The sequence below is a fragment of the Ictidomys tridecemlineatus genome, unplaced genomic scaffold (assembly GCF_052094955.1).
Source record: "Ictidomys tridecemlineatus isolate mIctTri1 unplaced genomic scaffold, mIctTri1.hap1 Scaffold_83, whole genome shotgun sequence".
Taxonomy (NCBI): domain Eukaryota; kingdom Metazoa; phylum Chordata; class Mammalia; order Rodentia; family Sciuridae; genus Ictidomys; species Ictidomys tridecemlineatus.
In genome coordinates this window covers 124,695-185,693 of record NW_027526085.1, presented here as the reverse complement: position 1 = coordinate 185,693, position 60,999 = coordinate 124,695, and the positions used below count along the sequence as shown (strand labels likewise).

At 48.5% G+C, this 60,999-nt stretch overlaps 2 pseudogenes; one reads left to right on the top strand and one right to left on the bottom strand.

The window, feature by feature from the left end:
* The first annotated feature begins 530 nt into the window (after window positions 1–530).
* LOC101958469 (neuronal acetylcholine receptor subunit alpha-2-like) lies at window positions 531–2,692 on the top strand (annotated as a pseudogene).
* Window positions 2,693–5,256: 2,564 nt separating this feature from the next.
* On the bottom strand, window positions 5,257–31,283 carry LOC144374716 (protein-tyrosine kinase 2-beta-like; annotated as a pseudogene).
* Between the last annotated feature and the right edge of the window lie 29,716 nt (window positions 31,284–60,999).

Genomic DNA, 60,999 nt, shown 5'->3' with positions numbered 1-60,999 from the left:
TTTTGTACTAGGGATTGAACCCAGGAGTGCCTCACAACAGAGCCACATCCACAGCCATTTTTATTTTTAACTTTGAGACAGGGTCTCACTAAATTGCTTAAGTTGCTGAGGGTGGCCTTGAACTGTGACCTTCAAACCTTCAAAATTAAAACTCTGCTGGAGGCTCCCCATGAAGTGCTCCTGCCCAAGAGAGCCCAGTTGGTGGGGAGGGGTCTGGGGGAAGGAGTCCCTGATAGGCCCTGCAGTCCTGGGGTAATCACGGCCCACCGGCAGGTTTGGATCAGGTGGCACACCCCCACCCCCACCCCATGCCAGGACCCAGCCACATCCTCCACGCCCCTTCCCCTCGCCCTGAACGGTGGCCTCCAAGGAGAGGCTGGGAACAGGGGCAGTGGGCCTGGTCTTCCCGAGCCTGCAAGCCATACCTACCATTACCTCTCTACCCTGCCACCACTCACCCAGGTACCTGGTCCGCCAGCCTCGACCCTGTTCTTCAGCCTCGGCTGCCGACCCCTCTCTGCAGTGCAGATGGGGAGTTTGCGGTGACCCACCTGACCACAGCGCACCTCTTCTCCACGGGCACTGTGCACTGGGTGCCCCCCCCCCCATTTACAAGAGCTCCTGCAACATCGACGTCACCTTCTTCCCCTTCGACCAGCAGAACTGTAAGATGATGTCTGGCTAATGGACCTATGACAAGGCCAAGATCGACTTGGAGCCTGAAGACTACTTGGAGAGTGGCGAGTGGGCCATCATCAATACCACAGGCACCTACAACAGCAAGAAGTATGACTGCTGTGCCAAGATCTACCCTGACGTCACCTACGCCTTTGTCCTCCGCCGGCTGCTGCTCTTCTACACCATCAACCACATCATCCCCTGCCTGCTCATCTCCTGCCTCACCATGCTGAACTTCTACCTGCCCTCCGACTGAGGCAAGAAGATCACGCTGTGCATTTCTGTGCTGCTCTCGCTGACTGCCGAGTACCTGCTCTTCACTATGATCTTCGTCACCCTCTCCATCGTCATCACTGTCTTCGTGCTCAACGTGCACCACAGCTCCCCCAGCACCCACAGCATGCCCCGCTGGGTGCGGGTGGCCCTGCTGGGACGTGTGCCCCGGTGGCTGCTGATGAACTGGCCCCCTTTGGAGCCATATGACTCCCCAGGCCTGAAACTCGGCCCATCTTGTTACTGGTTGGAAACCAACATGGACGCAGAGGAGAGAGAAGAGGCAGAGGAGGAGGAGGAGGAGAAAGGCAGATGGGTGTGTGCAGGCCGCCCAGCCCCCTCCATGGGTATTATCTATGGCCGCAGACGCCTGAACCCATAGGCCTCAGGGCCCAGGGCCGAGGCTCCCTCTGGGGAGCCTGAGATCTTGCTGTTGCCTTGCATACAGAAAGCCCTGGAAGGTGTGCACTATATTGCTGACCACCTGCGGTCTGAGGAGGTGAGTGAGATCTGGGTGAGGGCCTCCCCTGGGTGACCCTACCAGCTTACCAGGGAACCCTCCCACCTCAAGGTGGTAGCTAGACCAACCTGGTCCCCTCCCTGAGGGCTGGCCTCACTCATTCATGGCTCCAAAGAGTCTGGAATCAATTGAGAACATTTAGCTGGCTCTTGGGACACTTGATGGCAATAGGTCAAGAATGTCCCTGCTCATCCTAACTGGGAGACAGCGAGCAGAGAAGGGCATGCTTAGATGTGGACTCTGCAGTGCCATGCCTATGCCACTACCTACAGGAGTTGGCAGGGATGGGAGGTGGAGGGGGCATTAGGAGAGCCTGGTGGGCCAGCCCCCTGTGGCAGTGGCCTTCCTCTTTTATGCTAGATGGTCCCCTCTCCTCTTTGCTCATGAGGCCCTCTGTGAAGCTCATGAGTCAACCACAAACCCTGCAGATTCTTGGTTGTATGAGGCTGGGCCTCTCTGAAGCCTCTGCCTTATCTAGCGCTCAGCATCAGCATTCTCTTATCAACTTAGGGAAGGGTGAAAGGCTGAAAAGGATCACTGTATAGCCTTGATGAGTGAATGAGAAAATTAATCATTAATTTGGGAGCAGCTAGGCATCCATCCCTGGCCTAGGCTGGGAGTTCAAGCTGCACAAAGCCCACCCACCCGCTAACCTGCCCTGAGTCACACCTACCCCACCCACTACCTTCTCTGCACTGAAATCACTGCAGCCACTGGGAGTCCATCTCCTTAGATGGTTCCAGCACCTCTCTGTGTTCCTCTAGTCCCTTTGCCTGAAACCTGCTGAGCCCCGGCAGTGTGGAGGGTGAGATAGGTGGGACACAGGAGAGGGTGGTATGGGGCTTGGGCCAGCTCTGTTTCTCCCTCCACCCCATCTCTGCACCTGTGCCAGTCTTACCTTCCCCTTGGGTCTCAGGGGGCAGTTGCTGGTACCCTGTGGTTATCCCTACAGGGGCTGAGCATGAGAGGAACACTTCTTGAGGCCTGGCCTCTGTCACTGTGAGCCCATTTCTCCCGCAGGTGAGAGAAGACTGGAAGTGTGTTGCCATGGTCATTGACAGGATCTTCCTCTGGCTCTTTATTATCATCTGCTTCCTGGGAACCCTGGGGCTCTTTCTGCCTCCATTCCTGGCTGAATTATTTGATGTCATGTCCCTTATGTTGGTTCCAAGGCAGTCCTGCCAGCCAGCAATGACCACCATTAACTACAGCTGCCTCTAGAGTGCCCTCTGGAGCCAGCGCCATCTGCCTGCGGTGTTTCTGGGGAGACAGCACAAGCTCTGAAGGTCTTCCTGGAGCACTCACTGTGATGCTACTGCACCTGGTACTGGGAATCTGCTGGACAGAAAGCCTGGTTTAGGAAGCAAAGGAGCTAGAAAAGAAGGAGGACTCTGCCCTGCAGAGGGGTGGGACTAGCACAAGGAGAAACAATATGGCCTTGAGGGAGGGGCACATGAGGGAAGGGGAGGCTGCCTCAGGAGTGGAGGGTCTATGAGCAATGGTCTAGATTTAAGAATGAGCCCAAGTTCCCAGGGGAACCCCCAGGCCAGTGTTGGCGAGGCTGGTAGTGCAGGTTGGGCTCTTTAAACCAGGCTGAGGAAGTAGTTCAGTGTGAGTTTGCAGGTCTTTGAGGTGTGTGGTGTAGCAGCCGAGGAGCAAGGGACTTTACAGAAAAAGCAGGGAGCAAGTGTGGGGGGCCAGTGGAGTGGAGCCTTCCCCTCCACCCAAAGCACATTCAGCAGCCCCTGGGCTTCCCTGAGGCATCATGCCTCCCTCTTCCTTGTAAAAAGGTAGCCAGAACTGAGAGCTGCTGCTGTGGGTGCCGTGTGCCCATGAACCTGCAGTGAACAAATCGGGAAGGCCATCCCTAGCTGTTCTTCCACAGTGTCCTGATCCCTGTAGTCTGTGGTCATCACACCTCTCTGGAGTTGGGGATCTCTGCTTCAAACTCCTTCAGTTCTGAACTCCTCCCAGCCAGGGACGCTTTAGTTTCTCTCTCCCTAGGACCTAGCACAGCACAGGGTGAGGGGCATCGGCACTCTATGTTGTGTGTGGTGGAGGGGAAACACTGAACATTTTGGGCTCCACGCCTGCTGGGTGATGCCAGTGCCCTTGGGGTGTCCCTCCAGCCTGCCGTTCCTGTCCTTCCCAGAGTCTCACCATGTCTGACCTGCTCTGGACCATTCTGTGCAGCTTGTTCTTGCCCTGAGGAATGCAGAGCCTGGTGGGTTGAGCCTGTCCTGAGGTGTACTCCAGGCTGTCCAGACAGTGTGGAGCCCCAGGCAGGAAGCAGAGTAGGGCAAACTGCTGACTCCCCTCCATCCTGGGGTCCTGTCCTTCTAAACCTCTTCCTCCTCCTCAGCACACAACACTCCTTCACACATCTGGAAAGACCTACCTACCTGTGACCCTGGTCCAGGCCCTGTTCCTCAGTTCTCTCCTGATCCCTCCCCCAACTCCATGGCCCTCTGGCCTCATTCCTCCTCATTCTGTAGCCTCCACCCCCAACCCCCATCTCTCTGCCTAACTGAGGCTCCCAGAGGTGATCTCCTGCTGCAGGGACAGCATGGAGATCTGTGCTGTTTATGTTTCCTGTCCATCCATCTTGCATGTGAGTAAAGTGGTTAAATAAAGCCAAGTCTGCTGCTCCTTCAGCTGTGTGACCCCCCCAGAGCCCAAGTGGACTGGGTGCAGCTGAAAGAGATGCCACATGGACAAATGTGCCCTGGGTCCCTCCTGGAAAGCGGCCCATGAGTCAGGTACCCTACTGTGCAGTTGGGATAAAGGGCTGGAGCACACCTGTCCCACTGCCAGGTGCTTTCCTTGGCCATGGCCCAGCGTCAATCAGCCCTTGATCTGCACCCAAAAGAACGCCATCCATCTCTTGCCTGGCTGTGGTTCATGGCCAGCCTCCTCCCACAAAGGGCACATCAAACCAACACCGTAGTCCAACAAACCACAAAGCAAATGGTATGAGTTTAATTCAACCACAAATATGATAGAAAGAAGGTAAAAGAAGGCTCAACACAAACACTTGAGAAAGGAAGGGATCAGATGAGAAAAAGGGGTGAGGGGAGAAGAGGAGGAGTAAGCAAAAGCAGGGAAAGTAAAGGAAGAAAGAGAGGAGGTTGCAGGGAGAGAGCAGATTGTGGTCCAAAATCCAGTTCTGGCCGCTGACTCTCTGCTCCTTCCCCTGATACTTGGTGTGATAACAACACAGAGTCCTGTGCCAGAATTCCCAATCAGTTTGTTCTTGGACTGTGTCCCAGATTCCCCATCAGGAGGGAACCCAGCTGTCAGTCCAGACAAAACTCACATTAAATAAATTTGAATATACACTGTATAAGAAACCCAGCCCATCCCCCAACTTATAAGCTTTCTGCCCCCCCACCCCAAATAAGGCCGTTCCCTAGACCCTCTGTGCATCAGGGGATCACCGAAGGCTGAAGAGGAAGAAGAAGAAATAGCTTAGCTCCCATATGGGCCTACCATGTCTGTGCATAAGCCGTTTTGGCTGATAGGGACACCACTATGACCCCAATGAGGCTCCAGCACCCAGGCTGGGGTGGGAGGGGTAGCTGGCGGCGACAGTGACTTCTGAACCATGTGTGTCACACCCACCCTGCATCCATATCCAGAGTCCCCTCCATCCAGCTGCAGCCTGAACAGCACAGTCTGTGGTGGGGCAGGGAAGGGGTCATGCAAAGTGGTGAGGGAAGGACCCCTCACCCAAGGCCTTCCCTGAGAAGACCATGTGACCAAAGGCAAAGCAGGGGAGGTGCATGACGGGTGGGAGTGGAAGACGCAAGCGGGTGCAGGAAGACGCACCCCCACCCTAGGTCACTCTGCAGGTGGGTGGGCCAGATTGGACAGGACCTTGGCCTGGTCCACGGCATCCAGCATGTTCTTGGCATCCACGGCCAGGGTATGGGAGGTTGTGAGCATCTGTCACTTGCACTCCTCACTCAGGGAGGTCAGGGAATTCTGCTGCGCCAGTCATATTTTGTTGATGAGGTCTGCCAGGTCCTAGTTGAGCAGCTTCTGGGTTCCCTCAATCTGTAGGGAAAGCTCACAGAGAGGCGAGGTGCTTGGCCGTGGGGAAGGGTATTGGCTGAGGTAGTCAGAAATCCCTGGGGACAAGGTGGGTCTAGGCCTGGCTGAATCCAGCCCCCCATACAGATTAGAGTGGGCATTCCAACCCCTAGCCAATCATGTGTGAGCATGGCCTGACCCCGCCCCATACGCCATCCTGTCACAGCAACAACCCTTCACACCACCAGCATTCAAGTGAAATGTCAGGATCCACGGGCCTGTGCCATTTTGTAACTGTCTACCATCAAATCAAGAGATCTGGGATTTTTTTTTAACCACCAAATGCCCATAGCCTAGCACGCTGAGCACATGAAACACAAGAAATTTTTGTTGAATGAGCGAATGAATACATGGTCATCCCTAGGATACGGAGCTACCACATCACACCTGATCTCTCCTCAAGAAATTTGCACTAGGGGCTGGGGATGTGGCTCAAGCGGTAGCGCGCTCGCCTGGCATGCGTGGGGCCTGGGTTCGATCCTCAGCACCACATACCAACAAAGATGTTGTGTCTGCCGAGAACTAAAAAAAAATAAATATTAAAAATTCTCTCTCTCTCTCTCTCTCTCTCTCAAAAAAAAAAAGAAAAAAGAAAAGAAAAGAAATTTGCCCTAAAGCTATTTAGGTCCCTAGTGGCCATCTCAGCCCTTTGATGGTACCTGCCTAGATGGGGTGCCTCTGTGCTGCTGCTGCTGCCACCCAGAGGCAGGTTGAGAAATGTCCCAAATGTCCCTTCTCTGTCTTGCCTTGAGCAGGCAGATGGTCAGGGTGGTGATGGGATGTGCCACATGCCACATGGATCATGTGGCAGATGGCTGACCGCAAGAGGCAGAGGATCCCAGGACTCCATGAGAGGCCCACATTTGGTTTCCAGATGGACAGTCGACAAATTTCCAGTGGCCCTTGATCAGCTTCTTACAGTTGCAGTAACAAATGACCACAAACCTAGCAGCTCCGAGCAGCACAGGTCATTCCTTTACAGTTCTGCAGGTCAGATTTCTGAGCGGGCCCAATGAGGCTAACACCAGGGTGCAGACTGGACTGTGTTCCTTCTAGAGCTGGGCAGGGTGTTCCCTGCCTTTCCCTGTGTTGAAGCTGCACCTTCCAGCAGCAGTGTCCCTCTGACTTTGGTTTCTGTCATCACAGCCCTTCTCTGACCTTCCTCCCGCTGCCCATTAATAAGGACACAGGCCCACTTGGGTAATCCACATAATATCCCCCTCTCAAGAGCCTCACACTGATCACATCCCCCAACCTCCTTTAGCCTTGTAAGATAATGCATTCACAGGTCCCAGGGATCAGGCTAGGTCCCTGGTGGCCATCATAGGGCTGTGTCAGCAGGACACCGGGATTCCCAGGGCTTCATTGACAGGATTTCAATGACACATTCACCTTAACCTTGGTCCAGTGATTAGATAAAGGATAAAGGGTGGGGAGGGAAGGCAGGAGTGCCCTCTTGCACATCCACATTCAATGAGAATCCATGGCAATCTGAGACCTGATAGGAAATTCATCCCAGAAGCTGGCCAGGCTCCTGGGGGCCTCTTGGCCCTCTGATGGTGGCTGCCCAGACATGCTGTGCAGTCTCCTGATGGACAGAAATGGGACTTCCCAGGTGGCCCAGGGGCCTCTGCTAGAAATGCAACTAGGAACAGGTGGAGGTACAGGGAGAAGTGACAGATTTGACATCATCTAGGATAGGACACCTACCTCTGTCCTCGAAGATGATGGCAAGGAGGGCAAGGATCACCCACACTCCCAATGAGCTTCCTCAGGGTCAGCCCCACGTTCTGAGGGGAGGAAGGCGCAGGGCAGCTGTTACTGCCTGCTGTTTTCTTTTCCAGAAAGCCCTGTTTGCTTTGGCCAGAGCACTTCTTGGGGGTTCCAGGAACCAACTTCCCTTTGACCGTGGGTGGAGACAGCACCCCCTTCTTCATGGGTGACAGCCCCACCTCCTCGGGTCCCTTCTGCCTGGGCTCTCACCTTCACCACCACCACATAGCCCTCAGGGGGCAGCTGGCAGAGCTCCTTCTTGAGATCCAGCACTGCCCGCACCAACTCCATGACATTGAGGTACACCAGGTCATCAGTCTGGTCCAGGTTGGCTATGGATTGGATGGACTAAGGAAAAGAAGCAGAGGGGGCTTGAGGGACCTGGGAGGACCCTGCTACCACTGCTGTTCTTTTGTGGGTAGGCACCTCAACCACCAGTCCACCAGGAAGGACTCCTTTGTAGTCAATAGTGACCTTTCCTGGGCCTGTATCCCTCCTTTCTGCCTCAAGGACAATGGCTGTCCAGCCAGGGAGCCTAATCACATTCTGGTGATGGCCTAACCAGACCCAAGGAACCATCACCTAGCCTTGGGGTCCAGGTTGGTCAGTGCCCATCAGGTGATTCTAATGGGCAGCTGACATTGAGAATCACTGTTCTAGAGCAAAGAATACCAGTGGCCACCCAGGCTACTGCAAGGACGGGGTGGGGGGTGCCAAAAGCTTAAGAGTGGTTCAAAAGAGACAGGGGCCACTCGTCCTCCCTCAGGGCTGCACCTATGAGCTTTCCTCTGGGCCATTCAGTGAGTACTTGAGCCTGGCTCTACGCCTGCTTCTATATGAACCAGCTGAGGTAGCCTGAGGCAAAGTGCTTGTATTTAAAGACCATAGTCTTCAGTCCTGAGAATCCCCACTCCAATTCATATCCAGCCTTGGGGGAGCCAACACCCACCTGTGCCCCCAGTTGCGGCGGTGGCTTCTGTGGGGTCCCTGTGAACTCTGCTGCAATGGGAAGGACAGTGAGTAAGTGGGTAGAGGGGTCTCAGCAGCTGGCCGTTGCCTTCATACCCGATGATGATCAAGCAAAGCCCTCTCCTCCGTTACCAGGAGACTCCGGGGGTATTAGGCCCCAATCCCAGGAAGATGGCAGGGGAAGAGCATGCTTTCCTCTGTGGTTTTGTATAGAAAGAAAAAAAAATCAAAGTCACAGCAGAGATGGGGTGACCTCATGGGAGTTCCAGCTCTGGCATGCTTGCTCCTTGATGGACACAGGCCCAAAGGACAGCAACGCTCTGGCCTTGGCCACCATGAAAAAGAAGCCTCACTCTCTACAGGTAATGAGGATCCATGGAGCCCCAACCCTGGTGTATCAGCTGCTCATGGGTAGATTTGTGAGGATGCTATTGGGGCTCAAGTAAATGAAATACCAGCAGAGCATTGCTGGTATTTCATGCACACTCTGATGAACAAAGACACACACAGGCCCTGCACAGCTGCTGGAAGTGAAAGCACAGGATTGAAATCAGAACACCTGGTTCTGCTCACACCTCCGCCAACAAAGAGCCCTGCCACCCAAGACAGCACATCTGTATTCCCCCGGTCTCAATTTTCATCTGCAGAAAAAGAGGGTTAGCTCTGAAGTCACCTGGAACCAGAGAGCCTAGGCTCACCCCTGAGCCATGCTAATTAGCAGCTGGGTGACACTGGGCAAGTTATCAATCAGCCAGTGTCTCAGTTGAATCCTTTGTAAAATGGATTCACACTGCCTGTCTCTGAGTTGCTACAATACAAATGAGTTAATACTTGTGACTTGGGCTGGTGCCTGGCTTGTGTTAAGTTCTCTGTGTCCATTGTCCTTGCTCTTCTTATCATTATCATCAGCTCCTCCCCCTCTTTTCCCTGACTTCAGCACAAGCTTCTGGAGAGATCTCCTAGGCTTGGTCACATTCATCCCTTGGGCTTGGAGAAGACCTAAGAAGTGGGGCAGGTGGGTGGAGCTACTTAACCTTTCTCCAACAGAGTGAGGGGTGGAAAGGCGAGAATCACCCACTCTGCCAAATAAAGGCAGGCAGGAGATGGACCAAGAAGAGGACCAAGGAGGTGAGCAGAGCAGGGAGCAGCTCTCCACACTAAGCTGACCCCCTTTGCACATGCCACATTAAAAACAAGGCAAATAGATGGTTCTTAACATTGCAGACATACTCTGCTGCCCCCTGCCCAGGCAATAAACAAAGATGGGGTACCACAGAGACCCAGGTAGGGACTCCCCAAGGAAGGGAAGGAACACTCACTGTAGCCAGCCTCCTTCTCTGGGGTCTACAAGGAAAGAAGGGAAGAGAACAGTCACTTCTACAGCTCTGGGGACCACCCACTGTCCCCCCTCCCTCACCCTGCTCCACAGTGTGATTAGAGACTATGGCCATGGGGTGGAAGGGTCCCAAGATGGACAGCCCCAAGGAGGAGACGGGCAGGCCCAGGGATTGGTGATTCCTGGGGTGACAAGGCCTTCCCAGTCTGTGGCTCTAAAAAAGAGGCCTCTCCAGGTGACTTACCAATGGGGACTTATCGTTCATATAAACCATAGGGTCCTGCAGAGGAGACCAAAGGCAACAACTTAGGCTTCTGGAACTGAACACGCAGAATGATGGCATGCATTTGTCCCAGTTAGTGGGAGGCAAAGAGGGCAAGGGCAGAGCAGGGAAACCCCTCCTGGGCTCCACAGACTCACCAAGGACTTCTCCTCCTGCCTCAGCCACTGGGAATCTTCCAGCATCTGCTTCCGCTATTTGTCCAGGATCTGCAGCATCTTGATCTTTTCAGCCTCCCACAGCTGATGGGCCTCTTCTCTGGTGCTGGGTTGGATGAAGTCCTCCTCCTTGGAGGACAGTGGAGAGAAAGGAGAGATGAAATGAGCCCCATCCCAGGCTTAGAGGAGGGACGGACCCCAGAAGAGCCTCAGGGGAACCACAAGCCTCAGAAAGCCCTTTGGGTTTTTTCCTTCATCTAAGTGCCATGTGGCAATCCTGGAAGCTTCATGGAACACAGGTGTGGCCTCCAGCTCTCTGGCATGTAGTCCCACTCAGCTTTGTTAAGGTAGCCACCAGGGTTATCTAACCAAAGGCCAGAAGTGCAGGAGCTATGAGGCAAGATGAAGAATGAAATTTAAAAAAGCAAAGCTCTGCAGGTCTCAAGGCTAGTGCTTCCTCTCCCCAGCTTTATTAACCTCACCCCATTTTCACTCACCTGTGGGACTGTGGACCCACAGACTGAGCTGCTGAATGGAAAGAGCAGGTGTTTTCCTATTTTCCCTTCTTCTTTTTATGGTTCAATTGTGTAATTATCTGCTTAGTCCCTCCAACTACTCTGTTTTCCTCCTGCTGTACAGTGATCCCCTTAGCATCTGGGATGGAGGAAGAGTGCCAGGGGCATCCTTTTGAGTACTCCCCAGGGAGCCTTTTCCAGTGGCAGGACTCAGCCATGACAAGGAAGCCCACAGGCACTCCAGCTCCTGCTATAATCTGAAAGTGATCCTCACAGTTCATATGTTGGATGTTTAATCTCCTGCACAACAGAGTGGGAGGTGGGGACTTTAAGAGACCACTAGGCCACGAGGGCTCTGCCTTCATGAATGGGTCAGTGCCACCAACTCAGGGGTGGGCTAGTTAGCACAGGAGGGGAGACTGACAGAATCACGAGTTAGGCCTCCTTCCCTCATTTTCCCATACTGTTTTTTGTCACATGGTTGATGCCTCTGCCAAGCTATGACACAGCAAGAGAACCCTCACCAGCTGTGGCCCTTGGTGCTGGACTTCCTAGCTTCCATAACTGTAAGAGACGGATCTCTGTTCATCATACATCACCCAGTCTCCCAGTGTCCTGTTACAGCTGCACAAAATGAACTAAAACAATTCCTTTCCTTCAAAGTGGCCAGGGCACACACAAATCATGTAAAGAAATTCTAGAAAAACTCTATATACTTTTATAAAGCTACAATCCCTGCCAAGCCTCTCAAAATAGTTTTCCCAGTACACCCTATAAAATAAACTTGAATATTACAGTATAGTCTAAAAACAGCTGTATTGGGACAGTTTACCTAGAGTTCATTTAGCTTCAGTTACCAATCTTGATTTCTAATAATACCTTCTCTGCAAGTTAGCTTTTTTGCTAAAATATTCCTTATTCAATGATCTATTCAGTATGTACCCATTAAGCAATACTATGAAGCAGGCATAGAACTGGGTGCTGGGAGAATAATAATTTTAAAATAGGAGATGTTCTTTTTCTCACAGGGATTATTAAACAACAGTTAGGCCAGTGTTGGGGCCAGACAATCAATCCTTTATTTTAAGGAAATTTCCTTGTAGGATGCAAAGCAGCCTCTGGCCTCCACCCTCTAGGTACCTGCAGCCCTCCCCACTGGGACAAACCTGACTCCAGAAATTTCCAAGTGTCACCAAAGAAGCAAAACACCCCAGCTGAGGATCACTGAGCTAGACCTTTTTAAAAGAAAACTGATTTCAGAATGTAAGGGTATTTTACAATCCTGAGATTGCTGAATATATAATCTACTTAACAGAGACAGAGTGCTATGGTTTGGGCATTGTTTGCTCCCCAGAGATTCATGTGCTGGATAGAGGCTGGGTTCCATGTGGCAGTGCCAAGGTGTTGGAACCTCCAAAAGAAACAGCTGGTGTCCCCTGGAGCAGAGCCTAACTTCATCCCAACTTTGATATATTTGCAAAAGGAAGAGTCACAGAATACCTCGATGACTTGAGTGGCACACAGAAGCATGGAGGGCACCCTCTGAGGCTGAGGATGTGGGGTTCCTAGTATCCCAGGCCACCTCCCTCCAGCAGCCTCCTCAGTCCAGGCTGGGACTCAGCATGCAGTGCCCTCTTACCCACATGCTGTGGTGCTTGAAGACATTGTGCCGGTGGAGAGGTGGGGTATGCAGTGAGTTAACGGGAGATGGGTACTCCACAGGGCTGGTCAGCGTAAGGGAGCTGCACACAGATCCTCAGGGACCTATTAAGGAGAAGCAAAGAAGCACAAGGCACAGGACAAGGCAAGGGGGTGGACAATCAGCTGCTACAAACAGGGGCATAAAATAGTAATACAAGAGCATCATGGGGGACACAGACTTGCTCTCTCAGAGTTGCTGAAGAATGTGGTGTGGCATTTCCTTGGCCCTGTTGGAGACACCTGGTGGAGCATCATGGCCTCTCATCTGCCATGTGGTATTCTGCACACACAGGGTCCAAGCAGGCTGCTATTGAGACCATGACTCCTCCCTCGGGCCCTTTTCCAAACAGTTATGTTTCATAGTCATGTTTCAAATTGACAGATATGATTAGTCCATGGATAAGTAAATTCTCACACATATAGTTGTCCTTCCATATTCAAGGGGGATTCATTCCAGGACACCCTGTAGATACCCCAAATCTGCAGATGCTCCTGTTCCCTTGAGCAAACTGGCATGGTATTTGCATGTAATGTACATATATCTCCCAGTATGCTTTAAATAATCTCTAGATTGCTTTTGCCATCTAATGTAATGTAAGTAATTACTGGCATACAGTAATTTTAGGGAAATGGCAAGAAAAAAGTCTGTACATATTCAGTATAGATGAGATTTTTTTTCCTATGTTAATATTTTTGATTCCTGGTTGGTTGATTCCATAGATACAGAACACATGAATATGGATAGCCAACTGTGTGTGTGTGCATGTGTGTGTGTGTGTGTGTATGTGTAATTTCCAATAATTATATATAGTTATATGTAAAATTTAAATGACAACACTATTTAATATTAAATATGTTTAGTTTTTAAGGACATTGCTTCCACCTTCTGAATCAAAGCATTTTATTTTCACATAAAGAATTTACCTGGGGCTGAAGATGTGGCTCAAGCGGTGGCGTGCTCGCCTGGCAAGTGTGAGGCCCGAGTTCAATCCTCAGCACCACATAAAAACAAAGATGTTGTGTCCACTGAAAACTAAAAAATAAATATTTAAAAATTCTCTCTCTCTCTCTCTCTCTCTCTCTCTCTCTCTCTCTCTCTCTCTCTCTCTCTCTCTCTCTCTTAAAAAAAAAAAGGATTTATCTGTTGGTTCCTGGTTGGGCTTACTCAGGCATAGGGCATTTCCTTGGAAGGAGATACACAAACCTGGGGCATAGCCCCCTCTAAGGAGCATCAGTAAACTGACATTATTGCTATTGGTTGAGATATACCAGTTCTGAATGGCAACTCTGATTGGGGGATGAAAGAGAAGGACAGAGAGGAAGCCAGGCTCCCTCTTACCCAAACATAAGAGAAGGACTCAGGACAGGGGCATTCTGAGTCAGGGGTCTACAGCCTTGGTGAGATCCATGGTTGGTGGTGACAGAGGTGGAGAAGGCTCAGCTGGAATGCTTCTCCCTTCACTGGCTACCCAGGTCCTGGCTAGGACCTCTGCAGGGAGCCTCAGGTGTCCACTCTATTCTCTGGAGACATCATCCATCCCCATTTCCTTGGGATTACTTCTCAGAGGCTCTGCTCAGGGTAGGAGGCCAGGGAAGTCTTGGACATGGGGAGAGAGCTACAAGCAGGTATACGAAGCAGCAGACACTGCAGACAGACAGACTAGGCTGCAGGAAGGTCTGCTTAGCTGAGGACAGTCTGGCAGGACTGAGTTGCTATTCTTTTGATGTGAGTTCAAACTCACATCAAAGAGCCAAACAAAGAAACAAAGAAGAGTCAACCCAGTTATCTTCATCGTCTGAGCAGATGGCTGCTACTTCTTAATGGCACAGGAATGGAATTTCAAGAAACACCTGACAAGGGATGGGCCTAGCCATTCCAAGCCCCCTGGTTACACATTTACATGGAACTGTAGCTTGGGAGCAAGCAGGTTGGTTTGTGGAGGGTGTCTATACTTGAGCCAGCTGGGCTGGAAAAGAGGATATAGAGCAGTGTCAGTTTCATCTCTCCCATTAGTGAATGGATTGGCCCACTAAGGGGAGCATCAGGTTGAATGTAGCTCAGCCTTATTCACAATGAAGGAACAATGGTGGACAAGGTTATCATTAAAATAATTTTGCATACAATTCTGAGCCCAAATTACATGCTGAGAGATGTGAAGGTACAGGGTCTGGCCTCTGCCACCTGGGCTATGGCTAATTGGGGGGTTAATGACCTCTATGTGTGCAGCCTCCCTGTATGTGGGAGGGCCTGATAAACCAGCCATGGATAGCCACATTCAGAGTAGGAGGTCACTGAGGGCTTATGGACTCACAGAAACTTCATGGAGATAAAAGCTGCATTGGGCCGTCCGGAAAGGGCAGCACATGCCTGGCCGGAGGAACAATGAGAAAAGACCTTGGTCCAGATTATGCATTATTATAGATTGAATGTTTGTGTCTCCTCGGTTCATATGTTGAAGTCCTGTCCCCCAGTGTGATGGTTTCTCCTGGAACTCCCTGGCTTCATAAATCTTCCTTGTGAGGGACAACACAGATGAATTGATCAGGAGAGCCAATGAAGGAGGAAAATAATTTTTATTTTGAGACAGGTCTTGCTAAGTTGCTTAGAGCCTCACTAATTTCTGAGGCAGGCCTTGAAGCTGCAATCCTCCTGCCTCAGTCTCCCAAGTCATGGGGATTACAGGCGTGCAATACCACACCCAGCCAGAGAGGATTACAGGCGTGCAATACCACACCCAGCCAGAGAGGAATACAGGCGTGCAAAACCACATCCAGCCAGAGAAGCTTTTTAAGCTAGAGGTTTTGCAGACTATGTTGGGGACCCTGCCCCACAAACAAATGCAGGGTCATCCCTGCTGCCCCCTGCCTGGGCATTTCCAGCCTCCTCCTTGGTGGCCCTCCAACCAGCCAGTTTGTAGGGGTAATTTTCTTGCCCTCACTAATATTTGCCAACATGTTTATATATCAATGAGAAGTATTAACAACATTTAATGTTGTTAAAGGTCAATTAAGCAAGAGATCTCCTAAAACAGAGGTCAGCAAACCATGGTCACAGGCCACATATGGTCTCCCACCTATTTTTCTATGGCTTCAAATTAAAAATGGTTATTACATTTTTTAATAATTGAAAAAATAAAAGTAAAATGATATTTTATGACACATGAAAATTATGAGAAATTCAAATTTCTTTGAATTTCTTATTGAAATTCTTATTGAACCCAGCTACCCCCATTCATTCACTACTGTCTATGACTGTTTTGAAGCTATGGAGGCAGAGATGAGCAGACTTGACAGAAGCCCTAAAGATTCACTATCTGGTCCTTTACAGAGAAGGTCGGCTGACTTCCTTACTAAAGTATGCCTAATGAAGAGGACCACCCTTGGGAGCACTGATGACAGGCATGCCACCAAGCAAACTGGGGACTCCTGGACCTCTGAAATGGACAACACCCTTTACCTGTGACCTTCCAGTACCAGGGGAACAAGTGTCTTGGCACTGAGAAAGATAAGGCCTCAGACTCCTAACCCCACTCAGGAGACAGGTGTTTTCCAGCCAAACTCTGCAGACCATAGGTGTCTGGGCCATCTTTTGTTTTTGTTTTGTTTTGTTTTGTTTTGTTTTTTGATACCAGGGATTAAACTCAATGGTGCTTAACCAATGAGCAACATCCCCAGCCCTTTTTATATTTTATTTTGAAATGGAGTCTCACTAAGTTTCTTAGAGTCTCGCTAAGTTGCTGAGTCTGGCTTTGAACTTGTATTCCTCCTGTCTCAGTCTCCCAAGCTGCTGGGATACAGGTGTGTGCCACCATGTCTGGCTGCACCAGACATTTTTTATTCCAATAGAGAAAATACCTTCTAGGCACAGCAGGGGCAAGGCACAGGGCTTGGGTGGAGATGCCCTGATGAGCAAGGCCTCCCCTGGCTCACCTTGTCTCTGAACTAGTATCTGACAGTAAACCTGGCCTCAGCCTTTCAGCCCCTGATGGAGCTGCTTCTGTACTGAGTGCCTGATGCTCATCATGCCTCTGCTGGAAGGACCGGTTTATTCCATGTGGTCATGTGGCTCAGTGATGATCAGCAGGGAGGTCTGGGTACATGTCCTGGCCATCCTGTCACTGCCTTGGGCAAGTCACTGACTTTAAATCTGAACTCTTCCATCCAGCAGATGGGAATGAGGCCACCTGCTGCATAGGCCTGAGGAGCCCCTGAGTGCACTGACTTAGCTGTAAACCTCTCAGTGCCACCGGCAGCAGCTTGCCTCTGGGGCAACCCAGCCATCACTCCCACAGCTCCCCAGCCCATGCTCACCTGAGGCTGCACACGAACTCTGTGAAGTGGGGCCGATCACTGGGGTCATAGTCCCAGCAGCAAGTCATGAGGGTGTAAAGGACAGGTAGACAGAGGTCAGACTTGGGCAGCTGGTCCCCTTTCTCCAGCACCCCGATGACATCCTTGTTTTCCAGCCATAAGAAAGGCTGCTTCCCAAAGCTCAGGATCTCCCACATGCACACGGCTGAGGGCAGAGGGGGAAGGTCAGGCACCCTGCTGGGAAGTGGGCACCCCAGGGACACTATGGCTATTAGCACTTGGTCCCAGCAGGGAGTGTCTGTGTTATCTTGCAACTCCCTCTATGGCCACTGGGGTCTTACCCACCATGGTGGTCCACTCAAGGGACCAATGACCTACATCTGCAGTACATGAACCAGGGCTTCCCCTCCCTGACTCCCTCAACATGGAGCTGGCTGGATTATGTAGGTTCAGGAGGTGGCCCATGTTGGAACCACCAGATCCTTCTTGGGAAGGTTAGGAGCTACAGTAGTAGGGCAGGCACCACCCCTTGCTGCCTGTATGATCATGGGCAAGCCCCTTACTGGTCTGAGCCTCAGTTTCCTTATTTGAAAATAAGGGTAACAATGATGAGGTTTATAGTCAGCTGTGGGAGAACTGGCAGGTAACCTGAAGTGCTGTGTTTGGTGAGGTTGCCCATTCACACCCAGCTAGGCACTCTCCACTCCCTACTTCTCCTTACATGAAACACCTGAGTTTTGTGTTTGAAGCTCCCTTACAAGGCATCCCCAAATTTGTCCTTGGAGCTGGTTGGTGGGGTCCATGCTTATCAGAGCCTTTTACAGGAGGATGAACCCAGATTTTCTAGGCCAGTCCTTGGCTCATGTCACCCCTGACTCTACCACCACCTCCCCAACTCTGGGACTTCTCAGTGGCCACAGTGAAATGGGGTATTGTGGGTTCAGGGATCATCCTCCTCTTAGTCCACCCACACAGAAAATTTGAGCCCATTTCCACACTCTCCTGAATTGCCTTGTACCAAACATCCAGATGTCACTGGCTGTCGTGAAGCGGTGGAAGCTAATAGATTCAGGGGACATCCATTTGATGGGGAGACGAGTCACAGAGGCTTGGGGTGGGCAAAGAGGTTTACAGGCATTATTAAGGGAAGAAAGAGCTAGAATTTTCCAGAAAAACAGCCTACTGTTCAGAGGCCTGTGGTCTGGGCTGCCCAGTTGTAGGCTCCTTCTGGGATGTTGGTTTCAGAGACAAAGCAGGGACCGGAAGTTCCCTCACCCTTGTAATACTCGTCATCCTTAATGTATCGAGAAAAGCCAAAGTCCCCCAGCTTCACACACTCTGGGGATGCCACCAGGATGTTCCGGATGGTGATATCCCTAGAGAAGGATGTGGAGACCAGGGTGAGGCACTGCCTAGGACCCTGGGGCACGTGGGAAAGCTGAAGGAAGGTTCCCAGAAGGTGAGCGTAGGAAGAGGTTGCATACAGGTAGCTTCCTGCGAGGTGAGCTCCAGCCTCCTAGAGGAGCTACTGGTACTGATGGCCTTGCTCCTGGCATGGCTCCTCACCCCAAACCAGTGGGCCTGTTGGCTTCTCGAAGGCAGCTCTGCTCCCAAAAGTCTGCTTCCATTGTTAAAAAGCTGACTTGAAAGCATGCAGGCTTAAGTACCCCAAGGGGCCCAGCCCATCATTTCATCCCCTTAGCCTACAGCAACTGACAGGGTGTACCTGATGCTCATGCTAGGACATGAGCTTCACAAGGACAAGGTTTGTCTGTTTTGGTCACAACTTTGTCCCAGAACCTAGGATAGTGCCTGGCACCCAGGAGGAGCTCCATAATACTCACTGAATGAATGGATACTTCCTGTGTGGCTTTGCATAGGGTCAGGCACAAGGCCACACAGGCCACGTCAGTGGTGGGGAAGAACCTGGTAAGTGCCCAGGTCGTCTCCCGGGGCTATGTTCCTATGGCAGTAGTCTCCTGTCAGTGAATGGGAACAAGGCCAGGTGTGGAAGGGACAGCTCCACAGCCCCAGGAGCTGGGAAATGAGGGTGGTGCTGGGCCTCAACCTCAGGATCTCCAGGTGCTCTATTAGCCCAGATCCTCTTCCTGAACCCCTGGCAGATAAGTGGGCAGGCTGGAGGAGGTGGAGCTCTGAGAGGGTGGGAGGGGGTTTCCTGGCATTGCAAGGGAGGGTCAGGTCTCAGCTACAGTCAGACACTGAGCTTTGGAGTTGCTCTGGAGCTACATCTAGTGACAGTTCTCTGAGGCCCACACAACTGTTTTGGCTTTTTAGTGAGAAAACACTTTGTAGAGGTGCTCAAGTGCTCTAAGCTGCTGGGTGCAGGCCCAGGCAGGGACTCCAGCTCCTCCCTGTGGGAATCTAGCCCTGCTCCTCAGTTTCCTCTGGGGTCATGAATGGGCTTGGCTTTCCTGCTGTCTCCGTGTACCCACCTGTGCACACAGCTGATGCTCTCCAGGTAGGCCATGGCTTTGCATATCTGCAGCATGTACAGGACGAGGTGGGCACCTTCAGGGAGTTCTTATTTCGCTCTAGATAGTGGCTTAGCTGTGGGAAGGGAAGTGCTGTCAGGACCCCAGCATGGATCCAGGGCTGCTGGCAGCCACTGACCCTCCTCTTCCTCTGGGGGCAAACCCCAAGTCAGCAAGATGTTCTGGTGACTTCCTCTATCAACAGGTTCTCTGCTTCAGCTGAGTACGGAAGGCAGGAAACTGGGAGAAGTGTCGTATGCTCCCTTGGTGTCTCAGCTTGGCATCTTCAAGGTGCCTGGCCTGCTTCCTCCAGCTCACCTCCCCGAAGGAGTACAGTTCCATGATGATCCAGGTGGGCTCCTCTTCGATGATGCTGATCAGCTTCACGATGTGGGGGTGGTCGAGATTCTTCATGATCACTGAAGTGGAAACAGGAGGTCACACAGGAGAATGGGGGAAAGCGGGAGGAGAATCCTCCCCTTTCCTCTAACTTAGAAGGCCAGGGAGTCTGGGCCCCGCCCAGGTGTGCCTACCTGCCTGGTTCATGAACTTCTCCTTATTGTCCAGGGTGCAGTCCTTCTTGCAGGTCTTGACAGCCACATTGATTTTCCCCCCTTTCTGCAACAAGGGGGTTTAGGGAAGCTTGGTCCAGCCTAGTTCTCAAAGGAAACCGTTCCTGCCCTGGCCTCAGCAGGGCCTTCCCACTGACTTTGCAGACTGCTGAGGGGTGAGGCAACCTAGCCTCTTCAGGACACACCACCCATTCCTTTCTTCCATTTCTCTCCCCTTTCCCCTTCCCTTCTTCTTCTTCCCCTTTCTTCTGGACCAGGCTGGGTTAGAACCAGAATGGGGTTTGGAGATCAAAGAGCTCAAGCCCAGCTGTGCAGACCAGGATGCTGAGATGAGGGGCCACGTGATCTGCCCTGGTTAGCTGGTGACCTCAGGCCTTCATGAAATGCGGGCTGCCTGGCCCTGTTCTATCTACACTTGGCTTCAAACAGTGCTTCCTTCCTTCTCTGCCCACACTCCGGCGCTGTCCTCCCCAGGTTTGCTGAGCATAGCCAAAAAGGCGAAGCCTGTCCACCTAGAGGTGCCCTGGATGAACTCCCACTTGGCTGAGTCCACCCTCCTGCCTTCGTGTATTCTACCAAAGCCTCACCCCTAGGCAGGTGGACAAAGAGTTGGGAAGAGTCTGGGACTCACGTGATTTGTGTAGACCCCTTCATAGACCTCCCCAAAGAAGCCTTCTCCTAGAATATGGTTGAGAACTACATCCTCACGGGCAATGCTGTACTGTGGACCTGCACAGATGGGGAACACAGCCTCTGGGCACACAGACTAGCTGGCATCCCCTGGTGCCCCAGAACCCCATAACACCGCAGCCAAAATGCACAGGCTGGATTGGGAAAAGGGATCTAGAATGTCCCACTGCCTCAGATCCATGGAGGAGCCATCACCCCATTTCCTGGGTCCCAGGGCTCATGTTCTTAGAACCCCCATATCCCACAGACACACAAAAACACACAATCCATCAAGGGAGGACCTCAGCTTTCAATCCACAGGAGCCTGGGTTGGCTGCTTCCTGAGCACACTTGGGGCAGGAGGAAAGGAGGGCAGGAAGCTCCACAGTGGTGTCCCAGGAGTCCTCATCTTTTCACTTCCCAGACCCCTGATGGGTCACTTTGGCAGGATCTAGGACCTACCTCCCAGCCAACTCAAGGTCTCATTGGGAATCTCTGCATAGATGTCTGACTCTGGAATGACAGGAGGATGCCCAGCGCACGAGTGAGATGCCTCATCAGGCAAGGAACCTGGGTGTGGCTCCCACCTGGAGCCCAGCACAGCCAGAGGTCAGGGTGCTGAAGGGGGGAAGCTGGGCAAGTCCGTGGCTCCTGTCCCAGGCTTTGGGGCAGCCACTGAGCCTGGGGAGTCTTGACTCAAGTCTCTGTTTTGTTATCTAGGGCAAATCCATCTCCTTTAAACATACCTATTACCCATTTAACATCATTATGAACTGGGTGCTTGTGTCTCAAAGCCCTAACTCACAATTTGATGGTTTTAGGATATGCAGATTGGAGGGGCAATTAGATGAGGTCAGGGATTGGAGCCCCCATTACAAGATTAGTGTCCTTATAAGAGGAGGAATGGCCACCAGAGTTCCTTCTCTCTGCACCACAGGAGCACACAGTGATAAGGAAGTCACCTGAATTTGCTGGTTCCTTGACCCTGGACTTGCCAGCCTCTGGAACTGTGAGAAATCAATGTCTGTCTGTAGTCATGTGGTCTGTGGATTTTGTTTGAGGCCACCTTTTGTCATGACAAACACAGTGTGTGTACTACTCAATATATGCTTGCTATTAAAATTGGCGATATTTTAAATCCAGCACTGAGAAGGGATAGGAAAGGTTGTTTTCTGTAACTTGGAGAGAATGGTCATAAGTGCAGGCAGAGGGAGCAAACATGGGGAGGTGGGCACTGGCCATGGGCAGGGTGGGCAGGCTTACCTATGCTGCAGCTTTCTGAGAGGTGGGACCACCTCACCTCCAGGTTTCTGCAGGAGGTGAGAGGGCAGGAGGTGAGAGGGCAGGAGGCAGATGAACACAGAGGGGGACCAAAGCTCTTCTCCAGAGCTTTGGTCCCCCTCATCCACTGCCCAATAGCAGAATCAGTCTACCTGGCTGCAACAAGCTGGGGCATGGCCTAGGCCTGGGATGGGACTCAGCAGCAATCCTACCAGGATGTCACCAGGGGGCAGCAGAGAGGACAACACACTGTGGGAAAGGCCAGGGTCTAGAGTTCTCTCAAAAATGAGGGGGTGGGGGCACCCTGCTTGTTCATCCTCCTCCCAGCACACACTGGCTGAGCTCAGGGCCCTTCCAAATCCCCACTGTACTCACAGGGTGGGGATCTGGGGCAGGCTGTTCTGCTTCTCACCATCTGGAGAGAGAGGAGGGGAGGGAAGATTGGAGCCAGGGACACAAAGTCTGGTATGGATGGAGGGCCTGTCACTGCTCCACAAGGAGACCCCTCCCCACCTTCTGTCCCCTCTCTGCATCAGGGTGGAAGCTATGTAGGCCTTGGGCCAGAATCAGAATCCTCCTTGTAGGCTTCCTCCTACCAGCACCCTGTGATCCATCTCAGACCTATTTGCTGACCCTGGTCCCCAAACGAGGAAGGTCCACCCATGTCCTAGTAATGGCTCTGATCTTCCTAGTACTACAAATGCAGCTCTTCCAGAAGCTGGCCTCTATGAAGCTCTGACTAGCAGGACCAGGGGTGGCTGTCCAGGACCAGGGCCTATAGCTGGCGACCCACGATGGCACAGGAAGCACCTCCAGGTATGCTTGAGCACCTCCTCACACCCATGAAGAATGTATTTGCTCAAGGGCCAATGGCTCCATGCCCCCATGCCTCCACATCACCCTTCAGGCTTCGCTCAGAGTGCAGCTGTCCACTGTGCCTATCAGAAAAACCTACCTTTCTTGGGATGGATGATGAGAGAGCCTTTATGTTCCCCCTGAAGCCAGCAATAACCATGAGGTCAGCCATGTTCTCAGCCTCTGCCAGAGATGAGCTTTTGATGGACAAAGACTGCAGAGAAAAAGCCAGCCAAAGGTGAGACCTCAAGCCTTGGCTACACTGTACTTCCTAGTGCTCCTTTAGAGGCTGCAGGACCCCCATCCCCAACCATGCTGCAGGACCCCCAACCCCAACCCACACTTCCTCCGGGCTCTGCTGGCCTTCCCTGTTGCCACTAGGGGGCGTGCGTGTGCTCCCTCTTATTGACCACCCTGAGCTCTGGGAAGACCAGTGAGAAAGCAGGATGCCTTGTACCAGGTGGGGTGCTCCCTATGTAAAGTAGAAATTGAGGAATGGAAAACAGAGTGGAGCAGGGACAGACTGGGGAGAGCAGAGATAGATGCTCTGCAGTTGGAGGTCTCTGATTCTTCCACCATGAAATCCCCCCATCCCTGGGATCTATAAGTCATTTTTCACTTGGTCAATATTAGACCCCACTTATTTCCTGACATTAAAATAAAAATATGAACCATCATCCCAGCACCTTGTTAGGGAATGGTGAAGTTTTCTTAACAAGATCTCCAAAGCCACGGAAGCCCTGGCTTTCTGCTTGCCACAGTCATGTCAACCCAAGGGCATCTCAACCCATAGTGATACCCCTGAAGAGACTCCAGGTGTCCAGAGAGGCTTACCTGGAGTGTGCCTTCAATGCCCAGCTGCAGGACAGCCTGGCCCTACTTCAGCAAGAGGCACCTGATGGACCTGGTCTGCTTGAACTCAGCCAGGCTGGTGGGCTGTGGAGAAGAAGGGAGCCTTAAGAGCATCGCATTGCTGGTTTCAGGCAATACAGATGGGTCAGGAGGAAGAGGGAGGAGTGACTGGGAGTCCCTCTGCAGATGAAGGGAGAAAGTCTAGAAGGATCATCGAGTCCAAGCCCCTCACCTTTCAGAAGAGAAAATGGGGTGTGGAGAAAGGCAGGACTTGCCCAAGATCATATATCAAGGTGGCAGTAGAGTCAGAACTGGACCCAGAACTGCCTCCCTTTGCCACTTACAGAGCTAGTCTTCTCTCTGTACCAGGAGAATGCCAAACACATCCTTTTTTCTCTCTCTCTGCACCTATGTCTGCAATAAGGAGCCATCTGCCCAAGCTGCCATCTCCAAACACTGTCCACAGAGCTCACACCAAGGGTGTGGCTCTCTGCTTTCAGGAACGGGGGAAGAAGAATGATTGGGCAGACAGAGAAGGAGTCGGAAATCTAAGATCTTGAGCCAGGGGCTGGCGTGGCCTCAATGCTCTCTTCCTTTGCATCTTGACTTGTCAGCTGGCGGATGCCTTTGGGGCCAGTGAGCAGGTCCACCGTAATGTTCCACCCTTGCTGGAATAGAGGAGAGAGGGGACTGTTACCTCTGTTCTGCCACCTGGTGTGTTGACACTGCAAGAAAGGCTCATTAAGCTAGACAGTGACTACAGCTCACACCTCTGGATAACTGTCCACCTGCCCACCTCCCACAGCTGGAGGCCAACATTCAGCTCCCTGCTTGGCACATGGATTAACATGAGTTCCACCATAGGCAGGTAACAGCAAGGCCCTGCAGCCTGAATTTTGTTCCTGGCCCCGAATAGCTCCCTGGCCCCCAATAGCTCCCTGGCCCCCTAGCCTACCAGGCCTAGAACCCAGGCCCAGAGAGAATAAGGAGGGTGGTCATTACAACAAGCTCACAGCGATAGGTCTCCTGATCGATGTTAGCAAAGCCCACCAGGGTGTTGAAGAACTTCATGACACACTCCTCCTCCCAGAGTGAGGCATACTGCTGGTAAGGTCTACTGGATCATCTTCCAGAACAGCTTGGGCTGGGGAGAGTTTGGCAGTGCTGAGCCAGACCCTGCCCCTCCTGGCACCTGTCCTTTCACTAGGTCTCACTGAGAGGATGCCCATGCTGGAAGATGCCCCCAGGGCTCCTGCCATGACCTGTTCCTCAAAACACACTCAGTGGTCTCAGGTGGGGCCCACCCTAACCCTGAGCGGGAGGCAGGGAAGTCAGCCTCCCAGGGCTCAGGCTGCTTCTTGGGAGACTAGAGCCAAGTGCAGCCCATCCTAATTCTCCACCACAGAAGTGGCCCACTGGGGGCATTTAGCTGTCCTATGTCCTGGCTCAAGACAGCACAGATGCCCCAGATTCTTTGAGGATCCCCAGCCTAATCCTTGTATTTCTAGCCCAGGGGATCTGCACAAAGAAGAGTTTTCTGGGCCCCTCACCCTTTGATTTTCTCACCTTTAAATTCTCCTGCATCTGCTTTGGGAAAAACAAGTCTAGTCCTACTTCCTTTCTGAAAACAGGGAAACAGAAGTAGCATTTGACTCTCCTTCCCTCCAGCTCAGGACTTCTGGCTAGTCGGGAGGAGATACCAGGGCTTGGGGACAAGGAGAAAGGCCCTGACTACCCAGCTCTGGTCCAGGCCTGAGTGGGAAAGGAGGCTCTGGAGGGAAGGAAGGGAGGCGGGTCAGGAGGCAGCCCTGCACTTACTCCAAGAGCTCAAAGTTGGACTTCTTGACAAGGGTGTTGTGGGGCATGTCCTTGAAGAACCATCTGGAGAGAAAGGAGAAATGGAGGGGAGAGTCAGTAACTGGAGAAGAAGGCCATCAGGGCCTTAAAATAAAATAAAATAAAACAAAGGGCACTCATGCCCAGGCGTTGGCCTGGAGGCCCTTCCCCTGCTAGAGGTGGGATTCGCAGGGAGGGAGCAAGATGGCAGGGGGGTAAAATTGGATCTTCAGAAAACAGCGAGGACAAGGAAATCCCACAGACTTTATTCCCAGAAAGGCACCATCCTCGTGCTCTGGGAGACCCAGCTCCTGGGCTGTGGGCTCTGAGGCTGAGGAAAAAGATGGCGGCTAAGCCCAGGAGGCCGGGGTCACCACCTGCACCTTCAGGTCCTGGGTTCCTGGGCACTTTCTTTTTTGCCTGTTTGCTATCTCTGAAATGTGTGCATATGTTTGTGTGTTCACCTAAACAATTATTAAATGAACATGTTAAAATTTTTGAATTTGTAAAAGAAAATATAAATAATCCATAATCCTTCCACCAGAGGTGGCATCTATTAATATATGACACATCTTCTTTAAGTCCCGTTTCTCTTAAAAATATATGCATTCATGAAAACTTGTAGGTACTGTCAGATGCCACATAATGACCTTTTGGTCAACAATGGACCACAGATATCATGGCGGTCTCATAAGATTATATCACCTAGAGTCATAGCTGGTTTTTTTTGTGTAAATGGACTCTATTGTGTTAATGTGACAATGAAGTTATCTAATGATGCATTTCTCAGAATGTATCTCCATTAGTAACTGATGCATAACTGTCATATTTATTTGTAGCAATGGTGGTTTCAGCTGAGACCAAATAGCCAATGTCCCTGCATACGCCAGCCTCCCTTCCCTGTCAGGATTTCTGTGTCTAGTCATTTCACTGACTATTGCAGACACTGTCCAATCTTAGATTAAAGTAACTGATGCTTGCAATCCCAGTGATTTGGGAGGCTGAGACAGGGAAGCCTCAAGTTAGAGGCCAGCCTCAGCAAGTTAGTGAGATCCAAAATTAAAAATAAAAAGGGCTGAGGATGTAGCTCAGTGATAAAGCACCCTTAGGTTAAATCCCTTGTACCAAGAAGAAAAAAAAATAATAACTCAGTAATCCTTTAAGCCAGGTGTCCTATAGACGTCTGGGACCAGTTTTGTGCTACTAATACTATAAGCAGAGAGAAGTAAGTAACTTATGACCTCAAAACAATGAGCTCAGACCGCTCACCCTGTTTAGAAAATAGGAAGGTTGGATCCTCACCTCAAAATATTATCTAGAATATTTATTTTCTAAATATAGATAAATATAAATATATATTAAACATAGATAAATATAAGCAATAAAAGCATTATAAAGCTAGAAAAAGAAATCTAGGAAAGTATTTTCATTTCACAGGGTCAAGAACATCTAAAGCATGAAATTATAGAAAAACCTCCAATAGGAGCATTAAAAATAAAATATTATGTCCTGAACAATTTTTAAAAAATTGTTTCTTTGAATATATTGTCAAGCAACATAAATAGCTATCACTCACAAGAAAATAAGCATGCTGGGAGACACCCTGATGGAGCTACCCAGTGAATGGCGGCCACTGAACTCCAGGCACAGTAAGACAGGGGGTCTTCCTACCTGGGGAAAACTGAGTCTATTTAAGATGCCACAGGGGGACAAATCATTTGGTTCCTCAAACTTATTTCTAGCATATAGGCCATGAGTTTCACATTTTAACTTAGAGCAGAAGATTCAGATTAAATAATATAGTTGGCATTTGTAAAGCATCTCCACTAGATCAATAAAACATCAGTTAGGCTGCACTCCAACTATATGATATTCTGCAAAAGGCAAAACAAGGTGACAATATAAAGCCCAGCAGTTGTGGGGAGTAAGTGGGAGGGAGGGATGAAGAGGGGGGACATGCAGCATTTTGGGGGCAGTGAAACTAGCCTGTATGATATCATAGTGGTGGATGCAAGCATTTGTCCAAACCCCGAGAATGTGCACCTCCAGGAGCGACCTTCATGTGCACTGTGGCGTTTGGGTGATAATGACACATCAATCTGAGCAATTGCTCCACACTCACAGAGTGGCAATGATGGAGCGCTGTGTGGGTTTGGGAGAGGAGGCACAAGAAAACTCTGTGCTCAGTTTTGCTGCAAATCTAAAACTTCTAAAACTTCTCTGAACAAAAGTCTATTAGAGACAAATAAGTAAATAAAATAAGGGTTGAGAGAAAAATGTCAGCCAAGTAAATACACAGTTACAGAACACTTTAGTCCCTGTCATGGTTAAAAGTACTTGAAATATAGTAACTCACTAATTCCTCCTAACAACCCTGTGAAGTTGTTCCATCATTCTCATTTTACAGATGAAGGAACTGAGGCCCAGGGAGATCAGACGACTTGCCCAGAATAACAGAGTCAATGCAAGCCCCAGGATGCATGCCCAGAAAGCCCAGGTTCTGACCTGTGCTGTACATCATTACATCCAGTTCTCCAGAGAGGATTTGGTCTGAGTCCACAGAGGATTCATGTCCCTAATCTCATGTCTGCTGCACCTACCATACTTCTTTTTTACACCAAGAAACAATGCATACACTTTTCCTGGTGATGTCATTATCCATAGGCAACGTGTATAATCTGTGATGCGAACAAGACAAGGGACTGTTACCCATGATTTTCAAGCAAGAGTCACATCCCTGGAAGAGTCGACTTCATGGTATGATTTTCAGAACCATATCTGACTCTGTTAGTGACAATAGTCAAAACTTCACTTTAAATTAGCCCAACTTCACATACAACCGCATTCTATCTACCCTTTTCATTTAAAAATGATCAGACCTGAAAAATCTTCTATCAGTTTTACAAAGTAGGTGTTTCCCATGCCCTTTCCCCATCAGCACACCCCCTGACCTCAGGGGTCACTGGTAAGAATAGGAACCTCTATCTGATGCTCCTGAGACTCAGGAGACACGAGGCTGTTTCTTTTCAGAAAACAGACCTGGGAGCAATCCTGGGCTGATCAGAGAGCAGACTCTCTAGCCTGCCCATTCCTGACTGCACTCTCTTCCAGAGCCTCCTCCTCCAGCCTCTTAGCACTGCCCCTGGAACTAAAGCCACAACCAATAACAGTTCGGGGATGACTGGAGCATGTAAAAATGTGAAGTGGAAAGCAAATTGATCCCCTTTGGGCTGCTTTCACTAAGTGATGACTGACAGATGATTCACTGGAGTCTTCAAGTGATACCAAAGCCCTAAGTGTGAGATCCACCAACAAAAAGGAAGATAGCTCTTTAGAACTGTCTAACTCCAGAGGGGAGGACTATAGGATGCCATGCAGGGTATAGGGCTGCAGGACTCCTGGAAGGCAGGCCAGGGCACATGGGGTCTGTTGTCCCAATGATGTTATTATTCTGCCATTGTCATTGCCTCTCACATGCCAGCCAACTCTCCAAGTTCACCCCACCCCCATTCTCTAGTCTATGCCTTTCTTCCTCCATCCCTGGGCAGGCTAGAATGCATGTCCCACTGGGTGCCATTATCTGCCAACCAAGAGGTATTTTTTCTTTCCAGGAGCAGTTCAAATCCCCTCTCCCTGCTGCCTGCAGGTAAGGTTAATGGCTTCACTTGAAAGTGGTACATGTTCGTTCTGCCTTGTATTATGATTAATTGTGTACACATCTGTCACCTCCCAAACACTGTGAGCTTGACGACATTGCTGAATGCTGTGCTAATTCCACACAGAGTACCTCCTGGAGCTGGGGTGCTATAGTGGGCAGCACAGATGGGGACCCCTACATTCCAACAGCCCCAGGGCCTGGCCTTGTGCTCTGAAGCATTTGCAGAAACACTTGAAGGACAGAGGGAGAAGCAGGCAGCCCAGAGGCAAGGGCAGGGTAGGAGGTGGGGACTGAGCAGAGGGAGCTGTTCCTTCTCTCCCATTTATTCCAAGGACCAGATGGCGAGCATCTCAGAGGCCCACTCTGCTGACTTCCTCTCCTCCCCTTCCCAGCTCTCACATGCCCACTCCCACTTCCACCCTAGAAGCTCGAAAGTCCAGGCCAGCCTCCGGCCCAGGTCTCCCAGGTGAGACCTTGAGGCCACTTACCTGAGCTCCAGACAGCCCAGCTGCAAGGCCATGCCTTTCCTGACCTTGCTGGCGTAGCACTGTATGTAGTCATTCCAGAGCTGGCAAGAGAAGGATCACAGGTCAGACTCACGCCCTCATTTTTCCCTTCCCTGAGCAGAGGCCGCAAGAGGTGACACACCTCTGCCTCTGAGCCATCTCATGCTCACCCAATCAGAGACAAGCACTGAGCAGGAATGGGGAGCAGGGTGGAAGCTCCCTCTTGGCTCTGCCTCTGCCCCCTGGGTCCCTGAGCCCCTTCACAGGGAAACTTTCATACACATTCTCTCCCTGCTTCAGAGTCTTCACCCCATCCCAATTTGGAGAGAACCGCTCCCCTCCCCGATTTGGGGAGGAGTCATTAATTTTTCCAAAGCCCTGTTGATAGGTAGGAATAAATGCCATCCATGGTCCAAGAAACGTCTGGATTAGTTTCCAGGAAACCAGAGGGGAGATGAAGCTGAGACCAGCTGGAAAATAATGGCAGTAGCTCACTCTTCCTTGGCACATCTTCGCACAGGTGCTGGGCACTTATTTAATGCTATGGCATGTCAAAGAGGCTTGGCAATTTTTCAAGAGAGCCAGTTTTCACATTTTTAGAAGTTTTGTGAACTTGTGAATATCCCATTGGTAGCTTGAATCAGGTCTTGGCAGGAGCATTTACACCATGGGAATTGGCAGGTGCTCTAAATCAGGGGTCTTGTCTTCCCAGAGACAGCTTACCTGCACAGTGCCAATGATGTCATTTGATCCTCACAATAACCCCATCGAGTAAGTATTAGTATTTTATAGACAAACAGACAGTTTCATGCAGGTAAATGAAGTCTCTGAGAATACCAGGTTAGTAAATGGCAGAGCTGGCTAAAAACCAGATATGAAAGACCCCAGGGCCTGTATGTTAACCTGCTCCTGTTTCATTAGCCCAATCACCTGGGAAGCCAAGGAACTCCTAAGGAGCTGGGAGCTTATGGAACAGGTTGGTCTGCACCAAGGTTGGAACAGCTGACAATGATCCTCAGGCTTTGTCTTTCCATCTTTCTAAAGAGGATGGATACACTTGGCCTGGAGGGTGCCATGGGACTCTGGAGGAACTTTTTACCTGTTGGTAAAAATAAAGCAGCATGGTCCTGTTCTCTTTCAGGCTCTCCATGAAGTCTCCCGGCAAGTAGCAGATTTGAAGGTCATACCTGTGATAGGCGGTCAGACTCTGGGTGATGCAGGGAAGCTCGAATCTCGAGGAGGAAGTGGGTCCCTCCATCCTCCCTACCCTTTGCTCCCCTTCACCATAGCACTACAGTATCCCAACTGGGGACATTTCTGGATACAGATTTACTGTGAGTCCATGTCAGGCTTTGAAAATGCATGCATTAGATATTGTAGGAGGTCTAAGTCTAGGATGCCACTTGGATTTTCTAGAAGATTCTGAGGATGGGGAGTGCTGTAGGAGGACCTCCAGGGCCTCCCCACCTAACATTCCTACCTCCACTCAGCCTCCACGTGTAGACATTCATACTTGTCCTGCACCTCACCCACCTTCATCTGGGGATGCAGCCAGTGGATCTCATCTGACTTCATGTGCTTTAGCCTCAGTCCATAGCACTCAGCCAGCTGGATGTTGGGCCCAATCCTCCCACTTAGCAGGATGGAGAGAAGAGAGGGACACAACTCAGGGGTGTTCCTTGCTGGGCTCCCCAGGGTGTGATTCTCTAGGGTGGGATTCTACCTTAACGAAGTACTTGTTTCTAATTCCCTAGCACTTAGTGCAAGATGTGGTAAACAGTGAGCTGTATGTTGTGAATGAACAAATGCTGTTCATTTAGTCAAAATGAGATAGACAGAACTGAGGAGACAGCACAGGTGCTGTGCTTCTGCACTGCATTCCAGTTGAACCAGTTAATACTCACTGAGCACCTGCCATGTCAAAAGCACCTTCTTAATGGTTCCCAAGTTCACCATCCTTACTGAGTACTGGACCAGGCACTGCTAAATACTTTACACACACATGATTTCACTGAATCTGTACAACATGGGGAAACAATCAGGTGTCACTGTCCTTGTGTGACAAAGAGGAAACTGATGTAGGTTACACAAGCCATGGCATTAGGCTGGGATTTTTGAACCCTGGCCTGCTGGACTCTAGATTTCTACCAGACCAAGCTGATTCACTGGGATGATGGAGAGGGCAATACAGAAGGACAAGACTCACCTCAAGGGAGCAAGTGGTACAGTCCCTAAGATGGATGGTCATAGGAAATGAAGATATGACAAGAAAGGTGGCCTCTAGTTAACTGGGCCACTTACCCACAGCCTGATGTCCTAGCTTCCTGGCCAGAACCAGAGCTGGATTGACAGGAGGGCCACTTGGGCAGCTGGCTGCCTGGATGTGAACCTCTGAGGCCTTGCCTTGTTCTGACATCACTTTTGCAACATTTTTGCTCAAGCCTTTCATGTGGTTCCACACATAATGGGTGATTGGAGCCAACTCTTGACAGCAGAGAGATGGCTCAGATGCAAACTTAGAAGCCTGCAGGCACTGACCTATCCTGTTGGATGGCTTGGCAGTGTGAGAGATGGATCGATGCCCAGGCAGTTGCTGTTCTGACCAGGAAGAGCAGAGGCAGTTTATTATTTAGATTTCATGATTTTTTGTTATTTTTTAACATGCCTCCCAAGAAGTTCTCTAATTTAGTAAATGAAATGCAGCTAATCTCTTAATTGGAACAAAAAGAAGGAGATATGACATCTTTTTTCTCAGAAGAAAATCTGTTTCTTTCTATCTCCACTAGGAGAATGTTAAACTAATATTAAAAAAATACGACTATGAAGGAATGCCCAGTTGTTCATTTGCCTGAGCACACACGTGTCTGGATCCAGCTACCTCCTACCAGGATGCTAGAAGACCCTCAGCCTAAAACCTCCCTTTCCCCTCAGAGAAAGTTGACTACTGCAGAGAAGTTGACTACTGCTCTGTGAGAGAGCTGGGGAAACTGAGGCACAGCATGCACATGTCATCAGTTGTAACAAATCAGTATGGGAATCAATTGAGGCTCAGGATGTGGAAGAGGGCTATGACTTAGGGTACCCACTGCAAGAGGGATGTGGGTAAGAGGATGTGAAGTAGACAGTTTCGTCACTCTCCACCCACTTATACCACTCATCTGTACCACTCTGTCCACAAGGTACTCATGATATGGTACCCAACCCCTTTTCCCTCCTGAGCCCCACCTGGAGTTCCCACTTCAGGTATTTAAAGTGAAAGCATTTCCTCTCCCCAGTTAAAACCTATTAGGGTAATGTCTAATTTCATTAGGGCTGGGACCCCTGTGCTGTTTATTATTGAAAATCTTTAAAATATGTAAGGTAAACAGAAGAGCATAATAGCTTCCCTTGTACACACAACCCAGCCTCAGCAATGACCAACATTCTGCCCCTCCTGCTTCATCTGTGCCACCCCGTACTATCCAACTGTGACTCAACTATTAATTTATTTTGTGGTTCTTCTTTTAAGGTAAAACTTATATAAATTAAAATGCACAAATTTTAACGGTATGATTTTGACACATGAATGCACCTGTGAAACCCACACACCAATTAAGAAATGCAGTTGTCCAGATCCCTGGAAAGTTCTCTCTTCTCCCTCCTCAGTCATTCCTCATGGCTCACTCCCACCTCTCCCTCCCAGGAACCACCCCCTCCAGAACTTCACGTAAGCAGGATCATTTCATAGGTGCCATTCTTTTGTGTCTGGCCCCGTTTTTTTCACCGAGGACAATATCTGAAATTCCCCCACATTGTTGTATATATCATTAATGTGTTTCTTTTTATTAATGGTGATGTTCTACTTTATAAAGGAAACACAATGTGTTTATTTAGCCCCCTAGTCTTGGAAATAGGGGCTATTTCTAATTTTGACCATTATGAATTAAGCTACTGTGAAAACTAATTTACAAGTATTTTTGTGTGTAGATGTTGTGATGGCCTTTGAATAGACACAAAGGAGAAGAATTATTAGGTCAGTGTATGTGTGGCCTTGCGAGAAACTGCCATGCTTGTTCCAATTTTGTATTTCCATCATGACATGAGGCTTCTGTTACCCTGCACCTTCTCCAACATTGGGTGCTGTCAATCTTTCTAATATGTGTCATCTCAGTAGGGAAACTGAGGCACAGCATGCATGTATTAGCAGATCAGTGTGGGAACCACTTGAGGGGCAGGGCTAGTAGTATATTATTGTGCCTTTATCTGCATCTTCCAATGACTAACGACATTGATCACATTTTTATGTGTGTATTGGCCATTCACACTCCTTCTTTGTGAAGTGTCTGTTCAAGTCTTCTGCTCTTTTTTCTATGTTGTGTTTTTGTGATTGAGTTTTAGGAGATCTTTATGCATTTTAGCTAAAAGTACTTTGTATGGTCTGTTTTACTAATATCTTCTCCAGATCTGTAATCATTTCCATATTAGTTTCTCGGTATCTATACTTTATCAAAAATTCCTTTTATGGTTAGTGCTTTCTTCATCCTAAGAAATCTTCACCTGCCTCCAGGTCATGAAGATATACTGTGTCTTCTTTTATAAGAGTCATAGTTTTGGAGCAGTGTAGAGCGCTCACCTAGCATAGGTGAGGCACTGGGTTTGATCCTCAGCACCACATAAAAATAAATAAATAAGAATAAAGGCATTGTGTCCACCTACAACTAAAAAATATTTTAAAAAAAGATTCATAGATTTAATATTTACTTTTAGGTCTTTGATGCATTTTAAATGAGTGTTTCGGTGTGGTGTGAGGCAGGGATAAAACACTTGTTCATATAGTTCTACAGTCATTTGCATTGGTTGTTAACTTTCCTTTCCAAATGTGTGGTTTTCCTGTCTTTGTAAAAGATCAGTTGGCTATCTAAGTTTTGGTCTATTTCTGAATTCTGACTCCTTTCTATTGATCTTTCTTCACACCTCGCTGATACCATAAATGTACACATCACTGTAGTTTCAGGGATCTTAAAGTCAAATGGGATAAATCTTCTGTTTTTTCCCAAGATTATTGGTTTTTTAGATCTTCACATGTTCATATTGATTTTAAAAACAGCTTTCCCTGTTCTTTTCCAGAACTTTGTAGCATTATTATGATTGGGACTTTGTTAAATCTCTAGTTTAATGGGGTGGGGACACAGGGATGAATCTCTTAACAGTACTGAGTCTTCCAATTCTGAACATGGTATCTCTCTGTTTCTTTAGATTTTCTTTAGTTTCTTTAAGTCATTCTTTATAGTTTCCAGTTATAGGCTTTAGTCCTAAGTGGCTGGTGTATTTTGATGCTTTTTAAATTGGGATTTTTAAAAGTCGATTATTCATTTTGCTCACCCTTTCTGTGACTCCCTTCTTGCTGCTCTGCCGGGCCCCAGGTTCTAACCTCTTACACCTAGTGTTAGCAAGGCTGCTGCTTTCTGCCTGTGCCCCTCCCAGACTGGACAGTGTCCTCCAAAAAAAAAGCCAGGCACTCCCACTTATTCATCACAGTCCATGTCACAAGAGCAGATGTCCTTCTTAGTCACTGCTTGCTGTAGGCACTCTTCAGTCCTTAGAGATGGCTTTAAAATTTTGTCCTGGTTTTATCATTGTTACCTGCAGGAAGATGAGTCCAACCAAGCTATTTCACTGTTTTTGAAATCTCTGTGCTATTTTATGAACAAATATGTGTCCTCTGCAAATTGAAGAGGCCTGGGAAGCTGAGAGCTCCTTTTAAATCACTAACAGCCAGACAGCAACATAGCAACTGTCAGGAATACATTCCCTGGTGCCAGTCTAGCAGTGCCCAACCACTCACCAGTACCCAGCTAGATGTCCTTGGATAACACTGATGCTCTCTGGAGTCCGTTTTTGTTTATTTATTTATTTTTATTTATTTTTTTTGTTTTTAAATCTAGAATATGGGGAAAATGACAGTATTTGGAATGGTTTTGTGAGAATTAAATTAGTTAGAACTCTTTAGACTATCACTTGACTCAAGGTAAATACTAAAAACACAAACAAATGAAACATTGTTTAACAACAACCTCATGCAAAGTCTGGTGCTTCATAAACTAGATTGGGAAAAAAAATTAGGAGCCTCCGGTTCTACTCCTCTTTTTCTTTTCTTTTTCCTTCCCTAGGAGGTGGTGGCATGGCCAAAGGTAAAAGTGGTGAGGCTGAGGGCCCAGTGCAGAGTCAGCTCATGATTAGGAGATTGGCTCCACACAGAGGGCTGAACAAAGAACAAATCTATGAGGATGCTGGGAAACTTTTACTGCTGGAAGGAGTACACAGACTATGGAGAGGGGAAGGCTAGAGAGGACCCTGTATAAGGAACTGGAATTAGAAATAGTGTTTGACTCATAGTTTAAGACAAAGAGAGAGAAAGAGACTAAGCTTTGTTTAGCGAAAGGGCTTAGTGGCAAGGACATTCCATAGTGATTTGCAAACCAACCACCCAAGTTTTAGTTTACAGATAAATATCCTTCTTCACTGAAAGTTATCTAAGGTTCCTTGGAGAAATGAGTGATTCCAGAGCTGGGGCAGAAGAAAAGAGAAAACTACAAGATGAGCCTGAAACATCATTTTTGTGCCAGGAAAAGAGAAAATGTTTACAGGACGTTGGGAATATATGACAATGAGACAGAATGAGCTTGAAGGGACCCACAACGGCCAAATCTGTGACAACCTAAGTATTAACATATAATGATAGAAATTACATCCCATGGAAAAAATAGACTCTGAATAGATAAATAAATGGGGGAGAAGAGAATGCTTTTCTTCTTAGTAGAAGGCCAATTAGTAAATGTAAAGAAAAGGATGAACATAGAAATCACCATTTGGCAACAAGCTCAGTGTTGGTTAATCAGTGCAGGGTTCATCAAAGGATGAGGAAGTTGGAGAGTGGAGATCTGATGGTGGGCAGAGGATTGACAGTCTCAGGGCATTGCTTCTCAGACACCAACCAAACACAAAAGAAAACCTGGCAGACATGAATGGCCCAGTTGTCCAGGTTAACAGCTCCCAGTTTAGGACAGGCAGCTCTAGCACGCATCCTGCCTCCATGCGCCAAGAAAAGCACAGCTTCACTTCTGAGATGTTCCTGCCAAGAGTTTGAGGCACAAGTCTGGTGATGAGATCCAGGGTGAGGGGTCTCCCCAGAGTCCCTGTGGAACAAAGGATTGAGGAACTCTTCCACACTGGAGAAAACAGAAGAAATATGACAGCAATGTATGCTCCTGGACTGGGGGACATGGACATGGCTCGGTCAGTCAGATGGAGTTTGTGGGTTGCACAGTGACGTCTGGGATATGAGCTGAATGATGGTGTCAGGAGTGTGGGTTGTGTGGTGGTATCAGAATAACACTGACTTCCCAATTTACATGGCTGTAGCAGAACTTAGCAGGAGAGTGCCCTTGTTTGGGGAAAATAAACATTGGAGCATTTTAATAATGGGCAACATTGCTACAACTTGCCCTCAAATAGTTTTTTAAAAAAGTTGAAGGGCATGCTTGAATGAATGTGCTTAAGAAGAAAAAGAGCGAGTAAATAAAGCAGAAGACATTGAAAAACTGTGGAACCAGAGTGAAGGTGACTTTAATTCTTAGCACTGCTTTTTCCAATTTTTTGTTAAATTTGAAATAATTACAAAATAAAAAGAGAGGAGAGACTCCAATAGGACCTAGTACATGTGAAAGAAATATACTATATCAAGGGGATAAATAAAACTTCTATCAGGCCAGACAGAGCCTTGCTGCTTTCCGAGGTATCTGAGAGGGGCTGGACAGAGTCCAGCTCTCTGTTTCATGGTTGGTGAAACCTTACAGGACCTACTCTGGGCAAGGAATTTCCAGGTTTCTTTCTTGGAAGTGAAAGATTCTGTAGAGAAGATAGTGGGGTAACTCTAGCTCCTTGGAGTGGAAATTCATAACTCCCTGCTTAACAGATGCTTGTAGAAAGATAGATTTCAGCCCGAGGAAAGGAAGAACTTGGGAGTTCTCTAAGCCCAAACATGCTCTTTGAAAGGCTGTCAAGTGCTGGGAAGATTCTTATCAGGGACAAACCTGATGCTCCAGGGAAACTACCAACATGACTACCACTGGTCACTAAGGTTGTATGGTAAAGAATCTGGCTATTCTCTGACCTTGGTTCTGGGGAAGGAGCCTCTAGACCTTTGGAATTCCCAAGTGATAGGATTGCCTTTGAAATTCATGGTGGGTACCTGGACCACACTTGAATCTATGCTAATGAGCAGAGAGGGACCCTAGATGATTTCAGGATGGGTCCTGGTCAACCATGTTTCAGGCTTTCAAGTTGGAAAGACCAACTCTGTGATTAGAGGGTGGAGCTTTGAGCCACATATTGGCCTGACCTTGAAGGAGGGAAAGAAGCTGGATATTAAGTTCAGTGTGGCCAATGATTCAATCAACCATCCAAACAGGCCCCCATAATAAACCCTGAGAAAACCCTGGACACCTGTGCTCAGGTGAGCTTCCTGGTTGGTGATGCATCCAAAGGCCATGGAAACTTCATATTTGGATTCTCTTGGACTTTGTGTTATGCATTTCTCCCTTTGACTGGTCAAAACTAAAATCATTCATGTGTATGGCACTTTCCTGAGTTCTACGAGTTGGATTGGTGAAACTTAAGCAGATAGAGGGAACTCCCACATCCATAGTCAGTTGATCAAAAGTGTTGGTGGTCTGGGAATGCTGGAGCCTGCATCTCGGGTCTGAGGGGAGGGGTGTCCTGTGGACTATGCCCCCAACCTGTGAAGACTATATGGACTACAGAATTGGCATTACAAAATGGGCTGATCCATTAGGCACAGCAGGGAGAAAAAAAAAGATTGATGACCAAAAGTGACACAAAAAGAACAGTAACTTTGGAGTTTCTCAAACCATGGTGTGAATCCAATTCTGACACACTTTTATCAAGATAGGACAATCTTCTCCTGGTTGTTCTCTATTGAGCTGCAGAAAGGGTCTTCATTCAAACCATCAGCAACAATCGACCCCATTCACACCGTGCAGAGCAAGTTAGGGGCTCCAGCATTGGCATGCGGAACCCTCAGCTGTGGAGGAACTTATATTTTGTAGGTAGAAGAAAGTGGTCGAGTTTCACGGAGGAGTCAGAGAAGGGCAAGCTCGGGACTTGGGGCCGCCCTTCCTGTCTTGGCTCCCATAGTTGTCCTGCCTTTTGTGCTCCCTGCTGCTCTCTGGATATGAAAAATTGGTTGAAGTCAAAGCCAAGCTAGGGAAAGGAGGCTGTCAGGAAGTAGACGGAGGGAGGCACTGATCCAGGAGAATCTCAGTCAAGGATGCCAGGGCTGGGTTCCCTATTGGACATTCCCTACTGGATACCTCTAGTGGGCTCTGAATAGCAAAGCTAGTTCTTGATGTTCAGACCCAACTCTTCAGTGTTATTTGTTCTCCTCAGCCCTGTTTCTTCCTGTCAGAGCTTTTGCCTCAGTTTGTAAACGTTTGTGCTTTGGTTTGAGTCAATTTTGGTCTCACCCTTGGCCAGGAAGCCCTGTAAAAGCAGAGAGTGTACCTGTGTTTAGGGGTACTTTGCTGCCCCAGGCCACAGCCAGCATGGTGCTAGGCATGGGCACCCAATTCTGTTCATGGACTGGAAGATGGAATTATTCAAGACTCTTCCCACAGTGACCTCATCCACAGCCATGGTTTCAACCACCACCTTGAGGCTGACCACACTCGACTGTCTGTGCCCACACTAGTTCTCCCCTCCAGAACATGCACCAACGGTTACTCAACATTTCCATGTGAAAGTGTTAAAGCACCTCAATCGCACTGAAAGATCTGTAATTGAGCTGGGGCACAGGTCATTCCCCACACAGTCTCACCTCCAGTGTTCCTCATTTTAGGGAGGGGGCCCTGTACATCTGAACCAGGGCTGCCACTCTTCACACCTCCCTATCCCTCATTCCTGCACCTCCCATCCATCACCAAAGCCTGTCACTTCCATCTCCTACAGTCTCTGGATATCAATTAAATTACATCAGCATCTTCCCACAAGGGATGGAGTAAGGAGCAAAACTTAACATGTTTTAAGAAGCCAATCTTAAGGAACTCTCAGCCTCCAACCTGCCATGTACCTTTCCACTCGAGGACTACCACATGTGGTATTGCCTGGGCTGGTGACTTCGTTTCTCTTTCTTTCTCCTCTTTCCTTCACTTCATAGTCAAAATTGTAAAATGCTAGTTATTCTCACCATCTCTACTCAACTACCATTGTACAATGATTCCTGCCCCCATCTCTCCACTGGAACTGCCCAGCAAAGAGTCACCCATGGCACCTGAGGCTAAAGGCAATGACCTTATTTCTGCCCTCCCCTGACTTGATTTCTCTGAGCACCTAACATTGCTAAACACTCCTTCCTTAAAGCCCCTTGGCCTTTGGCCCCCCTGACTGGTTCTCTCAGTTCTCTTCATTTTTTTGGACTCTTCTTTTCCTTCATTTGCTTCTCTTTCTTCATCAGTCCTCTGGAAATTGACTTCCCCAGGTTTCCCAACTGGAACTCTTGCTCTTGCTCAACTCAACCTCCATGAATTATTCTGACCTCTTGCCTGGCATCCATCGCATGACAATGCCAAATCCTTACCTGCAAGTCCTTTCTCCCTCCTAAGCTCCAGGCCCACATTTATCTGTGGAGGTGCTTCTAACACACTTCAAACACACCACAAGGAGAGCTGGAATCTCAAGGCCCTTCCTTTCTCTGCTCCTATTTCAATGAATGGTGCCAGATCCCAGCCTCTATCTATGTTGATTCCTTCTTACCCCAGAGACTCTGCTTTAAATCCCACCTATATTTCAGGGCCCTTTTCACTGCTAACTCCATAAAACCTGTCCCAAGCTGAACCAACCAGATGTTCTCTGCTTGTCAGCACAAAAGGTCAATGAGGTGCTCCTCAAACTTGAAGATCAGGTTAACTTCTGAAAATTAAGCTAGTGAGGCTCACAGTGGATGGCATCAGATATGTACAAAAATGACATACCTGAAGGAAGACTCATGAAGTGGACAGTTAAGAAGATAGGAAAGCGTCCCCTGGAAGAAGGGGGCCAGGGTTTATACTCAGGCACATTTATGATCCCATATCAGAAACCATATGACGAGTAATCAAGGCCCTAATCAAATCAGTTACAGGAAACAGAAGGAGTGAACCAAGCCAGAATTGGCAGTGGTAACTGGCCAACACAGTGGGCTAATCTATTACATTCTGCTCTGGTGTGTGGAGGTAGGTGCATGCCGTATCAGACAGCAGGCAGGATGGTGACATGGCCAAGCTGCCACAGCACCAACCAAAGGAGCCACTCACAGAGTTGAGAGGCACAGGTTTTCAGGACACAGGAAGGGTTGGCAATGCTATGGAGAAGAGCTCAGGCAGCTGCCCCAGAGCTGGATGCCTTTCCTCCGAGTTCCCTGCTTCCTTGTTCAAATCACAAATCCTCCAAGCAGCCTTCTGAGAACCCATTTGACTTTCCCTTCCATTATCAAGAAGGAATGTTCTTGGCAGAGGAAAGATGCCTCCTCACTGAATCCACCTCTTGGGGCCATTAGAGGATTTAATGAGATTGTGAGTATAGAAAGACACACCTAACCGCTCCCATGTAGCCATTGTTCAATACATGTAGGTGGTGAAATCAGCCAGTATATTGGAACTCTGCTTCTAATGACAATTTCATATAGACTTAGTTAAGTTGAACTGAATTCCTGGTGTCTAGACACCTTGATGAGTTGGGTACTTGGATCTATTAACAGATTTTAGGACCCTAAGTAGGAATAAACCCATTGAGCTGTTGCTCTGGCAGAAGAGCCTGGTGATGCCCATCTAGCCCAGGGCATCTGTATCTCATTACCATTCTCTAAATGCCCCACCAGCTCCATCCTCTAAATGTCCAGCAGAAATCTTAGATAGCTTTTTTTGAAAATGTAATCACTTGCATATGCCTCTAATTCCAATTCCATTGGAGAATATTTGAGGGGGCTTTTAAGTCCTTTGCAAAGACTCAAATGTCATAAATAATTAATGAGTTGAAATGAATTCAACAAAGAACAAAAAAACAATCAGAGGTTCAAACCAAGGCTATAGCATCTGTCCCCCAAGCCCCTAGGGAGAGGAGTTTGGCCACATCAGCTGAGAACATCTCTCCTGATGCCAACTTTTCTCTGCCAGGCAGTACAGAAGGTGAGGCTCCAGGATCCAGGATGGGGGGTAATTAGTGCCTTGCTCTGTGAAAGAAGGGAAAGGCAGGAGGAGAGGAGGCCAGAGGAGTGGTGACTGCTACACGCTCTCACATTACACATTTTCCTCTCTCTTTTTCTCCTTTGTAGCCCACAAAATTATCAATGTTCTGTGTGGTCTGTGACTTCCTAGGTCACTGGTGAAAGAGCTGAGTTGTGCACCTTGGAGTCATGTGGCTAAACAAGAGGTCAGTACAGAGATGGTGAGCAGGGAGTGCCCTAGAACCAGCAGAGATCCGATGAGGCCCTGGGGCTGACACCGGCTGAGGAGCTCGGGTTTTCACCAAGTGTAGTCAGCTAGGCAAGGGGCACGCCCCACTGACCTTTCATCTGTCCTCTAGTGATGTGGTGGCCACCAATACACAGAATAGCTAATGGATTGAGTACCTATTCTGTATAATGCATTATGAATGCCAATATCTCCTTTTAATTTTTTTAATATTGAAGTAGGAAAAACACGATTACCATGAACATTTAGCAGGTAGGAAAGCTGAGCTGAGAGAGGCTGAGAAGTGCTTAGGGTCACATGGTTGGGAAGTAGAGGGGCCACACCTTGAGCTTGAGTCCTGTCTCAGCCTTATGGCCTGCCTCCCTGATAGACTGGAGAATTGCTTAAGTGCAAACCAATGTCCCCCACTCAAAACTGGGAGACTTATTGATCCATATTTTAAAAAGCAAAAACAACATTTCCAACTTTGTGCTGGGGCAGGGAGGCCTGGGGGGACATAGCAGAGCGGGCACACAAAAAATTGAGGGGACACACATGCCATTTTCCTGAAAAGTGAAAGACAGGATCAGGAACCAAGAATAAGGGTCCTTTCTTCAATCTGAGACATGTACTCAGAGGAATTATTTTTTTAAGAGAAAGGCCGGAATTCAAGGGACAATGGTAATGGTTAATGAATTAGGTACAAGTTGAAGGGCAGTTTCCAAGAGCACCTCTGTGGAGAAGCTGAACTGAAACCAGTTCAAGGACGTCATGTGAATTGAATTCTCTCCAAGATGATGCTGCAATTTTATTAGATAGGTGTCCCAGAGATGCATCTGGAAGTTTTCAGGTTTCTGGGACTCATGTGGGGTCTACAGGTCAGGGGAAACCATTGAGCCGGGGGGACATGGTGGCTTTGTTGGAGAGGAATGTGGGATAAGAAATGAAGACAGGCCTGGTGCAGAGCCACTGTGTTTAGAAGTCATGTGAGTGTTGAAGGGATGCAGGGGAAGGCTTGGCTGTGTTGATGGAGAGATCCACAAGGAAAGGATCTGGAAGAAGTACAGGAATGTAGGGAAAAAAAAACAACAATTAAAAAAAAGGGATCAATCATAAAATGAAATTCCTGAGGCAGGCTTGAATACCAAAGACAGCACATTTCTTTGCCTGAGGAAAACATTCCTAATACAGCTCTGGGGGTGGCAGTTCACTGAGTAAGAAGATTAGTAATTGCATTATTTTCAAGACTGAGGAGCTCACCGATTCTGGCTCTGGGTCACCTCATCTCATGGTGGGCTCTGCAATAGCCACCTCTTCCCCATCACCTAGGCCTCTGTAGATCACTCTCCAGAAGGTGGCCAGCAAGGGCCAATGCGAACTGCTCTTGGCTGGTTTTGGTTTGCTTTCAGCTCCTCTCTGCGGTTCAGCCGACTCTTGTGGAACACGGTCTCCACTGTGACCCATGAGGGGCACGGACCTTTGACTCTGTCCCCCTGATTCCACATCTAACTGGGAAAGTCATATGTATAATACAGGGTACAGTAAGACAGAAGGAAAGTCCCAGCAGAGTCAGGGACAGGAACCTATTCAGGGGGAAGGTGGGAATCCAGGGGAGGGGTCCTGACTGAGACGACACTGTGGACAAAGGCAATCCAGGGCAGCCACCCTGGTGGTCAGGGCACCGTGGGCAGACAGTTGGCAGAGTATTTCAACCAGGATGGGCATCAGAACAATCTTTGGAACTTTAAGAGCAAACCTGTGTGAAAGAGGGAGAAATGGCCATCTAAGTCCTTCCATGGACAGGCACAGGAATGTGAGACGGGCACCCCAGGGTGAGTGCACATGCACACCCCTGAGGAAGGAAAGTGGAAAGGTACTTGAGGTACTGTCCTACAGGGCCTGTGCCCAGGTGGTTTTCAACGTGTCACCTCCAGGCCACCTGCCACCCTGTCAGAAGTGCAGTTCTCATGCCCCAGCCTCCACATGCTGTCAGAAGCCCTGGAGCTGGAATTGTGGACTTGGGTTTTAAAGATCCTCCAGATGATTCTGATACCTTGAAGAAGCATGACCCCCATTCTACACTGTAGGAAATTTTGGCACTGTGTGGTTGGTAAGTGGCCATCGCTGCCACCTACTCCCCTGGGTCATCACATATGCTTTCTCTTGGGACATTCTCCACCTGAGTGGCCTCATCCCAGATTCAGGGCTCCCTTGTGTCTGAATTCCCCTCACCAGCTTATGAGACTTTGTGCATCTTGTTTGAATCTGAATCCTTCTGATACCCTTTGTTCCCACAGGGACTGGAAACCATCTCCACATTTGTACTTTTTCCTTAGGTATTTTCCCTAAAACTTCCTCAGATCTGGATGAATGTTCCCTGAGTGCAAGCTGTGAATCTCTACATTTGCTGGATTAGGAGGCAAAGGGCACAAAGCAAGGCCCCTGCCTTCCCACCACTCCATTTAGCAAAGCGTGTACTTGGGAAAAATCATTTTTATCTCAAGAAAACATGTGCCAGGCACAACTGAATGCAGCATCCAAGTGCTCTGGGAGGGAGTAGGGGGAGGCAGAATGCCAGCCTCTGTCCTTGCCCAAGCTGTCAGCCTCCCCTAGAGCCTTTTCCTGGACATCCTCCTTGCTCCAGCATTCCTATGCAATTGCCCTTCCAACTCTCAGGCAAAAACACATGCCTGGCCACCCTCTTGATTTTCAGGTAGGTGTCCTCTTTGTGGGTTCCCCACCCTGTGGAGTAAGCACGTCTCACCCTCCGTGCCTCCTGCTGGAGGCAGATCTCATCTTGCTCACTTGGCCAAGCCCGCTGTTCTCTCCATGCCCCTATTGCAAACACAAGTACAGGGGAAGAAAGTAGAAAGTGGGCTCTTCCTAGGGACTAGCCCTGATCACCAGCCTCTCTGGCAGCAGGCAGCAGGCACTGTGGACCTTATCATGCCCCTGGAGGGCTTGCACTTCCTGTGGCTGTGCACAGTCCCAGCCCTGCCTGCTGCCCTTGGCCACACCCCAGAATGCCTGTTTGCAGATCTCCCACTCAGAGCTTCTCTGTGCTTGGCACAAGCACTTGTCTGGAGCCTGAGTCCTCCTCTCCAAAACAAAACTTTGACTCTCCTCTGCATAAAAACTCATACAGTTATATATCCTATCCTACATATCCCACAGCTCCCTGATGCCGGAGAATAATGTTAATGGAAAGCCACTGTGATAGAAGGCCTGTCTGCATCCCACCAGGATTATTCCCACCATGTTCCTGCTAGGCCCAGCCCCTTGGGCTGTTCACAGCATCCCCAGTGGGATGTGTGTTTTCATTCTATAAATCACGTCACTACCTTCTTCTGTCTGGGTCACTTCTATCCACTCTTCACAACCTTTCCTCATCTGTGATGCCTTTTGAGCCTTGCCTTGGGGACACTGGTAGCTCTGGCCTGGTGGCTCCATGGCATTTTCACCGCTATCTGGCAGCACAATTGGTTTTCACATTACTGTGTGCATGGCTATTTCATCTTGAGGGTAGTTTCCTGCTCCCCTCTGCATCCCCAGTGTTCAGCATAGCTCCTGATCTGTAGTAAATACAGTCATGATTGGTGTCCACAGGACACTGGTGCTGAGACTCCCCCCCACTGTAGATAAAAGCCCCATGGATGCTCAAGTCCCTTGCTTTATATAAAATGGCACAGTATTTCCATATTTGCATACCTGTATACATCCTTCTGTACATTCAACTCATCTACATATTACTTATAATACCTAATACAGTGTTTGTGCTAGGTAAATAGTCCTTACACTGCATTGTTAAAATAGTAATGACCAGAAAACAAATCTGCACACCTTCTGTACAGATGTGAACATCATAGGCCCCGTTATATCCACTGTTGGATGAACTGGCAGATGCGAAACCCACCTAAACAGAGGGCTGACTGGAATGCTGTGGTCTCCAGACTCCCTGCTTCAAAGCCACTAGCTCCACACCCCTGAAAAAGGAAGCATGACTTTGAAGAAGAATAAGGGCTTTTTCCTTGCAGATTTTCAAAACCCAGGGAAACATCCACCTGTAGGACAGGCAGACACTCCTGACATAGCATGGAAGGACTAGCTGTCACTCCACTGGAACACACTCAGTTCTAAAGTCCTCAGACTAAAGTCCTATGAAAAGGATCTGGATGCTCATCTGATCCATGCAGATCTGAAGCCCTAGTTCCAACCCCCTGCACCCCACTGGAACAGGAAGGGGTCCCGGCCCTGTCCACGCTGCCCTTTGCAGTTGTTCCCCCACCACGGCTCCCAGCACCAACTTCACAGGAACCTGCCCTTCAAGCTGCTTCTGTGAAGCTTTCTCCAGAGAGCAATATTGTTGTCCCTTCTTCTCTCTCAGGGTCTGAGCCTTTAAAAGTCATCTCTGGAGAGTGGGACTATGTCTGCCACTTCTTCATGTCTGCCCACAGCTCCCTTCTTATCTTCTTAACTGAAATTCTTCCTCTTTGCTTCTCTCACTCTCACCCTAGACTTCAAGTTCCCTTTGCCAGCTCCTGTATGTCTTCTGGGGGAGGACCAAATGGGAAGAATGGGAAGGGAGTCTCTCTGTGGAAACTGGTGGTGAATCATGGTGAGTTTGGTCCCTGAAATGACCAGACGGTCCCATGCCAAGGCGAGAGAAGGAAAGGTGCCTGGGGAAAGATCGAGGACTCAGTGTAGACAGGACCTGAATAAGGCAAACCCAATATCCTTGTGTGAATCACAGACACAAAGGTCCTTTCCAGTGACAAAGAATCAGAAGCTACATCACTTGGTCACTGAGTTTTGACCACATCCAGAAACTGGGCAGCCTCAGGTTCCCCCATTTTAAAGGAACATAGTCAAGATATATGAGGCAACAGAAAATGCATCTTACTTCTAAACTGTAACCACAAATCTGTTTTAAAAACTCTTTTATATACAGTTCTATCAAATGTAAGTTGAAGGCTAATGCCAGTTTTCTAAGTGGATATTAGAAAATCTTTTTTAGCATTTTTATAACTTTATTTATTTATTTTTATGTGGTGCTAAGGATTGAACCTAGTGCCTCACCTGTGCTAGGCAAGTGCTCTACCACTGAGCTACAGCCCCAGGCCCCAGAGGGAAAGACTGCCATGGTTGTTCCAATCATCCCTTTTCTTGTTCATTCATTCATTGGTCTGCTTGTCCATCATCCATCTGTCTGACATCCATCCATCCACCATCCATCCATCCATCCATCCACCCCCTATCCCTTCATCCATCCACATCTACATTTTTCTATCTAACATCCATCTGTGTTTCAATGTCACATATGGTAAAATATAAGGTAAACCTCTCCTTCCCTAAATATCTGTCAGAAATGAGGAATTCTATAGTCAAATCCTTACAGATCTTTCATATTATGAGTTGCTTTCTTAACTGCCTTATTTTAAACAAAAATAGACTGGGGAAAAATATTAGCCTGGAATCACTTAGTAGTTTTGCTAGTTTGGGGTGCTTACAAAGGTCATTTGATAGAATGGTTTGACCTTTTTTAAGCAGGTGGGTTACTACTATGATATAGATTCAGTGACTTTTATCAAAACCAATGCTAAATGTCATAAACAAACCTATAGAAGGGCATTTTGTAAAAGCAATGAACTAAGTGGTTAGATTGTGGGCATCAAAAATAAATAACAACTTTTTTTGGGCTGGCACTTGGGATAAAAATAAAAACTTTCTAAAAAATTGTAATATCCTAGACATCTCTCCAAAAAGACATACAAACACATGAAAAGAGGCTCAATATCATTAGTGATCAGGGAAACACAAGAAAAATCATAATAGGATACACTTCATCCCCACTAAGATCCCTTTTTGACTAAAATCAAAATCACAGACAACAAAAAGCGTTAGCAGAAACGTGGAGAAATTGGACCCATGATGCACTGCTGGTGGAGATAGAAGATAATGCAAATGCTGTGGAAAATAGTTAGGTCATTACTCAAAATGATAAGCACAGAGTTATTATGTGACCCAGCAACTCCACCCCTATGTATATAACTAAGAGAAATAAAAACAAAAAACCTTGCACATGATTGTTCATAGAGGTATTATTTATAATGGTTAAAAGAGGAAACAACACAATGGTTCATCAGTAAATGAAAAGGTAAATAAAATGTGGCAGATCCATACAATGGAATATTATTCATCAATGAAAAAGAGTGAGGTGCTGATAGATACTATTACATGCTACATAAAAGAAGCCATTCACAAAATGCCATTTACATGGAATGACCAGAAAAGATTTTTCCATAAAAACAGAAAGTAGATTAGTGTTGCTAGAGGCTGGAAAGATTGACTGCTAATAGGACAGAGTTTCTTTTGGAGTGATGAAACATTTTGCAATTAGTAATGGTGATGATTGCACAATCTGAAAAACCAATGAATCGTGCATTTTTAAAGGGTAAATTTTATGGAATGTGAATTATGTCTCAAAAAGGCTGTTATTAAAAAATAAACACCTTCTGGATTAATAAGAAACAGCCAATTCTCCCTAGACTATGGGGATGGAGGTATGTGCAGAACCAAGAGCTGATATAGAAAGAGTTTGAGATGGATGCTGGCATCACAGATGGGCAAACTGCTCAAAGCCATCCATAGCAGGGAGCATTGGGGAATGCAGTATTTTTAAGATAATGTATTGTTTTATATAGTATGTCATTTAAAAGGTCCATCACTAAAATAATATATAAAATATTACCCTAAAACGTTTACATATTCAAATTAATGCTTTTCTTTTTTTAAAAGCCCTCCTTATTAGGAGAACACTCAGGTGCATGCTGTATACATTGAATGATGCCCATGTGTCTGGCACCAGGCTGCATCCTGGGGCGGTGATCATGGCCATCAGAACAGTGTGGTTCTGTTGTCCACTGGGCTTTCAGCCTAGAATTAAAGAGGAGCCCAAGTTTATGGCCATGGGTATGAATGACCTGTAATGCTGATAACATCTTATAAGAGGCCTTCCTAATCTTTATGGGTCACATGCTCCTTGGAGAGTCAGATGAAAGCTATGAACTTTTGCATTTGCCTAGAGGTAAAAAGTATTTACTTTCTACAGTGTCCCAACAATATATACAAACCTCCAATAATAGTATACCCCCAATAAAATATACAATCTCTTAACAATGCATACAGCACACCAAACATTACATACAACCTTACAATGATGTATACTACTCCTAACAATGTATATAACCCCACTTCAACATTTATAGTCCCCCCATAATGAATGGAACCCCTAACAATATATACACCCCCCTCAATATAGACCTCATAAGGTGACCCCAGGGGCCACTATGGAGAGGAGCTGGGGCATCTCCCCTCCCCACTTCAGCTCTGGATGGGTCTATACTCACCTGGTTTATATACTGGGATTCCACCTACCATCTACTTTGAAGAAAGCTTTCCTCTTGTCAAAAAGTCCCCAACCCCCTTATCGTGTACACAAATGAGAATCCTAAGGCTCACTCAGGCTTTCTCAGGTGACCCATCCAGGAGCTTGTGGTAGGATGGCCAGGAAGCAGCCATTTACCCAGAGATCTCTGACCCATGTCCCCAGGGGTCCTGGGTGAGAATCCGGTGGGGGGTGGGGATTGAGTGTTCAGCACATGGGTGAAGGAGAGTCAGGTAAAGATGGAGGCAGAGGGCTCAGCGGTCACACAGGGGACAATGGAAGCCTCCTCTATAGATAAGGAAGTTAATGTACATGGAGTGTTTTCACCTCTTGGGAATGGAGGAGCTGAGGGCTCAGAGTCCAGTGACCATGGCAAGTCTGTGCACACTGCTAGGTCAAAGTCCAGGTCACTAAAACCTTGTTTCCCTACCCCCACAAGTCTCTCTTCTGTTTTCCCACTGCAATTTCACGCTCAGTTGGGGTGAATTTTACTCCCACCCGCTTCCTGTCTCCTGTCATTCACCAGGGCCCAGAAGGGCTCAAAGCCAGAGGACAAAAGAGGAGAGCAGGACCTCACAGATGGGGAGACTTGGGGGCAGATCCATGACTCCTCTCTGGGCTACCGGAAGTCTCCACCTTCAGGAGAGGTTAGGAGGGCATCCTGTCTCTGGGGTGAGAACTCAAGAGGCTTGGAATATGGTCCTTGCCATGTGGATGTCACAACTAGCTGTTGTGATGCCCAGTGCAGGGAATGAGGAAGAGGCTGAGGGTGTCTGTGCAGGTGAGCAGGCATGAGTGTGCAGCAGGGGTGGGATCCTACTTTTCAGCCCATAGAAATGGAATCGCCTGGCCCGGCAATTTGAGGACAGAAGGAAGGAGAACAACATGAAAAGTGTTTCCCTGTCTTGGGGGAATTTAGCAGCAGGCTGAGTTGATATATTTTGGGAGTTCAGGGGACACAGAGAAGCCTGGAGGCTGCAGTGGAGCTCGGGTTTGAATGGGTGGGCCTGCTACTGAGTCCTGAGGGATGAGTATACAGGACTGGGGACTGGGGCACACAGACAGGGCTGGTGCTCCAGGCAGGACCCAGGACTCTGCAGAGGTTTGATGGTCACCAGTGAGCACAGCAGGTTGGCTGGGGTGAAGGGCTTCCTTTGGAAAGTACAGGAACATTGGGTTAGAAGGGGATATTAAAGTCAGTGTAAATTTAAGGGAATCTAGATCTGACTAGAGCCACTGGGGAACTTCCGAGGGATCCGAAGAGAAGCCCTTAGGAATTTGTTATTTAGTAACATGAGGTAATAAGGCCTGGGCTTGAGTAAGGAAGGAAGGAATGAGAGAGATGAAGAAAGAATCTGTGGGACTTAGTTATGGGCAAGATGTTAGCAGAGAAGAGCAATGGCAGAGAGGTAGGGGAGAGATAGCCATAGTTTCCGACCCAGCCTGCAGGAAAACAAGCACTGCAGAGGGAAAGGCAGATTGCAGGAGGAGGATATGCTTTGAGGAGAGAGAAAGACATGGCTCATTTCCAAGCTGCAGCATTTAAGATGAGCTTCTCACGTGAGGCCGTGGAGGGCCTGGGCGAGGCAGAACCTGGGAGTCATCAGCACCCAGCACTTCCAAGGTGAGGCCCCCGGAAAGTATCTTAGGTGTGAATCAAGAACATGGAAGAAAGAAAATTCAGAACTGGGAGATTACCTATAGAGTCTACACTGCTTGATGTTCCCACAAGTCATCAAAGAACCAATTTCAGCTCTGAGAAAGTAGAAGCTTCCAGTTGATGCACAGAAACCATCCAGACCCCACTGTTCAACTCAAACCACACAATGTATTCACTTTCAGGACCTGAGCCACTGCAAAGTCCCTTATCCAGCAAGCGCAAGCTCCAATCTACTCTCCAATCCACTTCGCACCACTTCCTGAATCTGACGGAGGCCCCTCCTCCCAAGGCAACAGCTCCAACAGCTCTCCACCACTTCCCCAATAAAATCCCATGGTGTCCCACACTCCTCCGTCTCCAGACCCAGGCCACTTCACTTCCACCCTTATTTTCTGTTGTCATTTGCCACCCTGGGCTCCACCTCAAATGAGTCACTGAGACCAGGCCTTTCCACCTCTCTGCTTTTATTTACACTCTTCTTTGACTACATAACCCTCCCAAGTTCCCACAGCTGAGTCCTACCTGTCCTTTCAGAGCTTTTCCAAATGCCACCCCTCATGAGGCTCTGTCACATTTCTTAACCAGTCTTCCTGTCATCTAATCTCACAGCACCCTGTGCCCCTGTAATAGATCGCAAATTCACATATTGCCAGTTATTTACTTCCACACATTGCTTCCCATGCCAGACTGTAAACCTGCGAGGAAAGACAGACTCCTTCAAATTTGAATGAAAAGATGGAACTCTGAGAGTGCAGGGTAGGGACACTCAATGAAGGCCTAGAATGAGTTTCCAGGAGGAAAGGACAGTTCAGAGCAGTTCCATTACCTGGCAAAATCAGTGAAGGTAGGCCCACATCATTCTGACCCCAAACTCTTTCAATTCCCTGATCCAACTCCCATGAGTTTGGGGGAGTATCCTCACACAAGTAGTGCATTTATCTCAAGAACCCCATAAACGAGGTGGGACAAAGTCTTCATTTTCAAACATGAAAGGGAGGCTTAGAATAGTAGACACACTCAAGGCCACACAGCTAGCAGGCAAAAGAAGCCAGTGCCCAGGCTGTGAGCAGGACCCTTCTTCTACTTCCCAAGTAAGCCCTGCCTGTGGCTGCAGTGGAGTCTGAGGCTCAGAAATGGGAATTGTGGTGAGTCCCTTGCAAAGGCCTCAACTGACAGCTCTGTACATCAGCACCAACCACCTGTGCCACAGCAAGGGGACAGACCGGATGCTGCCAAGGGTGTCTGCACAGGTGCAGCAGAATCAGCTCTCTTGGAAACTGTAAGAAGCAGGCACTTGGGGTGCTGGGTGGTGAGGCCCCATGGAAAGATTCTAGAGCTACACACTCCTGCAGAACAAAGAGGAGCTTTGGGTGCCCGAGGAAGTGGTCAGGAGAACAAAGCACACTAACTAGAAACCAGGACCAAATGTGCTACCTCCTCAAGGGGCCAGGACTCCAGCCTGGCCTTTCCCACACAGCTGGGACAGGAACCCCTGAAGATCAAAACCACCCTGGGTGCAATTCCCAGAGGGGCTGAGAGGAGCCTCCTGAACCCTGTGGGCACCAGAGGGACTGCCCTAGCTGGGGAAGTCTCAGAGAGTCAGGTGGAAGACCCTCCACAAGAGAAAGAGCGTGGAAAATGGGGAGCCCTAAGCCTGGGTGGGAGAGCTGGCCCACTGTGGAGGGAGATCTGTCCTGTGGTTACTGAGTAATCTTCTTGTTGCCAGATTCTACGGGTGGGGGCTCAGAACATTAAAGAAAGAGACAACTGGAGAGGGGGGGAAATGTTAGCGACCCTAGCCAAGATGCAAAAAGGGAACCCTCTTCCTTCCATGGATGTTAGTGGCTGTGGAGTTTGGCTCCAATCCCGCCCTTAACATGGGGAAAAAGGAAGAGATGGAGAAGACCCCAAAACCTAGAGCAGTGCCCATCCCTGCAGCCCACCTGAAGAGTCTCTTAAAAATAAAACCACACCATTTTCTTCATCTGCCCATTGCATCTAGGTAAAAAGTGCATCAGAATATGCAGCCTGGAGTCTGCTCTCTTAATCAAACTGTCATCATGAGTAATAATTATACCTTGGGAAACAGCAGAGTGACTCAAAAAAACATCCCCTCCCCCAACCCACCCCCTCACACAGCTCAGAGCTTTGCACACAGTATGAAGAGGCCCAGAAAGGACAGGCACTATTTTTTCCTGTCAGCTCTCTGAGTACTTTCAATGATCACTGGGGCTCCAGTTCCTGATGGGCATCGGTGGACAGTGTCTTTGCTGGCTAATGGGTCAATTAGGCCTGGCTATTCCTAAGGTGCAGTGGACATGGAGGGAGACAGGCAGGAGTAAATACTGTTAAGTGTCTGATATGTGCCCATGAAGCAGCTCCCAGGGAAGATGTCTTTGCCTCCAAGAAAGTGGCCCACAGCCTTAGGAACTAACTAAAAAAATAAATAAATAAAGTGCTTCCCACAAGCTCAGATACAGCTACAAGCCAAAACAGAATAGCTAACATTCACTTACCACCCATCGTGTGTGCCTGTTACTGGACTGAATATTTCATGTGCAGCTGAGGATATTAAATTGTGAATAGGCACTCTGGGTGTCAAAATGTTTAAATAATAGTCCGTACTTATTGGTACATGTCACAGACCCCTGAAGACCTGCCTCTTCCACCCCCATAGTCCCCCTGATCTGGCACTATTGGGGTGATCCTGAAACAGTGGAGTGCCTGTCCCATCTGCCTAGGGTCATGCTAGTGTCACCTCTGGTGTGTGCCCCCAGTGTATAGTATCTCACCCCAGCCTTACCAAAGCCCCATAAGATAGGGATATCTTACAGATGAGGAAATTATAGCTAAACGACCTGCCCAGTGTCATACAGAGAGTTCCAGGGCTGGGCCTGGAACCTAGGCATGCTGATTCCTAGCCTGGGTTGTTGACCACTGGCCTGCTTAGGAGGGAAGCACACATGAGGCTTATAGAGACTGTGCCCCTGCTCTTTCTCCTGTGCCCTGCAACTGGTCCATTCTATGAGGAATAGTCATGAAGCCAGACTGCTCAGTACCATACCCTCAAAAAACTGACTTCTGCTCCGGATGCTTCTCTGCTCCCATCTCCCCTATTTAACCACCATTCACCCAGGAGGCCAGGCCCACATGGGGAAAACTAGATCTGAGAGACCCCACATGCGGGTCCATGGGGGGACCACCATATCCCCTTCCCTAGCCTTATCAGCATGTTTAGGGATATGGAAATACTGTTATCAGGAACAGGGGCATAAGCTGCAAGGGAAGGGTTAGGACAACACAGGGAGAGTCTCTCAAGGAAGAATGATGATGCCAGGAGCATTGCACACAAGAGCTTGTTCCCCAAAGATCTCTGAGGTGGACACAGCTATGTCCAGGATGAGAAAGGCTGGTCCTGGGTAGAGGAGGAACAATACCTTCAGAAGTCCTGTGTGACACCTGCCCTGTGCCCCAATCCACACTCACTACATGCCTAATGCCACATTCTTTAGAAATTTTCAAGGTTTCTGGGCTGCATTCAATGAGTGCTTGCATAAAACCAGTGACGTGTACTTTACTCAGCATCACTTACCATAACCTTGACCATGCCAGTATGAATGACACACCTCATTTGAATGTTTTGCCAATGGGGCACCTCTAACTATCTCATGGCACAGAGTCTTTCTGAACACTCCTGGCAAATGCTGCCCTAAAGGACTAGGGACAAAAATACTTATTGCTGGGCAGGGAGATAGGGATATTTACCACTGGAAAGAGGGACACTTTATAACCCAGCAGTTCCCAAAAGGTAGATACACTTTCCATTTCCTCTTTCTCTTAACATACTCTAAGACTCTCCAGGATCCATTTCAGGAAGCCCCTAATTTGTCCTTACAAATGGTGTTATTAAAGTCAAAGCCTGGTTTACAAGGCACCCTTCCTCCTTCCATCCCAGAGCTCCACTTTTCTAATAAGGAGCTCACTATAAAACTATGAATAATCAAAGCCTCATTTTATGAAGAATTTTTCAGCATCAGGCATTGTTAGGCGTCTGATGTGGATTCTCCTTTAATTCACTCACAGTTCCCTTCAGCTAACTGGGCTTTGAGTCATTCCCACTTGGCCTACCTGCCACCCTCCAAGGACAAGCCTGGGTATCTCCTCTTCTTGAAACAGGCCATGTATATGGGTATGGTAGCCCTGAGAAAATAACACCAGCCCCCTCCCTGCCCAGGGACTATCCTCCCAATCAGGAACAATCCTACACATATTCCCCCAACACTTCTGAGGGCTTCATGGATGGGAATGAAAATCAGGGAGCTCCAAGCACTCTGTGGGTGCTGTTTTGGTCACTCTCTATGAATGTGTCATAAAAATTAATATGGACCACTTTTTCCATAGTGCACTATCACCCATCCTCCCCATATGCAGGAGCTGAGGCTCAGAGAAATTAACTGATTTCCACAAATTTGAATCCAGTCCTAGAGGGCTCTGAAGCCCAGTTTCTTTCTGAGGCACCACCCTCCTCCAGCTCTATAGACAAATGAGCTGACCAAGGAGCTGATTTCCTTCACTACCATCATCATCATTATCATCATAGGTCACTCAGTGATGGAGCTCCAAAATGGAATCCGGGAGAATTTGGTTACAAGATAAATGTATCCTGAGACGGTCTCAAGGCAGCAAGGCAGTTCCCAGTTTTAACTTAGAACTCCAACTTAGAGAAAGGTTGCCAGACAGATATGGGACACCCAGTTAGATTTGAATTGCAAATAAATAGTGAATAAGCATAAATACGGGTATAAGTATGTCCCAAGTTTTTGAATTGACATACTGAAAATAAATATTCAAATTTGCTTATTTGAAATTAAGTTCTGAGTGTCCCATGTTTTTATTTGCTAAATGTGGCACCTTCATCCCAGAGTTGAAGGCATGCTGGGAAGTCTCATGCTGGGCTCCAGGTCCCAATCTTTGCTCCAACAAGAATTGCCATGGCAGCCTGAGCATGCCTTCAGAGGCTCTGGGGAGCTGTCTCAATTTACCTCACAGCTTCCCCTCGCCCCTGCGCTCTCTAGGCTCCCAACTAACCAAGCTACTTTCAGCTTCCCTATTTGTCAAGCTGCTTCTAACTTGCTGCTTTTGGCCTCTGATATTTGCACTTCCCTCCTCTGTGCTGTCTTCTTCCCCCTCTTCCTCTTTCCTGGCAAATTCCTATAGATCCTTCAGTCCTGACTTAGAGCCACTTGTGCCAGGAACCCTTCCTGGCCATCTCTGACTGGCTCTGCTCTCCCACCCAAGCACTGGATTGATTTCACTCTGTCCCTTCCCATGGCATGCCCTGCTCTTCCCCACTCTGTCCTGGCAAGCAAGGGACATGTCAGACTCACCTTGCCTTCCTGCACCTAGCTTCAGCACCTGGTTGCAGGTGAGAAGCCAATAAGAGAATGAATGAATGCAGACTGTCCTGCCAAAGTTGGGTCTTCTGAGTGACTGCTTCCTTTCTGTCTTCTGCCTGAGTCACTTTTTCATTGCTGCATCCTGATCTCCCCTGCCCTCCTACCCTCAGCAGTGCTTTGGTCAGCAACAGCCCTTCAGGTGAGCAGAGAACAGCTAAGACATGGAGGAAACTCCTGGCACCCCTTATGCTGTTCATGTCCTCATTAGGCCAGCCTAGCTGCAGGTCTGCCCAAACCTCTTCTGCCTCTGTTTTCCAAGTCCTGCTGGCTAAGGCCACCCCTTGGTCCCAACTTGGTTCCTTAAATGATCTCAATTGGAGCTTGCCCCTTGGGAGTGGGGACATTCTGGTGTCATATGGCCCAGGGTTAGGGCAAGTGGCAGCATTTGGTGGGTTTCAGAACATCACCCATATGCTCCATATTCACTCACCCAAAGCTTTGCCCATGCACAGCCTGACAGCAGGAGCAAGCAGCCCAGAGCTTAATCCTTGAGGGGTATTTTGAAGACAGCTTCAGAAAGATCCAAGCACACACATCCAGAGTTAGGAGTTAGGCTTGAGTCCCCCTTGCAGTGCCCAGCCTGCTTCCAGTCAGAACTCTGGGTTCAGAAAACTGGGAGGGAGACAAGAAATACCTGGAAGAATGGAGTGGGATGGGGTGGGTGAAGAATGTGACCCCAGGGGGTGCTGAAGGGCCAAGAGAATGGAGCAGGGTGGGGCAAGGGCCAAGGTCCAAGGCTGGAGCTTAAGTTGGATTCCCAATCCCCCAACTGGCTAGCAGCTCTGACTCTGACTTTTAGAGGCACAAGCTTTCTGTTCCTTCATGCCGGTGGCCCCAGCCTCCCCTGTCTATATCAAGAGCACAAAAAGGGAAAACACCTTTGAGACTCAAATTAACTCCAAAAATAGAACCTCTGGCCCCCAGCTGAAGGCCAGAGAGCTCAGGGCGTGCACAGCACCACGACTCCCACTTTCTGGGTCAGTTGCGCGTTTTCCCGGAACCCCTAGTTCCTGGTACCAGGTACCCTGATGCTGGAACTGTCCCCCGCTCTAGCCCCTTCCACCCAGTCAAATCAGGAACCCTTGACCAGGGGTTCGCGAATCGCGAGAGGAAGCTCACTGAGAGCGAGGCGTAGACTCCGGCGACTGCTTCTCGGGCTCTGCCAGGTGAGTCGGGGGCTGCGCAGGTTCAGGTGAGTCAGGGTCTGCGACAGGTACGATGCAGTGGCTCTGGAGGCTGTGGCTGAGTAAGAGGGCTGACAGGTTGGTGTTTCCCCCCTCCTCCTCCCAGTCTTTAACCACACCCATGCTGCTCTCCTCCCCACTTCCTTAAAGGGTGGGATGTGCAGTCTGTGCCTGCTCCAGCCTCTTACCATAAACTCTCAAATAGACGCTGCCGCCAATTCCCTGGGCTGCTGGGCTAACCTGGGGCCATCTCTGCCGTCCCCCTGACCCAAATGGGCTCCTCAGGAGTCCCTGTTTCCTACCCCCTCTCCCTCCTCCTCCCACTCTGGTGGCCTTTTGGAGGCCACATTTCTTTGGCTGGCTTTGCAGTGGAAGAGGGTTACCTGTCACGCTCTCTGCACCTGTGTCCCAGTCTCTGCATCCACACTAGGCTCAGCCCCCTTGCAGGAAGGACATCAGGTGAATACTACACAGGGTGCTGTCAAAACTGATTCAGTTCCTACCTAAATGCTAAAGACCTGAGCTGAGACTAGCAGGCTCAGAGGCCAGAGGTGGAAGTGTCAGAGAAGCCAGACAGCTTTCTGCTGGGGTCCCTCCTGATGTCAGTTCACTTGGATAACTAAAGAAAGGGTATGGTCACCTGGTTACTCAGGACAGTGGGATTTGAAGCAGGACTCAAGGGCAACGTGCAATACTTCTTCTATTCCTCTGGAAAGATCCCAGACTTTCTCCAGAGTGGGAGGAGGTGAACTGGACTCTGTAGAAGGTCAAAATGCTGGCATGCACTCATTGTCACCCACATTCTCAGAGTTCTTCTTCAGAGTCCCTTCTCCACGATTCCAGAAGTTGTGTCATGCTGCTCAGCCACCTGTGACAGCCAGGCATATATGGCTACTTCAATGACATTTCCTCCCTGAACTAAGTAGATCAGACATCCCAGAAGAGCAAAAGGAAAACTGGCTTTTGGAAAACATGTCCAGGATGAGACCACTCTGCTAAAGAAGGACTCATGCCACATGATTGCCTTGAATTCTCCCCATTTTCTGATAATAAAAGGCAGACTTGATTGTTAACAAAACCAGAAAGTCAACATTTTTCCAAAGCATATCAGTGGCTTTTCCCTGGATGCTACTCTGTATCAAATTGATATCAGGTGCCTGAACAATGTGCCCCATGGTGGCACACAAAACCCATCGTATGAGCCTGCTGGATTCCTCTCCTTGGTCATTCTGCTCACAGATTTGTCACACTCTGTGAAATCACTTGCAGTCTTAGAGATAAAGCTATGGTTGCCAATGGTGAGAAACTGGCCAGGTTGGAGACTGTGACTAGGACTTGGAGAGACAAGGCAGGTGGATAGGACAAGCCGAAAGTAGGAAGGAAGGTGCTGGGACATTGAGGTGGTAAGTGACAACATGGCTCGAAGACTCCAGAGGGCATCAGGAGGTAGATGGCCCTCCCACCCTAGGATACAAGGATGAGGGTTGAAGGCCAGGTCCTGAGAAAGTTAGATCCCTGAGTGAGGCTCTGAGAGTTTGCAGAAGGGTAGAGGTGCAGTGGGACTAAGACCAAAGCCAATGGGACCACTTCATGAAGAGGTGCGTTTGTGTGTGCTGCCCCTATGTGGCCATGTGGGTTAACTACAACTTCATCTCTACTAGACCTAATTCAGGGAGATTTCAGATTGCTTTCAGAAGTTGTTCAATTCTTCAGAACTTCTTTGTAGCTCCAAACCTAGCTCCAAGAAGCACAGGAGTATAGGTTTTTTTAAAATATAGAGACCTTGAGAAATTCCTAAGATGACCAGTTATGCCTTCAGGTCTCCTTAGGTCTGTCCAGTGTAGCCACAAGGTTCGAAGGTGACAGGTCACACATTTCCACCTGTCCCCTATCCTTTAGATGACCTGTCAGGAACTCTATGATTTTATATTGATGCTCTAAAATACACTACCATGGCTCCTTGTAGATGTGATAATGACCTACATAATGGAGAAGCAACATTTCTCCTTCTATCCACTCTGCTGTCAAAGTGGGAGGCCCTGGTGGGAAGAGGAGGGTGCCTGCATCACTAGGCAGAGAAAGTGTAAGGAAAAGGATTCTGAGCAAACATTCCCTAGCCACTGGGCTTTCTGTTTAGATGTCCCTCCCTTGCTGCAGGCTCAGTTCTACAACTTGCATCAGACATGCCCCAATAGCTTCCCCTTCAGTACTATCCCTGAGTATCTCACAAGCACCTACTGTTAGAATCCGTGACTGCCTCGGAATCCCAAAGCCATGTAGTCTCCACATCATGGGAATCTTTCCAAGCATCTTTTATATTCATTTTTTTAATTTTTTTTTCTAATTCTGTCATCCCCACCCTGGCTCAGGTCCTCATTTTTGTCTGGACTTCAATGAAAGGGTTCTCCTAACCTGCTCCCACCCCTGACCTGGAAGTCATCAAGACCAGAGGAGCCTACACAGGTGACAAACTTTGGGGATGGCATTTGGAAACACAGGAATGGATAAGATTGTTGAGGGCAAGAGTCAGAGGGAACAGAGAGCTTGAGGCCAGTCAGGCTTTATCCAGGAGCAATTAGGCATAGGCACAAATCAAATGGGGCAGGCTGATGAGAATTAGAAAGAGGACATGGAGGTAGCACATGCTGGCAACTCTTGTGAAGAGCTTGGCTGTCATGGGGAAATTGAGGAGAGGTTTGAGAGAGGGCCACTTTGTGATTGGTTTAAGGTAACAGCCAGTCGAGCAGGTATAGTGCACATGGGAAGGACCCAGCAAGAGGGAAGAGGCTTCAACCTTGAGCAATTGAATCTATCTCTCTGAGCTTGTGCACAGTGTCCCCCTTATCTGCACTTTCCAGTGTGAGTTACCCACTGTCAATAAAAGAAGCATGAGTAGGATATGTTTGGATATTCTGAGAGACCATAAGTCTTTCATTCAAAGCTTTTCTTATAGTGTTGTTATAATTATTCTATTATATTATTACTGTTAATCTCTCACCTAACTAATGTATATTTTAAAGTTTCTCACATATGTATCATATATGTATGGATAGGAAGAAAAGTTATATAGGGTCTAGCACTACTTGTGGTTTCAGGCATCCTCTGGGGATCTTGGAACATGACCCCCTGGATAAGGGGGCCCTACTGTACTTACTAATATAGAAGATGAGAAGAATAGTATTATCTGCTCTACTATTATGGTTTGGATATGAAGTGTCCCCCAAAGGCTCCTGTATTGAAGGCTTAGTTTCTAGTGCAGCAATCTTCAGGGGTGAAAATTTGGGGAAGTGATTGGATCGTGAGGGCCTGAATCTCATTAATGCTCTAATCCATGAAGGAATTCCTAGCTGAAAGGACTGCTGGGAGGTGGTGGAAACTGTAAAAAGTGGAACCTAAATGGAGGGAGTGGGTCCTTGGAGGAGGACGTTTGTCCCCAGTCCCCTCCT